We start from the raw sequence: 72,089 nt of genomic DNA, 5'->3' as shown, positions 1-72,089 counted from the left end.
GCATCTCTTTAGTCCTTTTAGGCTAGAATACTCCTTAGTCCTTTCTTGACTTTTATGATCTTGACAATTTTGAAATCATGGTTAATTTATTTTGTAGAAATGTCCCTCAATTTTGGTTTGTCTGATTTTTCCTGATGACTAGATTCAGGTTATGTATCTCGGCAGGAATATTACAGATATCAGGCTGTGTTCTTCTCCATGCATGCTATTAGGTAGCACGTGGTATCCATTTGCCCCATTACTAAAAATATTCACTTGATCATTTGATTATAGTGGTTCACTATGAAATTAATGTTTTCCCCTTTAAAATTAGTAAGTAGTTTGTGGGGAGCTTTTGAATCTATGCAAATATCCCATTCCTTATCAATTTAACCTTCAATTTATTTGTTTTCATCTGTATAGGCTCATTCTTATTTTTACAGTGTGTTAAAATCTTTTATTGTCACATTTTTTTTGCAGTTTAAAAAATCTGGTAAAATACATAATATAAAATTTAACTAACTGTACAATTCAGTAGAGATTAACTATATTCACATTGTTGTATAAAAGATCTCTAGAATTTTTTTCCTTTTTTTTTTTAAAGTAGGCTCCAATGCCCAATGTGGGGCTTGAACTTACAACCCTGGGTCGCATGCTCTACCAACTGAGCCAGCCAGGCGCCCTTCTAGAATTTTTCCATGTTGCAAAACTACACAACTGAAACTCTATACCCACTGAAAAACGACTCTTCATTTCTCTCTTCCAAGACCCTGGCAACCACCATTCTACTTTGTTTCCACAATTTCAACTGGAAATTTGGAATCACGATTGTGATTGGGGATTACTCTAGATATCTCAAGTAAGTGGAATCATACAGTATATGTCCTTTGGTGACTGGCTTATTTCACTCAGTATAATGTCCTCATATGTTGTAGCATATAACAGGATTTCCTTCTTTTTAAGATCTGAATAATAGTCCATTGTGTATCTATACCACACTTTATTCATCTGTTGATGGACATTTGGGCTGTTTCCACCTCTTGGATATTGTGAATACAGCTGCAATAAACGTGGGTGTACAAATATTTCTTCAAAATCCTTCTCTCAATTTTTTGGATATATACCCAGAAGTGGGATTGCCAGATCATATGGTATTTCTATCTTCAGGTTTTTGAGGAACTTCCATGCTGATTTCCATAGTGGCCATACCATTTTACATTCCCACCAGCAGTGTACAAGGGTTCCTATTTCTCTACATCTTCACCAACACTTGTATTTTGTATTTTTTGATACTGGTCATCCTAACATGTATGAGGTGATATTCTATTATTACTTTGATTTGCATTTCTCTAATGACTGGTGATGTTGATCATCTTTTCATATGCCTGTTGTCCACTTGTATATCTTCTTTGGAGAAATGCCTATTCAGATCCTTTGCACATTCTTTTTTTTTATTTTAATTTTTTGGAATGTTTATTTATTTTTGAGAGAGACAGAGTGTGAGTGCGGGGAGAAGCAGAGAGAGAGGAAGACATAGAATCTGAAGCAGCCTCCAGGCTCCAAGCTGTCAGCACAGAGCCTGATGTGGGGCTTGAACACACAAACCGTGAGATCATGACCTGAGCTTGGACGATTAACCGACTGAGCCACCCAGGCAACCCTTTTGCACATTCTTTATTAGGGTTAATTGATTTTTTGTTCTTGTTAGGATTATTTGTTCTGGATATTAACCCTTTATCAGATATATGATTTACAGTTGCCTCCCATTCTATAGGTTGCCTTTTTACTATATTGTTTTCTTTAACGTGCAGAAATTTTTAGGTTCAATGTGATCCCATTAATCTATTTTTGCTTTTGTTGCCATATCCAAGAAATCATTGCCAAATCCAATGCTATCAATTTTTTCTCCTACGTTTTCATCTAGGAATTTTATGGTTTTAGGTATTACATTTAGGTCTTTAATCCATTTTGAGCTAAATTTTGTTATTTGGTGTAAGATAAGAGTCCAACTTGATTCTCTTGCAGGTGGATATCTAGTTTTCCCAACACCATTTGTTGAAGGGATTGTCCTTTCCCTATTGTGGTCCAGGCACCATTGTCAAAAATCATTTGACCATATATGCGAGGATTTACTTCTGATCTCTCCATTCTGTTTCATTGGTCAATTTGCCTGTACTATCACTTTTTTTAATTGCCTAAACTGTCCCCAATTTGGCCAGGGGAGCACCCATTCTAGATGGCTTCTGAGTCATGTTGGTATGTCTCCATTTTTTGAGAGCTTCCTTGCTTTATGGCACAAGACATTCTGTTATTATTCACTTTGCCTGTTGCAGACTCAAAATCAGCCATTTCTCTAAGAAGCCCTAATTCCTTTAGTGGATATGGCATTTAGAAGTCAAGATCTAAATACTAGATATCTTCATTGATATTATATATACATAAAACTCCAATAAAAAACTCCTCAGGATTCATTCCATATTTCATCCTTTCTATACTTTTAACTTTCTTCTCAGACAGTGGAAAACCTATTTTCTATCTTCCTTTTTCCTGTTTAGTCAGTTCCCTCATATGTAACCCACCTCCCTTCTCCATTGCAACCCTGTTAGACACACAGATCTCTCCTCTCCCTGCTTGAGTTCTGCCACTCCATGCCAGGCCACATTCCTGCATGGATACCCTCCTCACACCTGCTCAACCTCTGACTCCCCATGTTGGGTTACTCCCATACTCAGATGCCCCCCAACCCTGGAGGCTGTGGCAACCCACAACAGGCATTCTTCAAAGACCTCACTCAGGATCTGACTCCCCATGCCAAGGTACAGCCCATCATGAACCTTTTCCTCATTTACTTTGGGGTGTAATGCTCTAAAAGGCTATTCCTTCATGTGGATACTTTGGCCTCTATTCTCCCTAACCCACCCCCCTGCACCACACACACACCCCACCCAGGCTATTCCGTCCATACTGACACCCTGCTAACTCCATTTGGGCTCCAATAGCCTCATCACCCTGCCTGGCTCTGCACCACACACTGGGCCAGCTACCTGCACAGACTCCCTCTTCATCCTGCTCAGGTGAGGCCAGGTCACCCTTTTCTATTCTCTGGAAGGTTTTATGTAACTGGTGTTATTTCTTCCTTAAATGTTTGAAAGAATTTGGCCGGTGGCTTCTTTGTGGGAATTATGGAATTCGATTTCTTTCATAGACAAAAAGGTATACCCACTTTTCTTCTCATGTCAGTTTTGGTAAGTTGTTTTTTGCCCTGTGGAACCTCTATCAATTTCTCCTTTTTCATTCCTGATGTTGGTTATTTTTACCTTGTCTTTCTCAATCTGTATCAATCTCATTAGGGGCTTAGCTTTTAAATTATGTTTTGGAAGTACCAACTGTTGACTATGTTGATTCTCTGCATAGTATTTTACTAATTTCTGCATTTATCTCTGTAATTGTCTTCCTTCTATTTTTTTAAAATTTCCTGTTGTTTTGGTATATCATCAAGGTAGCTCAGATTAGGGGATAGCAAACTTCTGTAAATACTTTTGGTAAATACTTCAGGCTTTGTGAGCCATAGAGTATGTTGCCACTATGCTGTTAGAGTACCAAAGCAGCCACGAACATGCCTATATGAATGAGTGTAGGTCTGTTACAATAAACCTGTATTTATAAAAACAGGCAGGGGGCAGGATTTGACCTATGTCGCTGACCCCTTGCTTAGATCATTTGATCTCTTATAGGCCTGTTTCCATTACCTGTCATTTCTGTAAACATTTGTCTGTATCTTGTCTTCTAGTAGGTAAATCACATTATTTTTGACTGAGTGCCAGAACTGCACCTGAAGAACTGTAGATAGTTTGAAACTCTGGACGATGTTCATCTTCCTCCAGATAACTACTCTTGCTTCTACCAGGCAGGTAGACTATCACTTGCAGTACCTTTAATTCAAACAGGGATTGAGAAAATTTGAAGCTGGATGAGCCCTTTGGGGTCCCAAGTGAAAACCTGATGTGTATACTTTTTCTTTGCAGCCCTCAACTCTAGTTTGTGTCTCCTTAGCCCTGTGCATCTGTTAAAAATTGTGTTTAGCATCCAGACCTCTTGGCCTCTACTTTCAGAATTGAAATTTTAGAATACTTTTCAGAATGTCAAATGCCAGATTCGTATTTCCTTTTCTAGATTTTAACCCTGCAATTCTTCATGCATGCTTGCTTTTGATGCTTTCAAACAGATACACAATTTCTCCAGCTGTTCCAGTTGTTTTCAGTGAGAAAGTTAGGCCTCGGCCATTTATTCTGCCATTGCTGGAAACAGGACTCTCTTTGTACTAACCCAGTACACGGTGTGCCTTTTCAAAGCACCGATTTGAGTGTCCAGTTCAGAAAATTATGTTCATTTTTTAGAACTTCCATTATGAATGCTAGGCTTTTTTTTTTTTTGCCTGCCTTTCTAATTCTGCAATTTAAAAATTCTTTTTTGAAAGCAATAGTTCTTAAACCTTAAAAAAAACCCACTTATTGTGCTCTTCACTTTTATTTTCATTTCATTTTCATATGGTGCTTTTTCTCTTCTTTCCTCAGTCTGTCATTTCACATTTCATCCTCTTCTGCTATGTGGCCACTTATATTTTTTATCTTGACACTTTCTTCTACCATAGCAGTAACTGCTTCACTGTAGCTTTTAGTCCATGGCAAATGTTTGACAGGTTGATTCCTTTCATTTGCAGGGTATGGGGCAGGAATATAAACAGGAGCCCCAAACCGTATGTCTAAATTTAAAAGTTATTAGGTTAAACATTAAAACTGTTAAATATACTCAACTCTTCTATTTGACAAATACACCTTCAAAACATCAAAGAAAGATGTGTAAAGCTATGGTTTTAATATGAACTGAAATTCAGTAAACATCAGATAAGTAAATGTAATTATTACTGTACATGTCTAGGTGTTCTCTTGAGGGACCAGGAATTCTTGCATACAGCATAAAATAAGCACATATTTCATAAGTTCTATCACTTATCCCATGAATTTTATTTTTTGCCTTTATTTCAGCACAATCCTTAATAATGTTATGCTATTTTCACATAGTTTGTGTTCCATCGACAGTAATGATCTACAAGATCACAAATTTGAACATAACCTTATTCAAAGTGTATCAAATTTGTACACACGTGTGTACACTTTGGTCATAAAGAGAAGAAAATCAATGCTTGGCACTTAGGGGGAAACAATGCTTTGTCATGGGGGAATCTTTTGCATTTGTGCGAAGGGGGAACTTGACAAGTTAAGTCTTTTCTGTGTCCCCATACTTCTGACACTCCCTGCTCTATGAAGCAATGTCAGTAGCAGCACGATCCACAACCTACACGGTATTTGGGCACACTTGTCTTTTGAAGATACTAGGCAGAGGATTTGGGAAAGCATTTCCCTAGGCCCTTAATGGGTTTATTCACAAGAACAGAAGTTTACAGTTACTAAGTGCACTGTGTTGGCACTGAGCATCAGATTCAAAGTGACAGCGCTGCCTATGTGTTCTTTAAGAAATCTGTGTGCTAATGATACGTGAGTTCCTCTAAAGTGCGGGATCCACAGCAGAGGCTCCTTTTGTCTAAGGGTGGTACTGGAATTTGGTTATAACTTTCATCTTCTCTACAAAATTTTTTTCTGGTTACTTTTTTTGTCTGATGCCAAGTTTTACCCTTCTCCTTGCATTTTTTTCTTTAGTATCTTTGTATCAGTGGAATGCCAAATACTTCACACCGTATATCCTTGCTAGTAGCTCTTTTTTTTTTTTCAACGTTTATTTATTTTTGGGACAGAGAGAGACAGAGCATGAACGGGGGAGGGGCAGAGAGAGAGGGAGACACAGAATCAGAAACAGGCTCCAGGCTCTGAGCCATCAGCACAGAGCCCGACGCGGGGCTCGAACTCCCGGACCGCGAGATCGTGACCTGGCTGAAGTCGGACGCTTCACCGACTGCGCCACCCAGGCGCCCCTAAAGGCAGTGTTTTTAACACATAGAAAGATTTTTTTTTTTAATGTTTATTTTTTTTTTCAACGTTTATTTATTTTTGGGACAGAGAGAGACAGAGCATGAACGGGGGAGGGGCAGAGAGAGAGGGAGACACAGAATCAGAAACAGGCTCCAGGCTCTGAGCCATCAGCCCAGAGCCTGACGCGGGGCTCGAACTCACGGACCGCGAGATCGTGACCTGGCTGAAGTCGGACGCTTAACCGACTGCGCCACCCAGGCGCCCCAACTAGTAGCTCTTTTAAAAACTTTCTATCCCTCCTCCCCCACGACTCCAATAGTCTTGTCTGTTCACACTTGTTTTCAATACCACTTACATATTTTGTCATTTATGGATTTTGATCTATAATCCAGTTTTACAGGTCAAATTTTGTGCCCTCCCCCCCTCCCCCCAAAAAACCAGGTATGTTGAAGTCCTAACTCCTAGTAACTCAGAATGTGACCTTGGAAATAGGGTCACTGCAGATGTAATTGGTTAAGACTGAGTCGAACTGGAGTAAGGTGGGCCCCTAATCCAACATGACCGGTGTCCTCATAAACAGACAATTGTGAAAAGTCGGAGACACACAGAAGAATGCACGTTGTAATGAAGACAGAGATTGGAGCTATGCAACTGCAAGTCAAGGAGTGCTGAAGTCTGCCAGCAAACTGCCAGAAGCTAGGAAAAGGACCGCCCCACCGCTTTCAGAGGGAGCATGGCCCTACTTACGCCTCGATTCTGAACTTCTAGGCTCCAGAACTGTGAGTCAATAAATTTGTTGTATTGCAGGTACCTTGTTACAGCAGCGTTAGGAAAATAACATGCAGGGTGCCCTCCTGCCCACTTGTTGCTCTGGTTGGTGTCTAGCAGGTGGAGGGAACTTTGAATCTAAGCTGTCATGAAGTTCACTGCCTACCATCCTCCACATTTACAAAAAGATTCTGTCACTAGAAATGCCTACATGATTACCCCAAAAGGAATGGGCCCTATTCCATATGCTAACCTATAAAGGATCCTGAATAATTATATATAAAGGGTATTTTCCTACGTGGAGGCAAATGAACTTCTCCATGGTATAAGTATGACTGCAATATATAAGACTTTTGACTTACCGCAAGCTAAGTGCTTGCACTGTTAGGAACAAAGGTTCTCTATAAGTAGATACACAATAAGTTCTGGTAAAAGTCATTATGTCCTCGAAGTCCCATATGAGACACAGGCTATGTGAGAGAAATGGGAAGCTCCATTGCTAGAACTGCGGAGGCCTCGGTGAGGTCACTACTCCAGACCTTTAGATACTCCTGCTACTCCCTAACCATCAGTAGCTCACTGGAAAATAGCTATTTTGCAAAACTGTGTACTTCGTGGGGGCTTCCAACTTTATATAAGGCAACAAGTGCAGAGGGCTTGGACACTCTGAATAAATCATCATGACCCCTGGTTTGTGCAACAGTCCAAACATCTACTGATTAATACAAACATCCCCTCTCAACTACTCTCCCATTTATTTGCTCTTCATTGTATTCTTTTAACGACTATTGCCTCTCTCCCCTCCCATTCCCTTCCAAATTCACTCCAATCATTTTTATGCTCACCACCCCACTAAATCATACTATTCAAAGTCACCAATGAGTTTCAGACTGTCAAATCAAATGGTCAACTCAGTCTTCATCTTGCTGAACCCCTCAGTAGCATGTGACACACTTCATGCCTCTTTTATGAAATGTAGCCTGAGACATCTTCCTATTTGTCCCTTCCTTCCTCTGTGCCTTCCTTCACCCTTCCCTTCCCTTCCCTCCCCTTCCCTTTCGCTCCCCTTCCCACCCTTCCTTTTTTTGGCTCTCTCACCTCACAGGCTATCCCCTCTTAGTATTCCATGTTGCATCATCCCATTTTCTCTATTTCTAGCCATAGAAGCACCCTATAGTTCAGTCTGCTCACCTTTTCTCTTCAGCCATCATCAACCTCTTGGTGATCTCACCTGGCCCCACTGCTTTAAATACCATTTAGACACTGAAATCTCTCACAATTGTATCTCTGGCCCTAACATTGTCCCTGAATGCCAGATAAGTATATCCAAATGACTACTTGATGTCTCCACTTAGAGACAAACTCTAAGTTTCCTCAAACTCTACCTCTCGATTCCTGTTCCCCCACCCCCTAGTCTTCTTCATCTCAGTAGAAGACAACTGTGTATCTTGTTTGTTTCTTAGGTCAAAAACTTTAGAGATCTCTGGATTTTTTTTCTCTCACATTCACTTCTTGTCCATCAACAAATGAAATTGGCTCTACCTTAAAAATATACTCAAGATCTACTGCTTCTCCACTGCTATTACCTCAGTCTAAATCACTATAATTTCTCACCTACACTAATGCAAAATTATTCCAATCGGTCAGCCTGCTTCCACAGTTGCTCCCAACGGCCTATTCTTCAGACAGCAACCAGTGATAAAATGTAAGATTATGTTGTTCTTTTGCTCATACTCTTCCACGTTTCCTGTCACACCATGAGTAAAAACTAAAATTTTTATCATTCCCTATAAAGCCCTACACAAGTCCCCAAATACCTTCCTAAATCTATTTCCTACCATTCTCTTCTTTTCTCATTTTACCAGCCTTTGCTTCCTCAGTTACCCTTCAGGGCCTGTGCACTTATTATTTCCTCTGCTACAATGGTCTTCTCCTTGATACCTTCTACCTGACTGACTTCCTATCTTCAGATCTCTCTCCAAACTGCACTTTGCAAGGGGCTTCCCTGATGAACCCCCTACAAAAATTCACTTTGTTTCACTTAATAATGCTAACACCAACTTATCTTTCCTCAACAAAAATGAACTCCAAGAGTGATGTTGTCTGTTAGTTACATTCAGTGCTGCATTTCTAGCACCTACATGGGTGCTATGGGTGTTCTATGAACAAATGAATCCTACCTAGAGATGCTAACCATAAAATGTGCTGATTCAGACACCATATTTGACCTCACATTAATCCTCATTCTAAGACTTCCTGAGTACTGAAGCACAGCCTCTTCTGGAGCTAACCTTGAAAAGTACACATATAAAAACACCTGAAAAGTGAAATTCCTGAGCTGTATCTTCTTCAACCAAGGTATCTCCACCATAATCAACAAGAACTCAAGAATAGTAGATTGGGAGCCCTCCAAATTGATGAAAATATCCCATTGCTTCATGGAAAAATTAACTGCTCATCTCTTCACTAGTTTTGAGATGAAGGTTTTTGTTTTGTTTTGTTTTGTTTTAGTCTGGCTCTAAATGGTGCCTGGCATCTAGTCGGCAACTCGGTAATTCCTGTTAAGAATGAATGGACGGAACCCATTGGTAATTAAGGCCTTTCAAGTATTGCAAGACACTATTCACTACCATCCAATACTAGTTTTCCTAACCCAGCCTGGCCTGCCACCTAATGGTAGTTGCTTCTAACACTGTGCTAGGTAGGGCCCATTCTGTCCCATGAAGACTCTCGTTCTGAGACTTCCATCTTAGCCAATTTTTTTTTTAGGAAGCAGACTCCAAATAATGTCAACATTCCAAGATTTGGGAGATGTTAGCACAAATAGCTATTTTTCAAAACAGTACTTGGAAAACTGGAGGCAGAGCAGAAATGGATTGGCACAGGCAGAGAATTGTCCAAGTTGGGCTGAGATACAGGCTCACCAGAGTGGCTCTAGAAAGCATAAAATTCTAAACATTCTGCTCAGTGAGGGAAGGATGGCTGTTGAGACTACATCTAAGTACATTTATTTATCATTGCATCACATCCAAGACAATACATGCACTTTTGTGTAGCCTCATGTGCAGTTCAAAATGTTTACCTTGTTACTGACCATCATTGGTAACTGTACTTCTCCCAACACCCACTCCAGTACCCTGGACACTGGTGACCAAGCATTTGGCTTCCTTTACCCAGTAGTATGTGAAGTACCATGTGAATTTTAAGGTTGTTTCAAGGGAAAGTGGTGTCATGGACTCACTTCTGATAATATAAACCTTAGGCTCTCCTTTGATGTTATCTGAAATTTTTAAATAGAACATATCAAAGCAACCATTCTGATGAACAAATATGACACCTTAGGAGCCCCTTGAAATATCTCCCTTGATTGTATTCCTCTAGCTCCCTGCCCCCAGAACTATCATGCTGAATATTGGTAATGATTTCCTTGTATTACTTTTCTGTTGTTTCCTTAATATAGGAATCCCTAATACACTCACTCACTCACTCACTCACAATTTTGCCTGTCTGGGAACTTTATATAAATGGAAGAACACTGTGTGGATTCTTCTGTGACTTGCTTCTTCCAGTAAACATAATTTTAAAATTCACTTAATGTCGCTTCATGCACCTAGATTTCTTGTATTTTTAGGCCAGGGCATTTCATTGTACAAATGTCCTATTTGTGTATTCAGTGGACATCTGAGCTGTTCCGAGGTTTTTTTGCTATTAAAAATGTTGCAAAAAACATTCTTGTAAATGCCTCCTAGTGCAAAGATACAAGTTTCCCTGGGGTATATATGCACATTTACTTTACAAAGTAATGTTAAACTGGTTTCCAAAGTGGTCATACCAATTTGCACCCCTTCCAGCAGTTATTTTTTATTGCTTCATATCCTAGCCAATACTTAGAACCAATTAAATATTTTTTGTCAATTTTGTATATATGAAATGGGACCTATAGGGGCACCTGAGTGGCTCAGTCAGTTAAGTGTCTGACTTTGGCTCAGGTCATGATCTCGTGGTTTGTGGGTTCGAGCCTGATATCGGGCTCTGTGCTGACAGCTCAGAGCCTGGATCCTGCTTCAGATTCTGTCTCCTTCTCTCTCTCTGTCCCTCCCCAGCTCTGTCCCTTCTCAAAAATAAATAAATGTTAAAAAAAAATTTTTTTTGCAATGACACCTATGATCTTAATATGCATTTTTTAGATTACTAATCAAGTTAGTATATCATTTCATATACTTATGGGACATTCTGTGAAATGTCAGTTCATGTCTGTTGCCCATTTTCCTGTTGGGTTTCTGTCATTCTTATAGATCTGGTATTTTATATCCTTAAAATATGGGGGGGGGGAGCACCTGGGTGGCTCAGTTGGTTAAATGTCCAACTCTTGGTTTTGGCTCAGGTTCTCATGATTCATGGGTTCAAGCCCCACGTTGGGCTCTATGCGGACAGAGTGGAGCCTCCTTGAGATTCTCTCTCTCCCCCTCTTATGGTCTATCTCAAAAATAAATAAATTAAAACACTTTTTTTTAATGTTTATTTTTCAGAGAGACAGAGGGTGAGTTGGGTAGGGGCAGAGAGAGGGAGGGAGACACAGAATCTGAAGCAAGCTCCAGGTCCCGAGCTATCAGCAGAGAGTCTGATGTGGGGCTCGAACTCACAAACCATGAGATCATGACCTGAGCCCAAGTTAACCAAGTTAATACTTAACCAACTGAGCCATGCACACGCCTTTTTTTTTCTAATTGTTTTTAATGGTATTTATTTTATATTCTTGATAGTTCCTTTTCCAGACTGGAGCTTCTCTTTGCACTATCTTTGTGGTATCTTCTAACAAGATGTACTTCACGTATTCACCTTCATCAATCTTTCCCCTTTGATTTATACTTTGCCCTAAGAAATTCTTCTCTAATTCAAGGTCGTGAAATTATTTCCTACAGTTTCTTATATTTTCCTACATTTTCTAGCCTTGCCTCTCCCATTCAGTCCACATTTAATCCACTTAGAACTCACATTTATGTACAGCACTAGGTAAAAATCTAGTTTTTCTCAGTATAGTCCATAGTAATTTCCATTCTAAAAATCCAGTTTATATATTTGTGGTTTTGGTCTCTCTATACTGTTCAATAGTTTATGTATTCCTGCTCTAAGACTTACTACACTGCACTATCTTACAATTTTTGACTGACAGGGCATCTTCACCTGTCTCATTCTCGTTTATCATTTGCCTTTAACTTCCACATAAAGTCTAGAAACAGACTGTCAAGTTCAATTACAAAAAGAAATCTCTTGGAATTTTAATTGAATTTGCATTAATGCTAGATCAGTTTGGAGGAACTGTTCTATTTATAATACTTTTTGTTCATGAACATGGTATATCCATTAAGTTGGAGCTATAGTAATGTTTTCCAATAATGGTTTAAAACTTTCTCCAAAGAGGACTTGCACATCTTTTATTAAATTTAATACTAGCTACTTTATATCTAATTTCTATATTGATTTTGTGTTCACAGAGCTTGCTAATCTATTAATTCTAATAATTTATCATTGGTGTTTCATTAGTCTATAATTCTTCATTAGTCTATATTATCTCCTATCATCTGTAAACAATGGCCACTAGGAAGACCCACTATCACATTCTCTAGAGTGGCTCTTCTGATTCCATAGTAAAGTGGATTACTTTACTTTGCTGCTACTGGATCTTTCTAAATTTGTTTCCCTGTGAAATGAAGTACTCCAATAAGATTGTTTTGACACCTAAATGAAATAACACATGGGAAAGTGGCTAGCATATATTAGTTTCATCAACTCTTTTCTTCCAGACAGCCCATTGCTTTCTTTCTTTGTATGCTCAAGGTATTTTGCACACTGCAATAATTTTGAGTATTCATTGAGTAGAAATTATTCTATTTCCTGGCTCCCAAAAACAGAAGAATGGGCCCATTCCTGAATCCCATACTTGGTACAGAGTTGGCATTCAAATGCTAAAAAAGATAGGCTTTCACGTAGGGTTAAAAACAAAATACAGTATTAACTAAATAAAATTAAGCCCACTCTTATACCTACCATGAGAATTCTATTCAGAATAACATTAGGATACTATACACTTCTTCAAAGAAATGTTAAATATATTCTCTAATTAATGGTCTATGTATAGAATTACAAAATTTGTTAAGTACAAAATACCTTCCCTTCAAATGACATAGTGTGCATTGGGCAAATTCATATTTTCAGTATTGGGTACCTGGGTGGCTTAGCTGGTTAAGCGTCTGACTTTGATCAGGTCATAATCTCACAGTTTGTGAGTTCGAGACCCACATCAGGCTCTCTGTCAGCACAGAGCCCACTTCAAAGCCTGTCTCCCTCTCCCTGTCTCTCAAAAATAAATCAAAAGTTTTTTCAGTCTAAAAAGGCAAGTAAAAAAGGTTTCAGTTGATTCCATAGGAAAAATAAGAGTATTATTTTTATGACTTCATTTTGGTTTGATTGTACTTCTGTGACTTAACAGGAATATTGGATCAGAAAAGAATCGTTTAGCTCTCTTTTGGATATTGGAACTTGGCTTGGATCTCTCAGTTCTGTGTTTGCCCTTTATTGTTGTATTTGGGTATGAATGCATACAAATGAACTCAAGTATAAAATGGAATTACTGAATCATGACTTATTCTTTCCTTATATAAAGCTATCACTAGATGGCAGCACACTAACCTTTTAAAATGTTTTTAAGTTTAAAACTTAAACATTTAAAGTCACTGTAAAAATCACAAAACACTTAAAAATAAAACACCAGTTTTCACTTCCAAAATGGGTATATATTTTCAAAGCAACCATTATTGAAAAGTATGTGGAGAAATATGATTTTTCATATACAGCTGGAGTGAAGGTGATCAGAGGGCAACCTCATGTGTCAAAAAACCTCAAATGTTCATATTCACTGAATCAAGAATTCTAATAAACGACTTTCTGGAAAACAGAGATATACACTTAGATTTACTGAGGAGAGTCACTGCCATATCCTTCATACTAGTAAAGAATCAAGTGAAATAACCTGAATATCCAACCACAAGAACCGATTAAAACCATAAGTTGAAATATCAGGCAGCCAGGCATTAAAAGTTTAAAAACCCAATTTATTGATCAGTACTGTGCATAAGTCACTTAGGCATCTTGTCCAAATGCAGATTCTGATTCCCTAAGTCTGGGGTGGGGCGCGATTCAGATTTGGAACAAGTTCCCTATTCAGGTGATGCTGACATCGGTAGTCTGTAGATTACACTTTTAGACCAATTAATAAGAAAATGTTGATACTGTGAAAACACTCAAGTGACCCCATATAACCCACCTATACATTGTCTCTATAAAAGACTTATTCACAGAACACAGATGTCCAAAACCAACTACTTTTTAACTTTATTTTTTTAGTAATCTCTATACCCAATGTGGGGCTCAAACTCATGACTCCGAGATGAAGAGTAACACGTTCTTCTGACTGAGCCAGTCAGGCACTGGAGAATTTCTGCTCTTACTAATTATATGTTTACTATGAATCAGTTGTGTTCGCTTTTAGACTATGTCAATAATACTTTTTCCTGTGACTTCATGACCTTGTAATATATAAACCAATGAAATGTTGAGTGCAAATAGAATTGGTTCAATGAAAACTAAGTTTAAAATTTGGTAAGACTCAATAAAGATGAGTCACTTTAAAAACTGCAGTTGACAAAGACGCACCACTTCATACCCAGTAAGATGGCTATTATCAGAAAAACAAAAAATAACTGTTGGCCAGGATGTGGAGAAACTGAAATTCTCATGTATTGATGGTAGGACTATAAATGGTGCAGCTAGTGTGGAAGTTTTGGGGTTCAGATTCTTGTACACCAATATTCACAGCAGCATTATCCATCGTAGCCAAAAGGTGGAAAAACCCAACGTCCATCGACAGATGAATGAATGAATAAAATGTGGCATATACATACAATGGATCATTCAGCCATAGAAAGTGATGAAATTCTGATACATGCAATACAACATGGATAAAATTTGAAAACATTAAGTGAAATACGCCCGTCACACAGGACCACATAGTGTATGACTCCACTTATGTGAGGAACCTAAAATAGGCAAATTCATAGACAGAAAATATAGTAGAGGTTGTCAGGGGCTGGAATGAAGCAGGAACGAGGAGTTATCGTGTAATGGGTACACTGTTTGCTTGGGATGATGGAACAGTTCTGGGAATGGATAGTGGTGAAGCTACACTTAGTGAGTGTACTTACTATCACTGAAATGTACACTTCGAAAATGGCTAAAATGAGATTTTAAAAACTGTTCTACAATTTGAAAGATGCTGCTGAATCAGCTCTTACAACTAGTATTACAGGTTTCCCCGCTAACCAAAAATAGAGGTAAGATGGCATAAAGTGAAGGAATTACCTTTAATTTATATGGGAAACTTTTTGAGCATTCCCAGGCCCAAAAGATAACCTCAGGCTTAGGTCACGTTTTGCTAGAGGATGTACAAAATAAATCAAGATGAAACACAGATGCTCACAGTTCAAAGCATTGGCAGTTCGCTGTGGAGCGTAGTTCCCCGGGAAGGAGCTTCGCAGTACCACTCAGCAGCTCAGGGTGCATGCAGCCTCTTTAATGGCTTGTAAAACAAATGCTCAACACTATTTTCACCTTTTGCCTTTTTTCACCAAAGCAAAAATCTTCAGATTTCCTTAGGTTAGCAAAAACAGGCACTAATGTAGGTCTTTCACAACAGTGAAGCAGCATAAATGCAAACTTTTGCAAACTGGGGGATACCTATTTAGGCTTTGGCTAACAAGGTAATGTGGTAGACCTACACTTGAGACATTTAATTCATTCAAACATTTATTGAACATCTATGTGCCACACACTGATCTAAGAACTTGGAACTAAAGTGAGGATTTCTGCTTTCGTGGGCTTCTATATTCTAATGAACAAACATACCATGTATTGTGTTAGGGAACATATGTTAATAAATGCTTGGGAAAATAAAGCAGAGTAAAAGAGTTATCGTTTCTGTTCTTTAATAGAAAGGTGAAAATAAACCTCATTAAGATGACACTGTTTTGCAGATATCCAAAGCATTCCAGGCAGGGGAAATGGCCCCTGAAAAAAGGCTGAGAGGCAGAAGCATGTCTGGCCTATCTGAAAAAAATGAGGCCAAAGTGGCTGGGATGCAATGAGCAGGGAGTACAGAGTAGTATTGGGAGATCTGGTCAGAGAGGTAACAGGGGTCAAATCGTGGAGAAACTTTATATAGACTGGAGCTTTCCTGATAAAAACGGAGACACTGTAGATTTTGAAGAGACATGATAAAAAATCGACATTTGTGCTGAGAAAAGATTGTACGGAAGCAAGAACAGAAAGCGGGAGACCTCTTGGAATTACTAAAGTAATACAGGCAAATGACGAAAGCAGTGGAAGTGGTAGTGGTCAGATTCTTGGTATCTTCTGACTATAGACAAAAGATCTCCTGATATACTGGATGTGTATATCCAGAAGACTGATTTCAAAGTTTGCACCTATGCAATGAAAATGATGGTATTGGGTGTTAACTGTTGAGAAAGACTGAGGGCTTAGCAGATGGTGGGGGAGTGGTGAAGAGTTCAGTTTTGGCATGTTGCTGGACATGCCTATTAGATATTGAAGGTGTCTAGTAGACAGTTTGGGGAAAAGGTCTGAAGTTTGAATTGGAAATCTAAATTTAGAAATTGACAGCATACTAATACCCAAAGCCAGGAGACATCAGGGAGGCTAAACATCCTCGGAGTACCCCCAATTAAACGTCTAGGGAAGAAAAACAGCAAGAGACCAGGAAGGATGTAGGGAGTAATAAAATTTAAATAAAGTCTCCATTTATGACTCCCAGCTTTATCTGCTTATTTATGCTAACAGATCAACTTCTGATAAAAGGGCATGTTCTCAGTATTTGTGTAAGCAGGGGTAACAACTGGTAGAAGGTAACTCTAGGTAGGATCACTACCAGGTATCCTCAACGGAGATGAGAAGTTGCTCCTTCCATCTCCATCCTCCCTTTAGTGTCCATTCACATACTCAGATCATTTAGAAAGCCCAGGACAGCATATAACAGACTGCTATGGAAGCTTATAGGTAGGCAGTCTCCCAGTGGGCACAGATACACATAGCATTTTCACAAGTAATGTGAAATATGAAAGAGCTTAAAGTTTACAAATCCTGGAATAATTTGAGTTGCATAAAAATAACTGCAACAGACAAGTGTTTACAATGGATATACTATTAACTGAAAACCAGCCATCACTAAATTCAGTAACAATTAGCTCTAGCCTTCACATTCTGCAAATCACCTTCTAGAAAATTGAGCACATTCTTAGATTAGATGAGTAGGAAAATTCTTTAGTTTGTATTTTCATTTAAGGTGATTCCCCACCCAACCCATCCCCTACCTGTGGAAATCCAACGAGGCAATAATGTAAAATGACTTAGTCAGTGTGGGGGATAAAAAAAACTAAAGTGATACACAATGGTACCAAAGTTTCTATACTGCACTGGGGTGTTCAGCCCAATTTCTTAGTCGATGCCCAAATTATACACATAACATAAATATTTAACATATATAAATATATATTTAAAGTAGGCTCCATGCTCTATGCCCAGTGTGGAGCCCAACACAGGGCTTAAACTCACAACCCTGAGATTAAGACCTGAGCTGAGATCAAGAAAGTCAGACACTTAACTGACTGAGCCACCCAGGAGCCCCTAAAGAAGTATGTTCCTAAATGTTTACAGTTCAGTTATCAATAAAGCTTTTTAAATTAGCACTAATGGCAGAACGGGGGCATAGTTTGATAGCATTCAGCAAATAACTGAAAAGTCATAAACACATCCTAACTTCGACTCACCATTCTGCTAGCAGTCAGGTAACTCTTCAGAGCCTACTGGCTCACTTGAAAAAGAATACTATCTATCTTTTACAGTGATTTAATAAACTAAGAGAATAGGTACTAGAGCCATTTCTAAAAATGCTGATGGCACCTTTCCCCCTATCAAACCAACCAACCAACTAACCATCAAGAGGGTAACTCTATTCTGCAGGTGGGTTGACAACCATTAAACAGAAAAGTGATAAAAACTATTATTAATGCCTTTCCCATCCCAGAGCTTGACCCAACTACCTACCTTATGGGTGACTGAATGTGTTATTAAGTGGACTGCCACCACAAAAATGGAGGCTGCTCTCAGCTAGACTAAGTCCCAACAAACCTATCAACATCAGTTTATTCTCCCAAACTTAAACCACAAACCCTTGCATAATGTCCTCAACTGTTTTGAAGTCACTAGACAGGTCTTAAAATCTATACCACCTACTTACACGGCCCCCAAACTTCTGTGTGTGTGTTTTAATGTTTATTTTTGAGAGAGACAGAGCACAAGCATGGGAAGGGCAGAGAGAGAGACCAGAATCCCAAGCACATAGCCTGACATGAGGCCCAAACCCACAAACCGTGAGATCATGACCTGAGCCAAAGTAGGACACTTAACCGACTGAGCCATCCAGGTGCCCCTATTTTTATCTGTTATATCCCCTCCTGAGGAAGGAATGTTTCTCTTCTAATCCAAAGCTACTTCCTCTGGGCGCCTGGTGGGCCTCGTTGATACAGCACAGGACTCTTGATCACAGGGTCATGACTGCAGCCCCGTGCTGGGTATAGAGCTTAAATTTAACAACAACAAAAATTAGCTACTTCCTCTCCTACTGCTGATCTCAATGAGCATCATTTCCTAAACCAGAAACCTGAAGTTGTATCAGACTCATCCCATCTCGATGGTTTCTTCTCTATTTAACTTACTACAAAGTTATGGCTTTAACCCATGTCTTCAAAACTCCAGAACCATGTAACAAATTACTCTTGCTATTTCTTGGATCTCAAAAGGCACTAAATTCATACTATCTCCACATCTTTTTCCAAAACTTCCTGACTTGGGCAATGACATAGCATTACATAAGCTGTCAAAGTCATTTTTCTCACCTCCTATCTAAACATCCACTAAGTATATCAATTCAGTTTCCTAAGTCTTTCACTAAATCAACTTTTCTCTATTTCTATTATCCTATCTCCCTGTAGTTGAAGATTGCTGTAATGGCTTCACTGGTTTACCTGATCTATTCTTTTACTGATTTAATTTTATAGCCAAAAAGTTTTGAAATGCTAGTGACGGGACACTTCAAACTTCAACGATTCCACGTCATTGGGGGGGGGGGCAATCTTTTCTTTTTTTAAATTTTTTAATGTTTATTTTTGAGAGAGAGACTGAGTGTGAGTGGGGGAGGGGCAGAGAGAGGGAGAGACACAGAACATGAAGCAGGCTCCAGGCTCCTAGCTGTCAGCACAGAGCCTGATGCAGGGCTCAAACCCACAAACAGCGAGATCATGACCTGAACCAATGTTGGATGCTCAACCGACCGGGGGGGGGGGGGGGGGGGGGGGGGGGGAAGAGGGCAATCTTTACTGTGATTTACAAGCCCCATCGTCTTGGCTCTTGCCTTTTTCCTGAAACCTATACACAAGCTAATGATTCTCACTTCCCACTTGCGCCAATCTGCCATTCTTCCAATTCCTACTAATCTGCTCCCTCCTGCCAAAAGCCCTTTTGTGCAAACCTCTTGGACCAGAAGGGATCTCCTTTCCCCCTTCACCAAGTCTTATTCGTTCTTCAGGTCTCGGTGTTAACATTAAGGAAGTAAACCCTACTTTCTAAAGTTTTCGTATAAAGCTAAATATAGATTTTTGAAAGGTAAGCTATATAATGTATATATCCCTTATCTGGCACTGACAACAGCAGTTGATGGGAACTGATATAAAAATCCAACCGCTCTGTTAGTGAAATATAAAAGGGAGACAAGAGGGAAACAAGAAGCACTGGAAACCATTTCTAACAATTTGTTTCATGGTAATGGTTAGGTAATAAAACTAGATTGGGAAAATTCTGTCTACAAATCCTTTAAAAGAAAAGGTCCATCTGGGGAGCCTGGGTGGGTCAATCGGTTGAATGTCTGACTCTTAGTTTTGGTTCAGGTCATGATCTCACAGTCGTGGTTGATCAAACCCCATGTCAGGTTCCACCCTTAGTGTGGAGCCCACTTAAATACTCTCCCCTACCCTCCCCTGCTCGTTCTTTAAAAAAAAAAAAAAAAAAAAAAAAAAAAAAAAAAAAAAGGCCACAAGTCCACCTTTCACTAAATGAAGGCTTGACTGACTGCTATGGAGTCTTATGTGGCACTGGGTTAAAAAATGTTCCTAACAATCTTTCTTTCAGTCAAATACTCTCTGCAAGAGTCCCAACTGAATGAAAGGATGATCAATGCATGCAATCTTCTTCAAAATGTAAACATGTAACAGAGTAATAGGGAAACTAACAAAATCCGAAACACAGTTTTAATGGGGGCATGGAAATGGATCCTGGTAATGGTAACTTATTTTCTCATATGGCTAGGACTGTATAGACTTACTACCTTCAACATACTTTGACGCATGCAGGTTTTCTAACCTGGGGCCTAATACCTGGCATACAAATCCTTACTGAAATCACAATTTGTTACTGTTTAAAAGTACTCTATATTGTCTCCAAGCTAGCTGGTAAAATATTTTTGCTGTGATCTAGAAACATTTTTACTTGACTTGAGTCTAGGAAGGTCAATAATCCCCTAAAACTAGACAAACGTTATCTGAATCTTAGGTTTGAGAATAAAACAGCCTAGAACTGTTTTAGGTTTCTAAATCCTAATTTTAGGTTCCTAATCCTAATCATCTGCTTTAGAGACCATCAAAATGCCAATACAGAAGAAAATAACCAACTAGGAGGCTGGCTTAAAGACAAAATACAGATGAGAGTCCAACTTCTGTCATACTGTGTATTGCCAAAAAATATGAATTATTCAAACCAGACACAATGGTTAAATTATGAATCAAACAAAAGGACAAACTGTAAAGTATTATCAAAACCGTGTTTTATTTTTAATACAAGATAAATACCATGCTTGTTACTAGTGCAGTTTAAGGCCAACAATGGCCATATAGCAAACTGCTGAACAGTCGCCTAAATGCTAAAGAAAGAAAAGACAGAAAATAAACATTAAACACAAAATTGCAATTACAAACATTTTAATAAAATGGAATGAGCTTTTTAATAGAAGCTAATATGGAAGTCTAGTTCTCATGGACACCAAAAAGATGTCTATTTGATCAAATATCACCTTACCTTTTGCACAGAAATCTTATTGTGAAGTCACCAGAGTCAATAGCTAAAATTTTAAGACTTTCTTTGGCCTTCTGGTATTAGACAAATTATTTACAAACCGTGATTTCAGTTAATTCATGGATACTGGGAATATGATACAATTTTTTTGTTAAGGGCTTTCCATTAAAAATTGTAAAACAACTATATAAGGCTGTACAAGGCTGTAAACTACTTTGCTAATATACCATGGGATGAAGAGGAAGAAGAGTAAGAATAGACCTTTTTTTAAGGCTAAAGTCATCAATGTTATAGATGCATTCCTTAGAATACATTATGATTTACCCCAAGGATCCTTTCCCATTAAATACCACCTGAGTACTACAATTTTCAAAGTAAAAAAATAAACATGAATTCACCATTGTATTTTAAAATAATATAACTTACAGAATGCTGAGAAGTGTTATGCAGTAACAGTGTGACAAAGAAAAAAAAAAAAAACCACATCTTCAAAACGAAATGTTTTTACTAAATGCAGGGTCTGTCCAATTATGAAATTAATGCAAACATTTACACCCATGGCAGAGTTTTAGGATGCTCCCACATGAAAAACTTTCTGTAGTATTTACTATCTGCTAATACCATTTCAAGATTTGTGTGACTTCAGTTAAATTCTATCTAATATTTTAAAAGACTCCTATGTTAATATAGCAAGAAGTCTTTAAAACATTAAAATCTGTCTATACCTAACCAAGTGTTTGTATGTCCCATACAAAAACCACAATAGCTGCATACTCAGAGTGAATGCCAACAACCTGAAATTTTAAAGAACATCGGTTAAGACAAACCTAAATCAATCGAAACTGGATACAATTGCCTGAATATTCATAAAAATCCATATTGCTTCTTTCTAATGCCAAGAAAGAAGAGTAAAAGAACTTCCTCCCAGAAGCCTAGACATTTTAACACATTTTCTATTTCAACTTACAATGAAACTCTAATCCAGAATCTTTTGATTTCTCTAATCAAAAATCTCACATTACAAACACAAGGAATGCTATATGTAAGGCCACATCTTAAATTTATAATTTTTGGTTGAATATTTATTAAAAATTAGTCTAAGGCTTCTAAGAGTCAAGTTGCTAAAAAATGAAATAAATACTCCAGTGTTTAAACTGAAGGTTAATGTAAAAAAAACAACACACACACAGAGTAAGAACAGAAAAATAGAATGCTTTGCTACAAAAATCCCACTTAATATACTTTAGCACAAAAAATGTCTAATATGTACAATGGATAAGCGTGCATTTGAGTACATACAACTGCAGGAAACATTTACAGACAGCTATGGGATGCAAATGAACTTAATGAATAAAATTTAAAAGGCAGTTATCTGTAAAACAGTAAGACTCTCAATACTGTATTCTCAGTAAAGAATCAAAACATAAACTTCCTCTTAAAATAACAGGCTGAAGCTTAAAACACAAAATTGGAGTCACCTTATAAAATACAGAAAAATGCAATGACCATTCAGGTATGAAAACCAAAATGTTGAGAGCACTCCAACAGAAAGTTTCGTAGTAAGTAGCATTTCATTGTATAAAACAGTATGTATTTAGGTTATTGGCACATTTAAATACATGAGGGAAAGAGACGTCTTTACCCTTCCAACAATTTCCCCCTTCCACTATAAAATGTTATACAACATTCATTAAAATCCTGTGTTTGTTTTAAGAACTGACAAACTAGTAAAAAACAAAGCAATATTCTCCACAGGAGAATTAAATGAAAATAATACCTTAAGCTACAATCCATAAGTTATCTGTGAACTTCAAATTGTAGTTAACTGCTTAAGAATATTCTACGGAAAGGGGCCATTAAATGGGCTAAACTATGATCAACAGCCACTGCAACTTACTCCAAATCTTGGTTATGAAAACTGACAAAATAAACACTTCCAAATTTACAATGGAATATCCTTTCCAAAATGTATGTCCTTTAACTAAAAGCAGCACATTCGATTGAGTGTTGCTTCAGAAGCAATACCACGGAGGTGCTGCATCAGTCATTCGTAACTTTACTGGCTGAAAGGAATGTCACTGCATAGCACTAATAAATGCCTATGGTTCAAAGTTAAACTCAAGTTTGTTTTCATGTTCACTACAATTATTATTAAGAAATGAAAAGGTCTCTGAAACTCTCTTTCTCTCTGTCTTTTTTTTTGGTGATGTATGTAATGATTTATCTCTTTGGATTGTTTTTACATGTTAAAAAAAAAAAAAAGAAAGAAAGAGTTTTTGAATAACATTAGCCCAGACAACAGAAGGGATATGAAGAATAAAACAAGGCTTGCAATTTTCACCTTTACTGCTATACATTCATGTGTTACCAGGTAGAAAAACACTAAAAATTAATGGGCCAAACCAAAGTTGTTTCCTTCTGACATCATTTAAAAACAATGGGACTAGCAGCAAACAATTCTAGTACACTCACATTGTCTGCAACAAAAGTCACGTAATGAGATCAGCCACGTAGGGAGAAGAGTGAAACAGAATGAGCAATTAAAGGGTTCCACTGATAAAAAATGAAAAGGTAAATGAAGGATTTAATTAGTACAAAATTTCCAGTTTCATCTCAAGTTCAAGCGGTTAGATTTTTATAATTCCATTTAAAAACTCAGAGAATATCTTATTCTCATGGACATTTACTTACCTTTTAAGCTTACTATTAACTAATTTCCCTTGTAATATACTTATGTCCACACTTCTTCACATTAGGGCATTGTAATTAAAATATAATAAAGCTAAGGAATGACAAAACAACACCTATGCACAAAACAAGAAAACTGATTTTGATACAACTCTCAAATAATGTTAAAAAGGCAACTGCATTTTCAACAAGATAGAACACTTGAAGAATCTGAGAGCAAACAGTTCTGATGAATGCCAGTGATCTCATGCACAAATACTCCAATCACAAAATGTTTTAAAATAAAACTAGCAATAATACGGGGAATTTTGTGAGAACTAGTGTGATAGCGGACAAAATGAACGTGAAGAACTGCAGTGCAGATCTCTGGAGGGCTTCTACAAGTTGCACATGACATCATATCTAGGGTACCTAAATACTTTAAGCACTGTCCTGAAATTTGGCTATCTTTTTAAATACCCAATGTGTATTACCAGATCTCTCAGATAATCAGATCTTAAAAACATTAAAAACAAATTAACTTGCTTAGGAATCCAACTCAAATTTCTAAAGTAATGATTCGGAATGACCTTCCTATACAAGTGTCTCATCAAGTTGACACTCTGCCTATGCTAATTTTGCAATTAAGAACACATGCTAGCCAAGTGCTTTTAATGTGGGCCTATATGCAAGGCAGATTTGAAAAAAATCTTTGATTAAGTAACTCTAGCATGAATCAAAAGGCTGCATGAACACACACAAGACTCCTTAAACTGTGGTGACAGGGTACACCTATAATCACCCATTACACATACAGGAGAATACAACTCGAGATCAGTAAGCATCACGTCCTTCCAAAATCTATAGTAACCAGAAAATAAAACTAAATGCTCTCCTTACTCACATTTGTCTGCTGCACGGCTGTATTTACATTGCTCATGGCTTCAAAAATAAACCATAAGCACTATTAATATAAAACAGCAAATAACTGCCGCATCAAATCAGAATTGTCAAAATATTTCTCCAATGCTAGCAGTTTACAATTAAGCGTTTCAGTACATCTGTGTCGTAATTAAGCTGCATTACTGTAGCAAATCATGTATGGGTTTTTACTAAAATGTTAAAACCACAAAAATTTTTTTGACCCCTAACACATCGACTGGATTGCTATGTCTGTGAAACTTTACAAGTTTACATACCATTCAGCAAAATCACAAGCTAACTAGGTAAAAACAGCTAGAAAAGCAGAATATAGAAATATTAAATATCCATGTAATTCACCTATTCTAATATCAAAATCAAGGGCAAGAGACACTTAATTAGTATGTTTAATTCACTGAACGCAAGATTAGATTGGTGCATATCCAAAACCGCTATTGCAATGCTTTTTTAAAGGACAGTATAAATGTCATAGTAACATTATCTTTAGATATTGCTGAACACAAGACTTTCCCTGAGGTGTAAACATCAAATAACTTGAACAGCTTTACACATCAGCCCCATTGAACAGTTTATTACAACACTACATCTATTGTAATCAAAGTGGTGCTGTTTACAGACATTATCATATGAACATTTTTAACAAGAACAAACTACTATAAAAACAAGCATTTACTTGACGTTTTTTCCAATTGCTTGCACATTAGAATGGCCAAATGTATATAACCAGTAATAAAGTTGCAAAAGCTATAACTTTTTTTTAAATCACACAGGTTTCCTTCAAATAAAACAGTTAAGCAACATAAAAAATAAAAGTAGAGCTACTGGTTACCATTTATGCAGATTTGCTTTATTCAGATCTATTCCTGTTCATTTTATCCATGAATCCTTACAGGTTCAGTTCAATCACAAGAAGCAAACTGCTGGACAAGCGTCATTTTTCCCCCATGAAGACTGTTTTGTCTTGGAAGGTGTTCCTCTTCCTTCAGCTGTAATGTGTCAAAATTTGTGATGTAGATTTTGCTATTCCCCATAATACACAGAAAAACGCTGGCTTAACTATACATACACAAGTCGTGCATCTACTTCACTGTTACGTATTCTAACACAATAAAAGTTAACTGAAACAGTAGCTGCCTTCATGGTGGAGAAATGCTCCCAATTTATGTGATGATTAAAACGGACACATTCTCATTTCATTCTTCTTAGTTATTACTGCCTTATTAATTTAATGACTGAAACAGAAAGGAAAATATAGCAGCTGCTGTTTCTGTGATGATGGAAACATTTATAAGTCATTTTCTAAAGTATGCATACTACAAAAATAAATGGAAATGCTCGAATGATTTTAATGTAAATATTTTTCATTCACCCACATATCAATTCTATATAACTCATTAACAATTAAATGTGAACTGAATATAAAATGCAATAAATTATTTTACAAATTAGTTGTATTTATTTGACAGCATACAGGAACTTCTGCAAATTATAAATCAAACTGTTCCATGTTACAAAATTTATAGATAAAATTTATAAATATATAGCTCAATATGCACATTTAAATAAATATGACATCCACGTACAAATCTTCAGACGTGATACAAATTTAAAACATTAACTTTACTTTCACTCTAAAGTTACCTAACGTATTTAGATAAGCTAACCCAAAACACACTAAATAAGAATCTACAATGATAAATTTCATTGAAAACTCACATAAAGAAAAAAAACAATAAATTTGATAAACTGAAATTTCAAGAATACATAAATAGCAAACTTCAGGTAGAGGTTCACAAAAGCAGCATTCAATTAACTTGCATGTAAGTGATCACTGAAACACGAGGTATTTAAAATATAAATTCCAAGAGAGCATTTCAGCAAGATGATGTAGTAAAAGGTAAAAGGGCACAATATTTAGTGATATTCTTGCCATAAAAGTAATTGGAAAATACTTTCTGCTCTATAATTAAGAGTAATTAATACTGTCACAACTATAAATGTTTTATTTTATGTCCTTTCCTCCCCAACTAGGCTGTAACCATCTTAAGAGCATCAATATACATATGCATTCACATTGCCTAGGAGTGAAAACCTAAATTTTACAACTGCAAAAGAAAAAAACAACCACTAGATGTTATAATTCTGGACTTTTTCTTTTAAATAATTTCTATTTGCCCATATTTTTCAACGAGATACTTAAACCATTGCTAATGTTACCTTTTATTATACCTTTATGTTGATGAAACTTTAGGTAGAATTATTTCATGAAAAAAAAAATCTAGAAAGGCAGCTTTTATAGGTTTTATTTTTATTCCTTGCAATGCATAAAAAAAACCCTGGTATTAAAGCATTAAAGAAAAGATAAGAAATATGTTCTAACCTGAAAAGATGCACTACTCTGAAATTCATAAATCTTACTACCAAAGTATGTTATCTCCCTAACCTTTTTGTTGTGATATGAGAGATATAGGAGAGAGATCTGGTCATTAAGAGGGGAAAATTATTTAAAGTCACAGTGAGCAAAACAAAAATACCCAATCCTTCCAAAAAACATATGGCATACACTGCAACTTTATCTTATTAATCACTCCAAAGGAGAATTTTACTACATTTTATGTAGAGAACCCTGTTCGTGAAATCGTAACACACATCTTTATGCAGGACAAATGCACTCATCTTTTGCTTGATTATACTTCATAGGTAGACCTTTACTATTAATAAGTCTCTCATTTTCACCATACAGACATAAAATCTGGGGGATAGTCTGACAGTTTTTATTTCTATTTCTAAACACTTTACATTTATCCATTTGGAAATACAAATTTTACAAACTCAAACGGAAGCAAATTTGAAGGCAATACAACCCATTTCCAATAATCCAATCCCATATTATACTCTCAAATTTCTAGGACATCTACATGAACAAAGATATCAAAAAAGAGTGACAAATACATTCAATGCTCATGTTTTCAGAATACCATTTAGTCAGATATGTTAATATCAAAGCCACACAATTACTAGTTTTAGCTATCAGTTATAAAAGGAAGATCTATGTAAACAGTTGATAAGAAATTAAGAAGACAAATGGAATCTACAGCTCTTTAATGAAGTATATAAAGTTAAGCGCTAAGTAAAATCTCAATTCAGAGAAGCACCTGTATAACGAGATAATGTAAGATAAAGCCAATACTAACAACTCAAATTATGAGCATTTCTGTTAGAAACTTATCTAAGAAAATTTGTTAGCATCAATATTCCTAAACTTGTGGCAAATTCACCTTTCTAGTAAGATTAAAATACATACTTGACACAGATCTTTCATAGATTTTCACATTAATATTGAATTAAAAGAATTAACTGAATAGAATTCTACTACAATTTTAGAGATGTGATTCTATTAACTCAGTGAAATAAAATTCACTTTTCTCTTCTGAAAACTTCTCCTTAATGCGAGGAATAGGGAAGGAGTGGGCAAAAGAAATATGAAGTATCTGAATATAAAATTCTTCTTGTGCTGACTAAAACATATTATATAAAATTCTGCTTATTGGAGATATTTACAAAAACTCCCTTACTACCACAACATTTGGTATTTCCTTCTTTCTACCTGTGGACATAGTACTTACCTCATTTTAACTAAAGTCTTTCATTACACTATATATAAAACATACAGGATTGTTGCTCTAGCCAGTTCACTATGGAAATAAACTTCGCCACAAAGAAAACTCATCTTTGCCCCCCAAATCTCACAAACAAATTTTTTCAAATTAAGCTGTTTATGTGATTTAGAATTTCCTCTGAGGATTAAAACAAGCTACCACAGAAGGCAAATTAGTAAATTTAGATACCATATATGGCACACGTCCCCCTTTTTGGTTATTAGGTTTTCTTTAAACAATGCTAACTAAATAGTCATTCAAAACATTACTTATTCAAAATGATCTGGTTTACAAACTACAACAATGGTAGTATATTTCACATTGAGATGAAGGTGAGAGCAAGGTGACTCACATTGGCATTGAATTTTCTTTTAACAGGGAACATTAATCATTTGTAAACAAAACCTATTCTTAAACCACAATGAGCAAAAACCACACTACACATCCATTCAAGGGATTACTTCCTACCCTCTGTCACTTCAATTAAGATAGCCATGTAGTAAGATACTGCAAATACTAAAAGCAAGGAAACTCAGAGCAAAAGAAGAGAGAACTAGCATATCCAGATGAAGCAGAGCAGTTAGGATATATGGGAAAACACAAACACAAGGCTGGACAATATGAGGCAGATCTCAGATGACTTAAGAGTTGCAGAAATAATTTTTAAATATCATTTCCACCAGTATCATTCATTAGATAATTAAAGATAACTTAATTTTCACATTAGCCTCTAAGTAACACTACATCTTAAAGACATGAAACATCTTAGCATGTAAGAAAAAACTTTTTATCTTTTGGCTCCCCCCCCCCCCAATTAATGAGACACTATCAATTAAAGACTGCGAAGCACCCTAAATCTTGTGCAATAACAACACAAACTTAAAACATAATATATATGGGAAAAAAAGCAATCTTACCAAAAATGTGGTTATTTAATTCATATCTCATACAAGATGCTTAAAATTTTTATCAAAGAAATGGATATTGATTTGAAAATATGTAAAACCTCATGGGAGGAAATGCATGAATAAAGAGTATTTTAAAAAATAATCTGGATTCATCACTCTTTGTACACAAAGAAAAACTGAATCAACAGAAATTTGCTGTGTGGCATTTTTCCAAACAAGTAATAAGAGGAATGCAGTCTAAAAGAAAATAACTCAACCATGAAAGTAAAATTATTTCTATAAGAAGTGTACAATCTTAAAACACTGAACTACTTGTGTTTTGCTCAGAGTGGTCTGAGAATAGAGGCAGCAATTACAGAATATGAAATACAGTGTATTTACATACTGAAAATTTACAATACTGATATTCCCATTAAAATATCACCTACTTGAACTTAGATACTGAATGCTTTCAGAAAAATTAATACATATTTTAAATGAGAGAATGCAATTAACATTACCAACAATTCAAACACAAAAAAAAATTAAGATGGGACAGACAATAACAGCTTACCAACATCATTAAGTTTCCAGTTAAATTAAGAACTTGCCCTTTTATAGCCATTCATCAATTTAATAATAAATTACATTACTGTTTTATTTATATACACGCTTGCTTACTGACATTCACGTTAGCTTCCAAGTTACTTGTATTCCATTTAGTCCGTTTAAGATTTACATGAAAGCTCAAAAGGACTCATATTTTAAAACTTCTAAAAAGGTCAACAGACCCTATTATGGTAATAATTAAATGTGCAGGTTTGTTTGTTTAAAAGTTTTTCACTTGAATATATTTAATCCTAGACCCCACCCCTCTGATTCACAACTATATCCGCAATAAATACTGTTTGGTATTGCAAAGGTACAGTAATCCAGGATAACAGAATTTTTTGCTCTAGAAATGCTTATGTAAATTTTTGCTTGGATGAAGGCACATAACAATATTACAACTCAATTCTGATTAATGTACAAACAAAACATGGGAATTCTGGTATGGTACACATCAGTGATTAAGAAAAATGTCAACAATAGTTTGCAAGTTAGGAATTCATAGTTAATGTCTGAATGTAATGAAACTCAAGCCATGGTATAGTTAGGTGTGCCCATTACTGGAATGTAATGTTAGTTAATTCAAAGTATTTAAAATTAACAATGGACTTTTCAAGGAGTTTACTTGGCTGACTATGCTAGTTTAACTAAAACCAGGAAGAAACTAATTAACTTTGAGTCTAATCCGGTTCAGAAGTCCTTGATGGGCACATCCAATCTTGGAGAAGACTAAAGATGTATGCAGGCTTTGCTTATCATGCCTTCAGGAATTAGAAGCTTGTTGAGAACTAACAAAGTCTAAGTAAAAGCGTAACTTCTTTGTAGAAACTGTATCTTACTATAAGTGAAATGGTTGATACAATTAAGCATTTCAAGTAATAAATTGGCTATAATTCACCTTAAGCAACAGATGGACTGAGAATTTTTTCATAATATGGTATTAAGATCTATTCCGGCCAAGGGGGAAAAAAACCTACATTTTTAAAATTTAGTGTTTAGATTTACATGACACAACACTTAATCCTTACATCCAAAAGCAGTATTAATTTCAATAAGCCCAGTTTTAAAAGTGAAAGATGCTTTGGCTATTAAAGAAATGTTTCGAGATTTTATTAAGTTCTATAATACCATACATGGAAAACTATTTTAAAATTAATGTTTTGATAAATATTCAAGATGCATACTCAAAATGCTAGAAAAGTATTTAAACTGGTCTTTTCACTTCAAAAAGCCCTTAATCTGTAAATAATGTAATAGCTTACATACCATAAAGACTTACATGCTTATTTTATAAATTGTATTATTTAAAAAGGATCTCATTTGCTAAAATATATCTATTAAAGAAAATGCTATTGTCACAGAATTACATACACTTTTAGTCTTTGATTCTGCCCATAACAATGTAAATACTAACAACTGCATGAGTAAATTTTCAGTGTTTCCCATGACTATGGAAAATAATTGTGTAAAGTGCAGTTACCTATAAGGGGTTTGTTTTCACCTAATTTAATTTGGATATGCCACCAACACATAAAGAAAAAGTTTTTGTTTACAGAATAAACTGTGTCACATGCACAAACCTTATAGTGCCTTGCCCCTACTTTTCACATGAATAAATGCTGTTCACAAATATAAAAATAAAATTACACGTGAAAATGAAGTATAAACAGACAACTTCCCACTTTATGAAAAATGTACACAAGAAATAGTTTTAAAATACAGAAAAAAAGACACAATGATTATGATTTATGAATGAAACATCAAAGAAAATTATTTCAAGGTTATTCTAACCTGGGATGCATGATTTGATACAATTTAAAATTCTTAGATATGGAGTACCCTGAACCCGTTTTAATTAAGTTTCGTATCTTCTTTGCAAATTAAAGGATATGGTTTTTTTTATTTTAAAACAAAAACTATATGCCAGGAAAAATGTCTTTTCTAAGGAATACTTTTTTAAGTACAAAAGCGCTTTCAATGCTAAGAAATCATCCTTCTGTATTATAAACTATTATAGTGTTAGGTTTTCTTCAAAAGTTTTAGGGATAGAGTTAGTTCAAGAAGAGAAACTTTCAATTTAAAAGCCCAAGCACATTTTGTGTGTGTGTGTGTGTGTGTGTGTGTGTGTGTGTGTGTGTGTGTGTGTGGATTAACTCCTTGTATTTTATATTTCAAATTACATGCAAACTATGTAATTATGACAATTCCCATTTTTAGATTTTAGAAGTAGACATGAGTCCTCTTGATTATTTTCTTGCTAAAGCAAGGCCATTTAACAATCTAAAAGTTTGAATTCAGCAATATTCAAGGGTAAAAGGTCAAATTTTTTTTTTTTACCTGTCATTACTTACCTGTCATTTCTCTGAGAGGTTTCCAGAAGATTAAATTCAGAACAAGTAGTTGGACCATTTAAAATGTAGGTATATACTGTATAAACAATAGCCTTGGAGTTATAATTACTGTTAACAACACATATGCTACATATAACAGGAACAAGAAATACCCACCTTCTAACGATGACGATACTCGCGTTCTCGGTCACGTTCTCGGTCCCGGTCTCGGTCCCGGTCCCGGTGTCTCTCTCGTTCTCTGCTTCTCTCTCTATAATAATCATCATGACGATCTCTACTACGGGATTTATGACGCCGACTCTTTTCTCGTGATCTACTATGGTCCCTCTCTCTTGATCGTTCACGTCTTCTAAAAGAAATTACTGGATTAATGCTCTCTGTAAGTGGATAGCAGTATTTACTACCTAAAGCAAAATATTCCTTGTAAATCTAGTTTAGACTTAGGATATCCTGAACTTCCAATAATGACTTACCGACTCACCTGTAAGCATGAATGAGAAATCCCATTTTTGGAGCGCCTGGGTGGGTCAGTTGGTTAAGCAACAGACTCTTGATTTTGGCTTAGGTCATGATCTCACAATAGTGGGATCAAGCCCCATGTCAGCCTCCGTGCTGAGCATGGAGCCTGCTTAAGATTCTCTCTCCCTCTCCCAAAAACAAACCAACAACCCCCCCCCCCACCACCACACAAACAGAAATTTCAATTTTAAAAATATTCACCCCCAAGTTGGGATCCAGACACACCAGGGCAATACATCTTATCATCTATTACATCTAATAGCCTGCATCAGACATGTAGTGTTTACTGAAGGAACACAGAAAGGTAAAGGGAGAAAACAACTTCAAAGGACAACTTGTTTCAAACTAAAGACTGCATAGAAGATAGTTTTTTTAGGCATAAAATTCATGAAACTATTCAATACACAATGAGATAAGTATATAAAATTACCACCCATTAACAGGTTACCTAAACCTATATGTAGTATCAATTTTAGACTTATAACTAACCCAAATATGATTTACCATGAGTGCTACTCCACTAAGAATTTTTTTTAATATTTTAAGTTTTTATTTATTTATTTTGAGAGAGAAAGAAAGTGCAAGTGAGGAGGGGCAGAGAGAGGGAGAGAGAATTCCAAGCAGGCTCCGCACTGTCAGCACAGAGCCTGATGTGGGGCTTGAACTCAAACTGTGCGATCATGACCTGTGCCGAAATCAAGAGTCAAACACTTAACTGACTGAGCCACCAAGGTGCCCCAGAAACTTTCTAATAATATATATGTTTGCTTCAGGGGTGGAGGCGGCTGGAAGGCATGGTGGGAAACAGAATTCAAAACTTAGTACTTATGACCACTAGAAAAGACTGGGAAATAATTCACATTGTTATTAAAAAGAAACGTTTTATGAGCTACCTTCGAAAAAAACCAAACAGAATAAAAATGAGGTAATTTAATCAAAGTATGTTTCCTAAAATACTTTTAGAAATTCTGCTAAGTTCTGAAATTCACAATAAGGAAATCCAACTGCCTGTAAGTTGAACCATCTATTTTGTATTTTTGTAACAGACAGCTAGACTTAGCAAACATTATTAGATGCTAAGCTCCTTGATCAAGAAAGCAATTCTTACTTAGGACTTAAAAAATTAAAAAGAAGACTAGGTAAGATATGGACTTTAGCTATGACACATTTGTTCAGATACAAAGATCCTTACTTACACTGGGTCATGAAGGTAGTAATTAAGAAGTTGGGTATCATGACAAAGACAAGCTCCCTTCCTTTATCTTTTTTTTTTTCCCCCTTCCCTTATCTTAATGAAGACTCTAACACTGGAGTACACTAAAGACAGACCTATGAATATTACATAACGATTAAAGATCTACCTTTCAAATATATGCAAAATTTCAAGGTTAGCTGCACTGCTAAAAAAAGGAATTACCTAATTAGAAAATACGAACAGATCATTCATTAACTTCCTTGTTCAAGAAATATTTATTTAGCACCCATCTTGTACGAAACACTGTTTAGTCATTAGAAATACTGTAGTGAACAGGACAGGTAAGGCCCTTCCCTTTTCCAACATGTGTTCTAGAGAAGAAAAATGTGCAATAAAAAATAGACTACCGTAAGTACTATAAAAGAAATAAAAAGAACAACATGACAGAGTAACCTGGAGAAGATCTCTCCTGGAAGTTAGACTGAGTTGAGGCATGAAGGATAAGAAGTCAGCTTTGTGAAGAGTGAGGAAAAAGGGCTCCCAGCAGAAGGAATATCAAGTATAGAAAGCGTGGGGTGCCTGAGTGGCTCAGTGGGTTAAGTGTCTAACTCTTGATTTTTGGCTCAAGTCATGATCTCACAGTTCGTGGGTTTGAACCCTGAGCCTGGCTCAACACTGGTAGTGCAGGGCCTGCTTGGGATTCTCTCTCCCCCTCGCTGCCCCTCCCCCACTCATGCATGCTCTCTCTCTCTCTCTCTCTCTAAATAAACTTGAAAAAAAACGGTATAGAACAGTGACGTGGTAAAGAGCTACTGTATCAAGGAAAAGAGAAGGGAGACCATTGTGACTACAGAATAGTGAGGAAGGAGTAAAGTACACAATGAGGCTTCGAAGACAGGCAGGAATCACACAGTGCCTGAATGTTTACAGTCTTATTCTAAGAGTAACCAAAACTTCTTGAAGGGTTTTATTTTTTTTAATGTTTATTTATTTTTGAGAGAGAAACAAAACACAAGCTGGGGAAGGGGAGAGAGAAAAGGGAGACAGAATCCAAAGCAGGTTCCAGGCTCCGAGCTGTCAGCAGATAGCCCGAACTGGGGCTCAAACCCATGAACCATGAGATCATGATCTGAGCTAAAGTTGGACACATGACCAACTGAGCCACCCCAACGCCCCTTTTGAAGGGTTTTAAAAGCAAACACCTGACATTTGATTCAATATTCAAAACAAAAGAAAACAATCTAACTCTAGCTGCTATACGAACAGTAATAAGTAAAATCAAAGTCCTATTTTAAAGTTTCAAACACGGTATTTTTTCTATTTGTAACATAATAGTTTTAAATAGACATGACACAGGAAAGTTTTACCTTGATCCAGAACCATAAGACTTGGATTCAATTCCATGAAGGCAATCTTGCAAAGAGCTAATAAGAACTTTGCAGCGATCATCAGCAGATACTTTGGATTGTTTAATTAAAGAAATTGCAGTTACCAATGTCTCAATAGCACTCCCATAATCACCTATGAGGCAAAGGAGAGGGGTTGAAATGAAATAAATTTTGTTTCCAAAATACCCCCAAATCATTTGGGATAAAAGTGATAAAGCATTTTATAAAAGAAGAACACTAAAGTAACTACAGAAGACATCTTCATTTCTTTTTTAAGGGCTTCACCATTTGTAAAAAGCTTTTATGTGAGTAAAATTAGCACAGTTTGTTTATTATTACAGACATGTGAAGCACAGGTTATTAATTTGTAAATATGAGAATCAGTTGCCTTAAGGTCCCCAACACATTACATGTCAGGACTAAAATTTAAATCCATATATAAGAATTTAAAATTATGGGTCTATTCACTGCACTGTGACTTATCACTTCCCTCAATTTCTTTTAAATAAATACAGGTAATGATTTGGAAATACGAACATAAATACTAAATATAAATTACCAGTCTTCAAGATTGCACATAGTTTTAGGTCGTTCCTAGTAACATAAATAAGAAATATTAATATAGGAAGAAATATACAAACCAGCACTGGCATCAGACACAGCTCTTGAAATAGCACTGCTTGAGATTGCCCTATTTCTATTCATGATTTCTTCAAACTCAGCTTCACTCAATGGCGTTCTTGCAGTATCCATTTCCCTTTAAAATAAAAATGAACCTTAAGTTGCACTCAACACATTTTTCAGTTAGTTGTAACAGTATAAAACAATTCATACTAGTTGCTTGGGACAAGTGTCTTAGAGCTAGTAGTTACTTTTCCAGACTGAAGCATGCTATTTACCTTACAAAGAGAGCAAGTCTAAGCAAAATTCTACAACACTACCTTTCAGCTGAAATAAAGTAGCAGCTTGGAAACCTTGTCTTTCTGGAGATCAGGGATAATGTATTTACAGATCTATAATATTTTTCAGTCATACAAAAACATACATAATAAACGGTCTTGAATGTTATAACATAAGGTAGTTACACATTATTAGCTCTTTTATTTATATATACATACATTTAAATGTTGACAGCAAAAACTACAGCCCTACACAATCAAGGAATTTGGTTACATTTCTGTTTGGATCCTCTAGGCACAGGGCCCAACTCACAATAGAAGGATAACAAATGTCTGATTAATTAAAAGAACTTCAGGCGGGGACAAGATCTTAGATCATCTTGTTTGCCACTGAATCCCCAGAAGAGTATCTGGCAAATAAAAGATAGTAAGTGTAAACATTTGTTGGAAAAAAGTGAATTAAATGCCAAAACTTTCTAAAGCTGCTGGACAACTATGAAAACTGTACATGTACATTACATGTCGACTATACTTCAAAAAAAAAAAAAAACAACTGTACGTGTACAGTACAGGAAAAGGTAAGCGTTCTTCCATCTTAGTTACTAGTTACAAGGTAGGACACTGAGTTGAGGGAAGCAGCAGCAGTTCATTCCAATGCAATGAGGAAACAGCTAATCTAACTTTTTACATGCTTTTAAGGTATTATTCTCATTCCCAAAACTTTATAGACATCCTGACCAAATTATAAGTTCAAAATCCATGTATAATTTCAACTAAATGCTGTGACTTGTGCCCATTCTATCCCTCTTAAAAAAAGAAATCTCATGTAAGAGGAGTTTTCTCCAATTTTCAATAAAAAATTAGTCATAAATAACCATCACCCTCCAATTCTTGAAAACCTAGTACTATCAAAATTCTATTATGTTAGGAAAAAGATACGAAACTCAAATTTTATAACCAAACCAAGTCACCTAACCCACACCTGTCCTCTAAAGGTGAACACTTAATATGAAGTCACTAACTGGAATTAAAGTGAACAGAAGAAGTTATACTAGCCCAGTAGTTATTTTCTAAAGAAAACAGAGCCATTTTTGGCAGTCATAAAGATGCAACCTCTATGAACAGATAATGGTTAATGTGCTTTGTTTACAACATCAAATTTATTGCCATGTGCCTGTGCAACTGCATGGAATTAGGCAGATTCTCAAATCCATTCCTTCAGGACATTTTCAGACAAAATAAAGTACAAAGTAGTTTAACAGTGATAGTTTAAAAACATAAAATCAAATGACAAACTCAAAAGTAATTAAAGTGGACAAATTCAAATGGCTCTTAGAGATTATAAATATAGCTCTCTAAATTATGTTTTGAGTATGGATAGTTTTTAAATTACTTTGGAAGGGGGCTAAGAGATCATTTACTTCAATAATGGTTTCAAAAAAAAAAAAAAGAAATAATGGTTTTCACCTAGCTCTTCTCCAAGGATCACCATTAATTACTTTAATTTCCACAACTGTGTTTTACAAGTGTTTGTCTACCCAAATATACTTGTGTATCATTTAATGTTTCCATTTCAATTAAAAGTTAGTAATTTGATAGTCGGGACTCCTGATCAGCAACGAGATAATCAATAGTACCTATCCAACAAATTGATCGAATTCCTAAAACGAAGAAGGAAACTTTAGTGCTCTGAGTAGTATCATCAAAGGTAAATGAGATTCACATTAAAATCTTAAAAGTAGCTTGAGGATCCCATTTGCTCACTTAAATTATCTTTATTATTATCTTTATTAACCTCTTTTAACTTAAATAATGGAAAGGAATCTCCATGAATTAGTGACTTGCTCTAAATCACACATCTATGTAAGTGGTGGAAGGGGATTATTCCCAACGCTGTTTAGTATGTTTTCATCAGATGATACTGCCCCTTCTAAGAAGAACAAACAATATAGAAAATTAAATATCTGGGGAAAAGCCCATAATTAAAAAACAAAAACAAAAACAAACCTCGGCAATGAAACGTAGAGTATTTTTTACCGATCAAATAACACACCAAGTCTACTGTCATAGATACATACTGACTTACCTGCCAGGAGGCCCATAGTCACCCCTATCATATGGTGGAGGTCGGCCATATGGATCTGTTGGTGGTGGACCCCGGCTATCTGATGTAGGCATGCCGCTGTTAGTCGGTGGAGGAAAGAAAGCCGGGTTCACATGTGGAGCTGGTGGTGGGGCACCTGGAGGTGGTCCAGGAAGATGCGGAGGAGGAGCAAGTGTAAGGGGTGGCCCAAGAGGGCCAGGTGGGCGAGGTGGAAAGGGGCCTGGAGGTGGAGGTGGTCCCTGTTGTGGAGGTGGTGGACCAGGTGGGGGGCCGTAGCCCGGAACTGGAGGTGGAGGGCCAGGAGGAAGCGGACCCAATGGAGGCTGCCCAAAAGGTTGTCCAGGAAAAAGAACTGGTGGTGGTGGGCGATCTCCTCGATTAGGAGGCCCAGCTAGAGGAGGAGGCAGAACCTGACCAGGAGGTGGAGGACCTGGTGGACCAGGTGGGCCTGGAGGACCTAAGGGTGGACGTGGTGGAGTCTGTCCAGCTATAGAATAGAGGAGAGAGAAGGAGAGAGAAAAAAACCACTTCAATAAGGTATTTTAACCTTAATGCCAAGATTATACTTTTAAAACACAACTCATAGACCAAGATTCTTTCTCTTTAAATGAAACCCATATGGTAAATGCTACACTAACAACTATGAAAGTGAAGTACATCTTTACAATTTTAGCCAGCTCAATTTATGCTTAAGAAAAATTATTGAAACAAAAAACGTTAATAAACATTACAATGCTTAGAGATAGTTTCCATCTTTCAGTGTACACACACTTTTTACAGTGAAATCACCCACCTTATATTCTACTCTGATGCCAAGCTAGAAAGTGAAACAAGGAAAAATGGTCTTGAAAGGATTTTTTAAGAGGTAAGAAAATAAGACGGATGTAAATATTCTATATATAAGTCAAGCAAGTTTGGAGAAAAATAAAGACCTTTTAGGCCAAAAATGGGTATTTCCTCTATGCTGTGCCCCATATGCCATGGAATCCTAGTTTCCAGGAACAAAGGCCGAGTTCCTTTAACAAGATGCTTGATCAAATTTCCTGGATTCCAAAAATAGCATAACAAGGAGAGTAAGTCACATTAATAATGCATTACTTGAAAAAGAGAGAAAAGGAAAAGAGGTATTAAGGTAGACACATTTTATCCATGGTAATTTAAGAAAAATTTTACCTGGAAAAGGTGGGGGTGGCCCTCCTGGTCCTGTTGGTCCAGGAAATCTGTCCCCACCGGGAACAGCCCCTGGAAAACGGCCCCGTCCTCTACCACCTTGTGGAAATGCTGCACGTGAACTGCCTCCTGGAGGACCAGCTTTACCTTCCCCAGACATTTGTCCTGATTGTGTAGCTGTAAATATCCAAATACTCATAAATAGCATTTATTAAAATAGTCCTCTGAAATGTAACCACTGTTATTTAGAAATAACTCTACTTCAAAGTTCACATATGCTATATACTAACTTGCAGATGTCTTGGGCCTGTCCAAACTACATGAGAAGTACTGGATGGAAACATTCACATCTATTTAAGTTCTTTTGAAGTCTCAAAATATCCAGAGTTAAATGTATTTCCAGTGGGTAAATATGAGTTACTTTCAAAATACCAATACTCAGCAGCAGCCAAGACTAAAATTCTCCAACAGAAATCTTAATTTCAGTAAGCACAGATTATTTAAATTTTGTATCATATTCTTCAGTTAAGTCTTAACTGCTAAAACATTAAAAGAAAAACAGCCACTTGAATTTGTTAATTACACGATTATCCACCTTATCTCTTTAAGTGAGAGCATTTCTAAGTGTTGTTAATGGCCAATCTTTTCTATATTCACTTTACCAAGTGGTGAAAGATCTTGGTGCCAAGCAGAAAATCAATGAATATTTTCTGGTTATCAGTGGTTTCTCCCCCACCATAACACACATCCACATAACTTCCCTTCAATCTAAAGATTAGAATGTAGTTTCTTCCTTTCTCTAGGATGGGAATGACAGGACAAGACTGGCAGAGCTATAGAACGTGCACACTGTTGTATAATATTGGGTCTGTGACATCTAGAGAAAAATGGGAGTAAGTTTCCAGTATATAGGACCATAGCCATAAACCAGTAATCAAATCAAATTTAAGGGATAAACTTTCTAAAATGGATTCTCCAATGAACTAAACATTAAAATGACTTCTCTAGTGTAACATCTAACAAATGCTAGCAACATTGGCTAAAAATGCACATCTTTTAATAAAGGCCTCTGAGGGATTGCTTACTTTTCCTGGACTGCATTTCAAATTGACTCAGGAACTGTTTATTGCATGGAGTTACAACAGGATTCTGACCATGAAGTTCTCTTTTAGGCAACAGATCCATTAACTTTTTTGAGGATGCTTCAGATCCAACACCAACAAGGGCAAACCTAAAAGATGTTTAAAGGGGCAAAGACAGAAAGTGAGGAGGGATTAACAAAGCTACTGTTATTAAAAAGGAAATGGTATGAATTTACCTTTAAGAAAAATGAAAATATTTTTTTAAGGTAAAACTATACAAGTTCACACTTTCATCCTTAGCTTTTTCAAAATAACAACCTACCATACAATTCACTCAATTAAAGTGTACAATAAGTGTATATTCAGAGTTTTAGAACGATCACCACAATTTTAGAGCGTTTTCATCATCTCAAAATGAAAGCCCATACTCATTAGCTGTGACTCCATTTCCTCCCAACTCCCAACTTCAGGAAAGCACTAATTCACTTTCTATCTCTATGAATTTATCGATTTTGAACATTTCATATACATGAAATTATACAATATGTGGTCCTTTATGAATAGCTTTTTTCACTTAACATAATGGCTTTAAAATTTATGCATGTTGTAGTATGTATCATTACTCAATGTCTTTTCACGGCTGAATAATATTTCACGATATGGATACAACACATTTAAAAAATCCATTCATTAGTTGATGGACATTTGGGTTGTTTCCATTTCTTGGTTATTATGAATAATGCCACTGTGCAAACAGGCTCAACATCACTGACCATAAGGGTAATGTCAATCAAAAACCACAATGAGATGCCATTTCATACCCACTAGGATGGCTATAATCAATAAGATAAACAGTGCTTTTGAAGATGTAGAGAAACTGAAAATTTCATACACTACTGACGGGAATGTAAAATGGTACGGTCACTTTGACAAATAATCTGACAATTCCTTCAAAGGCTAAATATAGACTTAACATAGGGGTGCCTGGGTGGCTTAGTCGGTTAAGCGTCGACTTTGGCTCAGGTCACAATCTCACAGTTCGTGAGTTCGAGCCCCGTGTCTGGCTCTGTGCTGACAGCTTGGAGCCTGCTTCAGATTCTGTGTCTCCCTCTCTCTCTCTGCCCCTCCCCTGCTCATGTTCTGTCTCTCTCAAAAATAAAATAAACATTAAAAAAATTAAATATATATATATATATGTATTTATGTGTATTTATACATATACTTACATACATACTTATATAATACGTATATACGTATATATAATATATATATACAGTTAACATATGATCCAATAATTCCACTACTGGTATATATATACACCTACCAGAATTGGAATACATATGTTCATATAAAACTGGTACAAGAATATTCACAGGGGCATTATTCACAAAAGCAAACGTGGAAACAACCTCAATGCCCATCAGATGATGGATGGAATAAAAATGTGATATAACCATATAATGGAATAGTATTTAGCCATAAAAAGAATTAAGTACTGATACATGCTGAGACATGGCTGAATCTTGAAAACATTATGCTAAGTGAAAGAAGTCACAAAGGACCACGTGTTATATTATTCTATTTATAGAAAATATTCGGAATAAGCAAACTCATAGAGACAAATTGTTAATGGGTATGGGATTTCTTCTGAGGGTCATGAAATGTTCTGGAATTAGTGATAACTGTAAATATACTAAAAATCATAAGATTGAATATTTTTACAATTTAATGAATTTATTAATTTAACAAATATGTATTGAGCACCAACTCCTACATGCCAGGCACAATCCAGGGCTAGGGATACAAGAGTGAACAAAACAAAATCCTTCCTCTTGTGGAGCTTACAATCTAATTGAAGACAAGACAAATAAGTAAAATACACTATAATAAAGAAAAATAAAGAAAGGAAATAAACTGGGGATAAAATTTCAATTTTATCTGCTCCTACCCTATAGTGATATGAGCAGAAGCTAATATTTTGCATAGGGTGATGAGGGAAGGGAATTCTTTCAGGAGAGTCCTTAATGAAGTGAAAGAGGGGTGCCTGGGTGGCTCAGTTGGTTAAGCATCTGACCCTTGATTTCAGTTCAGGTCATGATCTCATGGTCTTGAGACTGAGTCCTGCGTCAGGCTCTGCACTGAGTGTGGAGCCTGCTTTGGATTCTTTCTCAAAATAAGTAAACAAACATATTAAAAAAAAAAAAAAGAAAGAAAGAGATCCATGTGGATATTTGGGGGATATAACAAACCAAAAATAAGAAACAACTGGTGTAAAACTCCTAAGCAGGAGTGTTTTTGAGGAACAGCATAGACAAACATTGCTGAAACAGCATAAGGAAGGTGAACAGTGGTAGGAATAAGGTCAGGCAGGTGGTGGGGAAACAGATCATATAGTGCCTTATAGGGCCACAGTTAAGATTCTGGCTTTTACTCTTAGTGATAGGGAGCCATTAGAAGATCTGAAAAGGCAAATATTGATGGCACTTTTTTCCAATATTTACATTTTGTAATAGCATAAGCCATAGGGGATTTGGGTGAAAGCAAGAACACAGGTAGGAGGCTATTACAAAAGTTCGAGTAAGAGATAATAATGGCTTGGGCCAGGTAAAATAATTACTGTAACACACAAGGTATGATGGAAAGAATTAAGACATAAGAGAGGATGTGCATTTATGGATAAGTACGTTTAACTCATTTTACCAAACGTGTTCTAAAACCTGTGAATTGTAATCCTGTTCCTTCTTTTCCCACTAAAAATATAAGCACAAGGAAAAAAACCTGCAAGTATATTCACTAAAATGTTAAGAGTGATTATCTATGGATGGTGAGCTTGTAGCTTTTTATTTTCCTACTTCTGGGTATCTGTTTTTTATAATATTCCTATAATGATCCTATCTCATTCATATAATTTAATAAGTTTAAAAAACTGAGCAAAACATTTACGTTACATTATTTTCCAGTTGCCCATCTTCCTCCATCCCTTAATCACAGGATAATAATGCTTCTTCAAACTGTCATTTCAAAAGTCATTTCAACCACAGAGAAAACTCAGGAAAATTAAATAGACCTAATCTGTCCACACTTCCAGTTTTTTACTAGTTTTAGTGAGCTAGATCACAAGGTAAGTAAAATAAGTACATATCTCTGCCCAAGAACCCTCTGCCAATGTGGATAATAAAGCGTGTGAATGGTTAACATTAAGAATAGCTACTACCAAAATTACAATCTCTAGTTACTAACGTATTAGGAAAAAAAATGAAAACAAGATTCTTACCCTTTTGACTGGCCATTTGCCCGATTTTCAAAAAATTTTATCTCCAAAATATCATTTACTCCCAAAGAATGAACTGCTTCAGTTAAGTCTTCATCTGTTGTCCACTGCAAGATATTTCCCCCTCATTAACCATCAAAATATAACCAAGATATTTATTGTTTCAATTTAGTTTTTAAGGGTAAACTCAGAACAAACAAAAGACCATTAACAGTGCAAATCTAAGTACAATTTTGCCAGTTGGTCTCCAATTTTTAAATGACACAAAAGTACCTGAGGACATTAACTTCATCCTTTGATAAGTTTCAGAAATTAGAAGGTATATATCCTTAGAGATAAAAGACTTTTTTTACTTTTAAAGAATTTCTGGTCTCTCCCAACTTCAAACTGCAATGACGTTACATTTTTAATAAAACCAATCTCACTTATCACTTCTCTCCCTAAAGGAAAATTACTTTGGGAAACAAAGTCCACCTTATGTTTGAGTATAAGATTTAAAAAAAAAAAAAAGGCACATGTATTGAGTACCTATCATGTACTTTATACCAGATATTTAACTCTTAAAACAACCCTATATTAAGTCCTGTTAGTATTCCCATTTCACACATGGTACAAAAGTTAAAAGGCTTGTCTAAGATCACAAAAGTAATAAATGGAGGAGCTAAGATTCAGTTTTATTTAGCAATCACACTCCTCACAACTACACTGCTACAGTCTCCAATATTATAAAACTGCTCAGACTGAATGATTATGGAGATGGGTTCGTTTTTTAAAAATGTGAACATTTAAAAATAAAATGCTACGCGGGGCGCCTGGGTGGCGCAGTCGGTTAAGCGTCCGACTTCAGCCAGGTCACGATCTCGCGGTCCGGGAGTTCGAGCCCCGCGTCAGGCTCTGGGCTGATGGCTCAGAGCCTGGAGCCTGTTTCCGATTCTGTGTCTCCCTCTCTCTCTGCCCCTCCCCCGTTCATGCTCTGTCTCTCTCTGTCCCAAAAATAAATAAAAAACGTTGAAAAAAAAAAAAAAATAAAAAAATAAAATGCTACTTAAGAAGGGTGACAAATGTTAATTTACAGACGATTTTTGAACTTTCAAATTATGCAGTAAATGTTTCTAAGAGAGATGAGGGGAGCCTGGCTGGTTCAGGTCATGATCTCGCCATTCCCAAGTTCGAGTCCCATGTTGGGCTCTGTGCTGACAGCTCAGAGGCTGGAGCCTGTTTTCAGATTCTCTGTCTCCCTCTTTCTCTGCCCCTCCCCTGCTCACGCACACACGCGCACTCTCTCTCAAAAATAAATAAACATTAAAAGCAGGAAAGAAACTCAACAAGCCTGAAATATAAATTAGATGCTGAAAACTTTTTTTTTTTTTTTAAGTAATCTCTCCACTCAACATGGGGCTCAAACTCACAACCCCAAAATCAAGAGTCGCACGCTCTTCCATCTGAGCCAACCAGGACACCCTAATAATGAAAGCTTTTAAAAACCAGGGTCGTACTGTGCTTTTCCCTACAGTTCTGAATCCGGGTTTCAGACCTTATGTGAGTATTCTTCTTTCTAAAACTAGGATACTGTAAGTATAGTAGTAATAGGTTAAAAAGAATATTACATTTAAACTCAAGATAACTGAACTATATCTAACTGGAATCTCTACCAAAACAAGTTGAATGACCACAAAATTCAAAACTAGATCTAAAATTTATGTTCTAGGGGCACCTGGGTGGCTCAGTCAGTTGAGCATCACTTCCGCTCAGGTCACGATCTCATGGTTTGTGAGTTTGAGCCCCACATCAGGCTCACTGTTGTCAGATTGTAAGTGCAGAGCCCACTTCAGATCCTCTGTCCCTCTCTCTGTGCCCCACCCCAGTCTGCATTCTCCTAAAAATAAATAAATATTAAAAAAAAAAAAAAATAGGGACCCCTGGGTGGCTCAGTCAGATAAGAGTCTGCCTTTGGCCCAGGTCATGATCTCACAGTTTATAAGTTTGAGCCCTGCATCAGGTTCTCTGCTGTCAGCACAGAGCCTGCTTCAGATCCTCTGTCCCCTTCTCTCCCTCTACCCTGCTCCTGCTCTCTCCCTCAAAAAATAAATATTAAAAAAAATTTTTAATAAAAAAAACAAACACCAAAAAAACCCACAAAATTTATGATGTTCTAAACATATTTGTATTTCCCTCCTCACTGCATAAACAAGTATATAGAGCAACAAATCAACAATTTATTTTATTTATTTATTAGTATTTTTTTAAAATACTATGAAATTTATTGCCAAATTGGTTTCCATACAACACCCAGTGCTCATCCCAACAGGTGCCCTCCTCAATGCCATCACCCACCGTCCCCTACAAATTTTTATTTTATAAAAATGGAACAGATTAACTACGTGAACAATTCAAAACCAAATACCAATAAATTTAATTCATACATTAAGTTTACTTACCCATGTCAGATTTCCGATATACAATGCAATTCTCTTTCCAGTATACGTATAGACAACATTTGGTGCTGCTCCTTTACCCACATCATCACCAACAGTTGGTGGGAGAGTATCCATGTAATCACGGTCTTCTGGGGCATCTCCATTATTTGCAGATGGAGAGATGACATCATCATACAAATCTATCTGATCATGCCCACCATATTCAGCTTCCTGAGACACAGAAATAATGCCCTAGATTATACAACAGTCAGACTACCACTAAATAATAAGAATACAAATTCATTCAACTATTTGTTTTAAAAATCCAGTAGAAAATAAAGCCCCAAAGATCTCTGTACAAATCTTTAGGCCATAGATGTAATCTTGAATGGTGCCTCTAAAGTGAATTTTTACACAATAAACGCTATTTTCCCACTGATATATGTTATAATACAAGAAATAACGTTCCTCAGGGAAAAGAATACGTAGACAAAATACAGTAACAATATAAAACTTTTCTTGGAAGTACAATATTCTGAAAGTAGAAATAACAATACATAAATGCAAATAGATGGACTTTAAAAAACAATACAAAAATATCACAAACAAAACTTAAATCCATTATAAATCTTTAACTGCAGAAAAATACAACTATTATTTTCTATGATACTCAGAATCTTGTTTTTCAACTCTGTGAAAGATGTTAGTTTTAGAAAAAAGCACACTGAGCTAAGCCAACAGGAAGGGATGAAGAAATGTGGGTACCCAAATTATTCCAAAATCATAACAAATCAACAAGAAAAGAGAAACTATAAATAAAATGAGTAAGACTATTCAAATTAGTATCTAGTGATAGTTCCATTATTCTCAGTCAATAAAGAGTTAATGCTTACTAGACTTCTTAGATCTGCAGTCAATTTAGCAAAAGATATCTAGTCAATTAGCAAGAGAAAAGTGATATGAACAAGGATCTAGTAAAGCTCTGCCATTGAGTGTCACCAACAGAATGCCCCTTACAAGCCTAAATGGTAAGAAAAACAAGAAACAAAAAAGAAACATATGTAAATAGCAGAAAAAGGAAAAAGGCAGGTTCTACCCTAAGTACAAGAAAAATGAAATGCAGACATTGGCAGAACACTCAACCCCACTTAAATTGCCTTTAGTAAAGGCCACAGGCTTGACTAGCCAGAATCTGAAGAAAAACTATTATCTTCCTTCCTTTCCATCGCTAAGTATCTAAATCAATGTGAACTATTTTATCTTTCTTATGAGGTAGAATATTTGAGATAATAAAAAGAGAAGCAATTACAATTATAAAACAACAAACTTGAGTTCAGATATAAGCTACATAAGCTATATGCTCTCATTAATATAACTTATTAAGGATGAAATGTTATATAAATGGCACATAATGAGAAGCTAATAGTTCTAATAGTTTTAAGGACTATTACAAGAATAGAGAATGACCCACAGACAGGATTTGTAATATGACTGTAAATAGATCAACAAAATATTTTATCATAGGCCCCATGGGAACAGAGCTCAATAGCTGTTTTGTTATTCAGAAGGGCATCAGAATTAAGATTTTTTTTTTAAAGAAAAAAGAAAAAGAAAAAAAACCTAAAAGGGGAAATACCAATTATATGCAGAGTCAAAGGGATCTGAAATTTACAAAGTCATCTTCAGATAACCTTCTGCATAACCGAGTTAACCAATTTACTAATTATATAACAGCATCTTTACATAACATTTTGTTATGAGGCCCAATGTCTCTAAGACTTATTTAATAAGGAATCCAAGATCTCAAGGTAAGTTAAACAACAAAGCCATCTTTAGCAATGGGCAGAAACTAAGACCACAAGTCACTAAATTATGCCATAATTTTGTTTGTACAGCAATATCAAAATAATCTTTCTTAACTGAGTTTTTCTTAAAGTAACATGTTCCAATTGCAGTGACAGTGAAAATTAGAAAAAAAGAGGATGAATTTTTGTTATCAAGTTTCAGTGTAGCTGAAGCTTCAGGCAGCTTGGTGGCAGCAGTGGTTCCATACACTTAAGATACTAAAAAGATTCCCACAAGGGGTAGTGGGCATTTTAACTCCTGCAATCCGGTTCTGTACTTTATCAAATGGAATTATTATTATTACTATTATTATTCAAAGGGAGCTGTGTTTCCATCCTCCTTAGCAGAAACTATAGTCACAATATATGGTCTGAGGGAGAGTCAAAAAGAATGCAAGGATTATTTAAAGGGTTATGAAATAGGTTAACACATTATTTGATTTTTCATTAGTTGCAAATCTTGGAAAATGTACACACACTTAAGTAGACAATAATTTATAAGCATAATCGCAGCTACACTGACCTGGTGAATCACAATCACTTACTATTTTTGTCCATCCACAAATTGCTATGTTGACACCAACCAATTTTCCATATTGATATGATTCTATCAATATTTAGGATCAGCCATTTTGTCTGGTAGTTGGACTGCTTCCAATTGGTTGAAGTATGATGCTAATTGAGATCAGGGTCCTGGGGTTTGATATCCACGTGGAATAGTTAACTTCACTTTGTTTCAAGGCCACAGCCTGTACTTCTAGCCCCAACAGTATGCATTTGAATGCGGTGAAAAAATATTAATGAATCTAAATACATTTGCTACCATTACTAAAAATGCAACTCAGCATATACTCTTTTAATGTCAGTAATCTTCCTTCAGCTTCAGCATATCACATCTATCCTCATTATAAAAAAAAGATAACACCACATCTACTTTCTGTTCCCACTTTAAAAAGGGGGGGGCATGCATATTCTGTAACTATGCAACATAATATCACAGGTCATATAAAAAAAGGTGAGCTCTGAATGTCTACTGAACAAAAAAATAGCTTTTACTTCTTTGTCATAGAGAAATGGTCAACAGTGTCAAGTTCCACTATGGAAAGAATCTTTTCAAATTATTACCTTTAGGAAGTTTTAATGGCATTCAAAAACCAACCAACCAACCAACCAACCCAAATCAACACAACCCCTCGAAATATTTCAGATGCCAAACAATGCCCAGTCTTTATCTATTTTTCATTGAACTAATTAATCTACTAACAGAGCTGCACATTATATATAACTTCCAGTAAAATAAAAGTTCTTCGGATTTGTTAAAAAATCCAAGTGATTTTTTTCCATTTCCTACATTCTAAATTACTACAAGCATTATAAAGGCAAGGCATCCTTTCAAGATTTTATACTTCAAGATTATAGTCTACGTGATATACAAGTAGCTGTTGCCACATCAGTGAAAACATTAAAATAACATGGATAGTAAAATAACGAAAATTCTATTAGGTCCTTTTTAAAGGCAATGTTTCTTAACTTTTTCATTACCACCATCTTCTTCCTTCCAAAGACTTATCTTTAGACATACTTTCCTTATCATCTCCCATAAAATTTTAATTTTATGTATATACTGTATATACTATTACTGGGATGACCATGGAATAACAGTATTACACTCTTCATTCTCCCTAATAAGCCCAACGTGGCCTTTGGTGATCTGAAATTGTAATAATACCTTTCCTGCATTATATAAATACCAGTCATGGTACAGGAAGAGCCACTTATTTCAAAGCCCCTCTATTAAAACAAAAACAAAAAAGGAAGGAATTTAATAGTCATTTCCATTTGGAGAAATATAAAGGAGGGAGAGGTTTACAGTTCGTATTTACAAAATGTATCCCATACCACGGAAGAAAAATACTAGCATGCAAAATCCAACAGCAGATAATCTAATACATATTTATCTTTATAAAAAATACATCATCTTCTGATTTTTATCTACTTACGGTATGAGGAGATCTGAAAATTTGTCTGTAATCCCTGTAAAAAGCTCAACTAACAGTAAGGAAGCCAACTTGGTACTAAAAATATGCCACATAATGGGGCGCCTGGGTGGCGCAGTCGGTTAAGCGTCCGACTTCAGCCAGGTCACGATCTCGCGGTCCGTGAGTTCGAGCCCCGCGTCAGGCTCTGGGCTGATGGCTCAGAGCCTGGAGCCTGTTTCCGATTCTGTGTCTCCCTCTCTCTCTGCCCCTCCCCCGTTCATGCTCTGTCTCTCTCTGTCCCAAAAATAAATAAACGTTGAAAAAAAAAAATTAAAAAAAAAATATGCCACATAAACCACAAAGTGGACAGTTCACAGGCAGCTGATAAAGCTACACTGATAAAATGGGGCGCCTGGGTGGCTCTGTTGGTTGGGTGGCCAACTTCAGCTCAGGTCATGATCTCACAGCTCAAAGGCTCATGGGTTCGAGCCCCGGGTCGGGGCTCTGTGCTGACAGCTCAGAGCCTGGAGCCTGCTTCAGATTCTGTGTCCCCACACCCCCCCCCACCCCTCCCCTGCACATCCTCTGTCCCGTTCTCTCAAAAATAAACATTAAAAATTTTTTTTTAAAAAAACTACACTGGGGCGCCTGGGTGGTGCAGTCGGTTAAGCGTCCGACTTCAGCCAGGTCACGATCTCGCGGTCTGGGAGTTCGAGCCCCGCGTCGGGCTCTGGGCTGATGGCTCAGAGACTGGAGCCTGTTTCCGATTCTGTGTCTCCCTCTCTCTCTGCCCCTCCCCCGTTCATGCTCTGTCTCTCTCTGTCCCAAAAATAAAAATAAACGTTGAAAAAAAAAAAAAAAAAAAAAAAAAAAAACTACACTGATAAATAATAAAACTAAGAGTTCTAGTTCCCCTAATATTTCTCCCATGGTTTCTCAATCTCTACCTACCTCATTCTCAACCACAGTTTTATCTCAGAGGATATTCTATTAAACATAAATTTATCAGAGACAAGATTTCACTGACATTTGTCCAATAAACTCATTTTTCAAAATGGGCTTACCAACTGGCTAAAGCAGATACACAATGATTAAATATAAAGTATAATGACTCATGAATGAAGGCAAGTTGACTTATGAGGATGTCTAGGTCCTTAACTTCTACATGAATTTTCCCTAGCCACAACCTGTATACATTTTCATTTTAAAGCTGGGTGGTCAGATTACTAAATAAGCACTGCTATCAGTGATCTACCAGCAGACAGATCAGTAACTAAATTCTATACTGAGGTTTTGATCTCCAAACAAGCAAAACACACACTTCAATGTATACAGTGTAAACTTTCCTGAGGTTCCTAGAATTTTTTTACCCGCCCCCCCCCACCAACAAACAAGCTACAGATAAAGACACACATAAAGGAGTGGGTTTTACAATACATGACCTGCCAGAGTGTTATAATTATGTAGAGTCCCTCACCCCCACTACAGAGCATTCTAAGGGTAGAGATTACTGAACTTTGTAACCCTCCTTGTTGGCATATAACAAATAATCAAGAAATGTATTTTGAACAACCGAGTTTAAAAATTTATTTAGTCTTGGTCAAAATAAAAAAGTCTATAATTATATTAAATAGTAGGCTAGTAACTACATTAGAACACAAATCCCAGTTCAAACTGGACTGACATATACTATAGAGACTGAAACAGAACTGCTTTCTTCTCAACTCCAGATCAAGTAATGTAGAGGTTTGGAAGTAGTTCAAATTCTCTTTCCACTGGAGCAACTGTTCTCAATTTGGTTACCTCCAAAGACCTTCAATTTAAGAACTAAAGAGCACCCATAAAATAGCAAAGTCCCTTGTGCCTTCTCCCTTTCTCCAACTTTATTCTCCATTCTTAAATTCATCTGGTGAAGAAAGGAACTCGATAGTCTCACTAAACTTATTCTCAACCCCATCCCCAAATTGAAGTTTCTTCTAAGACACTTGGATGTCTCCACTTTTTGAAATATGAAAGAAAGCAAGCTTCATAAAATACACCTGAAAAAGGATTCATAAGTATCACTTCAAACAGAAGAAAATGGAAAATAGACTACAGAGAATTTTAAAGTATACAAATGCAATTAAAACTGCACCTCACATGAAGAATAAAGTTTTTTTGAAAGTTTACAGCAGTTTAGAAGCCAAAATAAGATTGATTATACTTAGTAAAACACTTTACTCAGCTATAGGAAGTCATAATTTACTTTAGCAACCAGTAGAAAGAAGGTTGCCAGCTCACAATAAAGTGAAAAATCAATCAGGAATAATTCTGTATTACATCTAATTCTGATCAAATTTCAGAAAAATATTTCAACGACAGTAACATTTTAAAAAAGAGGATTAACCTTGAAAACGACCAACCATCTTTTTTGTGCAAGAATTAGCACAGCAAGCAATAGATAACAAAGGCCAACGCTATGCAAAATAATAACAAAAACAAAGCCTCTATTTAATCCCATTCATGTATTCAAAAGTACTGTATAAAAATTTACTGGTAAAATTATACAACTATGTGTGAAATAAAATGCTACAAGTTCAAATCAACAAAAAGCTACATTTTTAAGAGAACCCTACAAATAGTTCCTCATCAGGGCCACAAAATTTTAATCTCTTCTTACCTCCTGCTCAGTCAGCACTAGTTACTGCACAGGGATAAACAAGTATCTATCACTCCTTCCAGCTATATATATGTATTAGAGAAATGCCCATCCCAAATTAAGTATGTGAAAGCCTAAAAAAAAAAAAAATCTCTGATGGAGAGGTCCTGAAGAAAGTTCAGTTTCTAAAATTGTACCCAAATTCTTTTTTTATCATAAGGAAAAAGGCAAAGCAAATGTATTTTCTTGTAGGAAAAGCTAATGAAGAAATCTTGAACATTTAATTGTTCCTTTACTTGTGGGTATGGCCTTCTTTCAGATGGTATGTTATGCCCGTTTGATAAATAAAAAGAAACTTCCTAGAGATCTTGTGTCTACTGACCTTAAAAGCATTAGAATCTGACTGTAGCACTCAAGATAATTTTCTAATTTGTCACTGACACAACTCAGGCATCACATGTCCAAAATATAAACACAATAAAAGGCACGAAGAATTTAAAACGTAACGTTTGATTACACTAACCAGTTTTTAAGGGAGTAGCACACATTTAAAGCTAGTTGAAAAAAAAAATTTCTTTTCTAATACTTAAACCTGGGGCACAAAGTCATTAGTGAAAACAAGAACAGTAAGGATTTCTAGCTTTCCCTATCTTTTAAATACTCTTCAGCCCCTAGTCACAAACAATGTAGGGGCTTTTGTGTGACTCAGTCCTTAAGCCTCCGATTTAGGCTCAGGTCATGATCTCAGGTTCCTGAGTTCCAGCCCCGCATCTGGCTCTGTGCTGACAGCAGGAAGCCTGCATGGGATATTCTCTCATTCTCTCTCTCTCTCTCTCTCTCTCTCTCTCTCATTCAAAGATAAATAAGCATTAAAAAAAAAATAAGTCTCTAATGTAGGAGGAAAAAAAAAACAAAAAAGAAAAACACATTAACCAGTAGCACTGTATTAAGCTTCTCTTACAGACCTGGAAAGCATAAAAAAACAAGCTTTTAGGTGCACTACAGTTAGGCACAATTTAATTTTTTAAAATGTGTTACTACATAAAGGCAGCAAAGATGTGAACAGCAGGTTTAGAGCTTACACGTCACTACTCTAGTAACAAACGAGATCTTTTGCAAAGATGCCCAACATCAGACATCACAGCTCCGCGGCTAGTTCTTCTAGTCAACTGTGGCTTGTGAGATACCGGAAAAACCTTGCATTCTCACTTTCTCCTACCTTTCAAAACGTAAAGCAAATCCCTGGGAAGACATCTAACATTTTGCTTTTTGAAAATCGGGTCTTATGTACAACCCTTTATTTTTACACCGTACTAAAGAATTTCGGCTGAACGTTCTTCATTTTAGCAACTCCTCTTATCTCTTGGTGAGCAACCATCTTATTTTTCCATCCAACCACTACGCTTCCAAGTCTTCCTTTTGGTTCAGGCCACCTATCTTCACACGTATTTTCATCACAAAAGCCAAGAACAACTGGGCCTCAACGGCACTGCAAGACCTGAACCACCGAAGCACGGCCCACGCACCGATTTTTAAACACGCTCGATGGTCCAAAAGTCAAACGACGACTTGTTGCAAACGTGCCCACACCTAAGCCGCCTTCAGAAAGTGTGAAGGGAGGAGGAGGCAGGCGAAACCTGTCGCAAACTCGAGCAGGAGCCCAGGAAACTGGGCGCGCGGGATACAAAGGGCCATGAATGCGGCCTTCCATGAGGCGACCGTGCGCGGCCGGGGAGACAAAATGGAGCGACGAGAGGAATCGGAGCCCGAGCTGCAGGGCCGGGGAAGAGGCGGCGGCCGGCGCGCGCCCCGCCGGGCTTCTTCCTCGACCCCGCGGCGGGGGAGGGGGCGCGGCGGCGGCCCGTTCTCCCCGCCGCGCACACGCGGCCCCGCCGCCCGGGCCTAGCGCGGCGGGAAGCGCCCGCCGGCCGCCGCCAACAATGGAGCTGGTGGCGGCGGCGAGGGAGGGGCCGGCGGCGGCTGCACGGCGGCCCGCGTCCGCGCTCCGGGCCCCGCGGCGGGCCGCAGCGCCCGCGGCCCGCGAAACGATGCGGTAGAACGAGGGGCGAGGGGGGCGCAGAGCCGCGATCGGACGGCGCGGCCCACAAGAGGCAAGGGCTCACGGTCTGCAGCCGCGCCGGCTCACAGCCCACGGCGAGCCCAGGGTCAGCGTCCGGACCGCAGCGCCGCCCGCTTCGGCGGCGTGGGCCCGGGCCCTCACGTACCTGGTTGAACTCTTCGCCTACATCCGCGTAAATGTCTATGTGGTCCACACCGTCCGCCATCTTCCCTCGGCCGAGGCCGCCGCCGCCTCCTGCAGGTCTGCCCGCCGCGGCAGCAGCAGCGGATCTAGCGGCGGGGGCGGGGCGCGCTGCGTCACTTCCGAGGCCTGAGGGACGAGGCGGGGGCGACCGGGGGCGGTCGGGGGCGGCGGTCGCCTCTGCAGCCCGCCCGCTCGGCAGCGCGGAGTAAAAGCCTGCGTCCCTGCGGGCAGACGCGGCTTCTTTTGTGTGTTAGGCCTGGGGTTTGGGGGCACGTCCCAGCTGTTTCCAGAGACTGTGTTTTCACGTTGCCTCTAGCACACTCCACCGTTTTGTAATATTTTCATGTCTCAGTTTTTCTTACAATTCTCACGGCCAAGGCTTCTAGAGAGGTGGAAGTTTTATGTCCACGATTAAATACGAAGTGTAACCCAGCATTCTGTGAGCGCCTTGAGAGTGAAAACAGCGTTCTTAACCCTGCATCCTCAGAGACCCGCAGTTTTATTTGCCTAGTAAACGTTGGATTCCCGCGGATTGTTATCTTGAGTAATTTGCAAGCCACTTAGGTTTTTTTGCACGCTGTTTATGTTTGCATCTCTATCTCCTGTCACCGGCTCCTTTCATCTCCTCGTTCCCCGCTCTTAGCCCGCCGTTTTTTCCTCCTTAGATCGCAGTTGGTTTTCTAACTTGAATGCGGTCATCCTAGAGACCCCCCCCCCCCAAACGTGGAGGCATCTTGAGGAAAGTGGCTTCTGTCTTAGAACCATAGAATGTCTGAGCGAGAAGGGAACTGGAAAAGGTGTCATTAGGTCCAAACATCTCATCTTACAAATGTGGGAACTGAGGCCAAATACAAGGTAAGTGATTTAAACGTAATCACGTGGTCAATACCCAAAGAGCTTTTGTCATAAATACTTTAGTCGAAGATGTCTCTCCAGTTTGAAACCTTACTCCATTCTTTATTTCTTTTTCACCCAGTTCGCAGCCCACCAAATTAGAGTGTGCTTGCTAAGATACAGAAACCTTTCACGCAATGGTAAGCCAAACAATATACATTCCACCTCTACTTGGTATGGTGGGAAAAGCTTAGATGGAGTCTGATAGACCAAGCTGGTGCTGTGGACACAATTACTAGTAAGACAGTTTTACCAGCTAGATGACCTCAGTCAAGTTACCTAATCTCTTTCATGGTCAATCGCAGAATCTGTAAGCTCCAGGTAATAATATTTATCTCACCAAGGTTGAAAGTTGATGGTGTTTTAAATGAGGTAATATGCAAAATGCCCTATCCTCTTCTTGACAATACTGATTTTCTTTTTTCCATGGGGCTTTATAGAAGGAAAGAGCTACTCGTGATAAAGGGTGAGACCTTTTTTTAGATTAGTAATAGGGTAAGGATAATAATGGCCCATCATAGATGTCCACATCCCAATGCCTGGAACCTGTGAATATATTACTTTACGTTGGAAAAGGAATTTCACAGGTACGATTATATTAAGGATCTGGGATTATCCTTGATTTCCTGATAGGTCCAAAGTAACCACAAGGGTCCTTATAAGTGAAAGAGGGAGGTGGGTAGGGGAGATGTGATGAGAGAAGCGGTTTAGGTTCTTTCAATACACTTAAAAATTATTCCAGGGCCTGACTTCTGCTGTTGCCTACAAAAAGTCAACTGTCAGTGAGACTGTTTCTTTGAAGGGCATTGGTTTCTGCCCCCTCTCCCGCCCCCACCCCCGGCGGCTGCTTTTAAGATTTTTTATATTAGACTTTGGAACCTTATGGGGACGGATATAGTTTGGTCCTCCTTTACCTCCCAGGGTGCTGTCCTTCTGAAGACCACCTCAAAATATGGTGTACCAGAGTCACTAACAGTTCCTAAGTTCCATATTGTGTTTCCGTGCATGGCAAGAGTGCAGCTCAACCTTGCAGCCATCTCTTTTGGAATCTGAAGTGCATAAGCTCTCTGAATGTGTAGGCCTTATCCTCTTCTACTTCTTGACCAGCTAATTCCTCACTCACTCCCTGGGTAGCCTTTTTGATGATTTTAGCAGGTTGTTACAGGGTACCTGCTTACTTAGCAATGTTCAAGAAATGAAATATTATTGTAGATTACAAAAGAAAATGCATAATAATAATGAAAACAATAAGCAAAAACTCTACCACTTATTGAGTACTTTTATATACCAACCTCTTTGTTAGACATTTTATAGTCATCATTGTACATAGATGAAAGATTGGAGACTTGGGTTCTCATCCCGACATTACTGACCAGCCAGGTAACTTTAGGCAAGTTCTTTACCTCAAGTCCCCCAATGAAGGTCCCTCTCAGTTTTGAAATGCTATTATTCAAATTTATACAGAATTCAAAGTCCAGAGTGCCTTGAGAGGAATTTGATAATGGTATTACCAGAAATGTAGTAGCTTGAAACTATAAAAATTCCTTATCTTATAGTTCTCGAGATCGGAAGTCCAAAATGGATCTCACTGGGCCAAAATCAAGGTGTTGGCAGGTCTGCGTTCCTTCTGGGAGCTCTGGAGGCAAATACATTTTTTTGCCTTTTCCATCTTCTAGAGGCTGTCCATGTTCTTTGTCTGTTACCCTCCCTTCCCACAATCATATCACTCCAACAATATAAACAATATAAAATCAAAATATTTTCAAAGAGTAAGAAAGAGGTTGGAAAGGAGGTAACTAATGTTCTAAGGTTTTCTGTACATCTGTTTCTTCTCTATACAGAACTTTCCATCCTTTTCCATACACACGTCTATGCAGCAATGGCAACCTCAGTTCCAGCGTTCAAATAAGCACCATTCAAGAAAATGGCTATCTGTCTTAGTTTCAATTACAAAATCTAAAGAGAAAGCAACTGATTAGCTCAGGTTTTATAGGAGTCTACTTTTAGTCCAGTCAAGTTTGTCTAAGTGGGTGGAGTCACAGAGTAAGACATAGCTTACAAAATCTACTCTGTGAATTAGGAAAAGGTGGAGAATTATCAATGAAAGATGATTGCTTTGAACTAATGTGATACCCCAAAGGTGGTCTAACACATTCCACCTGTTGGATGACAACACATAGACAAAGACCTTATGGTTGGAGAAGGCAAATCCAAATCCATAAATACTAACACATATTGTCATTTTGATTACTTCATTCAAGTCAGTCAATGCCGTAATCTCTGTAGGAACGTGAGTTTGATTCTAACATACTGCAGGTCATAGTTTAGCCCTATGCTCCCCAAACTTTTAAAAAATATCCCTGGCATTTTATTTTATTATTTTTTTTTAACAAATCCTTTTTTTTTTTTTTTTTTAGTTTATTTATTTTGAGAGAGAAAGAGAGAGAGCATGACCTGGGAGGGGCAGAGAGAGAGAGTGAGAATACTGAACAGGCTCCTCAGCATCAGCAAAGAGCCCTATGTAGGGCTCAGTCCCACAACCTGTGAGATCAAGATCTGAGCCAAAATCAAGAGTCGGATGCTCACCTGATTGAGCCACTTAGGTGCCCCTATACCCCTAACACTTAAAAAATGCAGCCATAGTATACATAAATGCAAATATTATTTCATGTTAACATTTTAATACCATGAACACACATAAAATATATCATTTTGAAGGATGAAATAAAGATTTTTTAAATGTCTGGCTATGATATCATTATAATGATATCATAAAATGCCTCATTTTATCATTAGTGGATATAAATCCATATTTCAAATAGTCTTGAAATTTTTGGTCCTGCTCTTGTCAAATCTGATTACATCATCCTTATTTTCATCCCTTATGGGACTGACAAGAATTTATACTAGAAATACATAGGTGTTGGCTCAGACACTTTCTTGTCTATCACTTTCATTATTAGTATTAACTATGAGCCATAGTTTCTTAGAATCTCCTTTTTAAGACTCAGGCACTTTGGGTGCCTGGGTGGCTCAGTTGTTAAACATCTGGCTTCTGCTCAGGTCATGATCTCATGGTTTGTGAGTTCGAGTCCCACATTGAGTGAGCATGAGTCCTGCTTCTCCCTCCCCCTCTCTTTCTTTCTCTCTTTCTCCCTCTGCTCCTCCTGGGATTCTTTTTCTCTGCCCCTTGCTCACTTGCACTAAATCAATCAATCAATCAATCAATCAATCTGACATACTTCTAAAAAAAAAAGACTCTTGGGCATTTTGTGATGGTTAATTTAAAGTGAGAAAGTGTAATCTGTAAGTCGATATAACTGGGCTCTCATAAACAGTATCGTAATACACTACACATGAAGTGTAGTAAGTGCCTGTGTGAAGGAATCCCTTTAGAATCCTCTGTATCAGGGGCGCCTGGGTGACTCAGTTGGTTAAGCATCTAACTTCAGCTCAGGTCATGATCTCACAGTTCATGGGTTCGCGCCCTGCGTCAGGCTCTGTGCTGACAGCTCAGAGCCTGGAGCCTGCTTCAAATTCTTTGTCTCCCTCTCTCTCTCTGCCCCTCCCCCGCTTGTGCTCAGTCTCTCTCTTTATCTCTCTCAAAAATGAATAAACATTAAAAATAATAATAATAAAAAGAATCCTCTGCATTGTCCCCCTCTTTCCTCAGGACTGCCCCCAATAGGGGCAATTATGTGAGAAGCAAAAAAAGTTAATGGTTCAAAGTCCCTCTCATTCATGGGCTCTTTCCATAACTTGTTTAAGGCCATCATTCCTTTCCACTCCTCTCTCCTCTCTGTCATACATCCCCCACTTTGTGTTGGATAGGTGTGTGTGGTGTGGCAGCAGCCATCTTTTTGGATCTAACGAGAAGCTGAATGAGGGGGATTACATTGAATTTGGATTTAATGGAAAATATTTATGTATAAGTTATTGGTAACTATCCTGACATAGGAATGCTTTCCAGAAACATTTTTACTGCCACTATGCCAACTCATCCAGCTTCTGTGACGTGAAAATGCAAAGCCAGAGGTCATATTGTGATCTGAGTGTGTCCAGTTGTGCTAGGCACTAGAAGTATGTGGGTTGGAAGAGAAACAAAGTTTGAAATGTATGAAGTCAGGTATTATTCTTTAGAAAATTAGTCTAAAGAGACATGCAAAATTACATGTGAAAGATTTGGTTCTCATTAATGCCTAGCCAAAATGGAAGTCTCTCCTGACAGGAATACACTAAATAATGAGGCATTTAGAATTATCAACTCACCATGTATTCTCTTAATGAGAAAATCACATGAAATTGAAATCCCTGTGTCTTTTGTCCTCGATAACAATTTGCTTTCATACCTTATTTTGTATTCATAATTTCTTTTTATTTTTCTTTAAGAAAGCTTTCAAAATATGGGTATATCAATCCCTGGAAAGCCTAGATTTATGCCTGCCACATACCTTAGTAACTTGAAATCATTTGACATATGAATTGAGTGAGGACACTAGGGTCAATTCATGTAATAAGTATTAACCTTAATTTTTCAACTTTTTAAACAAAAAAATAGAATAATACTATGCTCTATCATCTTTTCATATGCCTATATATATATATTTGCACACTCCAGAAACAGTTGGTTAAACCAATTGCGATAATGAATAAGAAAGACTTATTTCAACCCCAGAGAAGTGAGGCATCACACTGTCTGCTTGTCCCTCCTTGAATCAGGTAGTTCCACATTTTTTTGTTTATTAAGAAGGCTCCATGCTTGACGTGAGGCTTGCTCTCATAACCCTGAGATCAAGAGTCGTGTGCTCTATGACTGAGCCAGCCAAGCGCCCCCAGTTCCACACTTCAAGCACTGCATTTCCTATTACCAAATTTTGTTAGACTGAACCATATCAAGGTGTAGGTTTTATAGTTCATAAATGGTCTAACATTGGCAAATTCATAGAGTCACCCTAATATATCATTTAGAACGCATTTGGCTTCAAGTAAGAGAAACAAAACTCAAATTGACCTAAACAATAAGGAAATGTATTCTGAGGATATCCGTGAACTCATACAATTGACTGAAGGCCTGAGAACCACGTTTGGAAAACAGGCAGAAACCAAAGATGGCAAAATCGAGTCAGGATCACGCTACAGAGATCAACTGCCTCGGAAGCTACTGCTGGCATTGTTGCCACTAGACAGTTGCTGTCACTCTGCTGAACTCCACCATTAATGGTTGCTTAGCTCATTGCTAGACTGCCACACCTTTGGATCACCTTCAGTCGCCTCATAACCAAATCTAAGTGTTCTCTTGTGCATTCCCTCAAGGTTCAAAGTCCAGAGCTGCAAAATAAAACTTACAGCACATGGTCAGGTGCACCCTGCCAGGGTGATCAGCTACTGACCTAAAAAAAGTTCACCTCAGCTACATATAGACTTTTGTCTCTATTCTATTGCGTAGAAACATGTTCTAATGTTAATATTTTGGGGCAGTGGGATTATATTTTTAGTTTCTAATTCATACATTTTTTGTGTGTTTTTTAATATTGCTCCCACCTGTATTTATTCACCTTATAATCAAGAAAAAATTTCAACTTCATTTTTAAATAGAAAAGCATAGGGGCACCTGGCTGGCTCAGTTGGTAGAGAATGGGACTCTTGATCTTAGGGTCATGAGTTCAAACCCCACGTTGGGCATAGCGCTTACTTAAAAAAAATAAAAATAAAATGTTAAAAAATAGAAAAGCATAGAATTAAGATTTTTTTATGCAGTATAGCCATACCTTGCACTCAGGAAGGAGCATGACATTTTTTAAAAATTTTATTAAATGTTTATTTCTTTTGAGACAAAGAGAGCACACACATGAGAGCAAGGGAGAGGCAGAGGGAGAGAGAGCGAGAGAGAGCGAGACAGAGAGAAAGAGAGAGAGAGAGAGAGGGAGAGAGAGAATCCCAAGCAGGTTCTGCTCTGTCAGTGCAGCCTGACACAGGACTCAATCTCATGAACTGTGTGATCATGACCTGAGCTGAACCAAGAATCAGACATTTAACCGACTAAGCCACACAGGTGCCCCAACATTTAGAAACATGTAATAATAACGAATCACATACCTGATTGGAAAATAGAAATACATTGGGGCACCTGGGTGGCTCAATTGGTTAAGCATCTGACTCTTGGTTTCAGCTCAGGTCATGAGCTCACAGTTCATGAGTTCGAGCCCCGGATCAGGCTCTGCACTGACAGAGAGGAACCTGCTTGGAATTCTCTCTGTCCTTCTCTCTCTTCCCCTCCCCTTCTGGTGCATTCTCTCTCTCTCTCTCTCTCTCTCTCTCTCTGTCTTTTTCTCTCCTCTCTCTCTGTTTCTCAAAAATAAATAAACTTAAAAAAATAAAAACATATGAAGGCTACGTTGTAGTTTGCCATGAACTACTTTTTTCAGCACTTGTGTGAAAATGTGTTTTAAAAACAGACATTTCTCACCATGGTTTTAAAGTGTATTGTTTGATACAAGTGGTCTTCTTTTGTGCTTTGTAAAATGCATTAGTCTTTGTGTTTTGAATGATTTATTTCTGGAAATTACTGAAAGTGAAACGAATGTAAAATCCATATTAAGAGCTGGACTTGAGCAAAATACAATAACATTAATATGAGTGAAAGTATTTTTCAACATCAAAAACCACTTTTTATGGAGCTAATGGGACTCAAAATTAGTAATCATACAGGTTTTTTTCCTACAACTTCTACAATAGCTAAATAAATGTATAAGTGATGACAAAATTTATTCATTCTACTATCCAACAAGTATTTTTAATGCAACTGCTGAAGGCAGCCACTGTAATAAGTAGGAATGAATGATACAAATGTAAATAAGATTTCACTACCGTGAAAAGTGAGAAGTGAGAAGTGAGTAGTGAGAAGTGGCATGGTAAGGTGTAATGTGACAGATCTTGGTTTGAGACCCACTTCTTTCGGTTGAGACTCAATTGTGTCATTTTGGGCAAGAGTTATTGAACTTCAATGGGACCTGTTGCAAAAAATAGAGATAATAATATCCACCTAAAATAGAAGAATGGAAAGAATCCAACAATTACTGTGCATATAGTATTATGTGCCAGTCCCTGAGATATATACTTTATATACATCAACTCAAATTAGAAAGTATAGGTACAGTGTGAGAGATGGGTGAGCTGATAATCCTTAGACGTACAGATATCACGTTGGAGTCTCTGGGAATATGTGTCAGTCACAACCTGGCAGGAAAGAGATGGCACACACAACGGGGAAATGGAGTAGGATGTGATGGAATAACCATTTATGACAGTTTGGACAAGGTTGAGAGAAACTAATGGAAGATGATGAAGCACTGTAGGGCAAGCCCGAAGGGATAAAGGGAACAATCAGTTACTCAAACTCAGAGAGAGAGATCTGTAGCTGTTGGTGAAGGCTGCCTGAATCAGCTGTAGCCTTCAGGCATACAGGGGAGAGTCTGGAAAATAAGTCCTGACATTACATCTCCCTTGACCTTAGATTTGGTAGGGCCTCCCACTGGTTGAACCCAACTGGAAGTCAGAGAGTAAGAGGTACCGTTGGTATGGTCAAAAAAGGTCACCCACTGGAGCAGACAGCAGGGTAGAAAGGGTGGAAAGTAGATCTGGAGAAGCAAAGGAGGGTATCTAGCACAGAAAGTATAGAAATGAGGGGCGGCTGGGTGGCTCAGTCAGTTAAGTGTTGAACTTCTGCTCAGGTCATGATCTCGTGGTTCGTGGGTTCGAGCCCCATATTGGGCTTGCTGCTATCAGTGCAGAGCCTGCTTCGGATCCTCTGTCTCCCTCTCTCTCTGCCCCTATCCCACTTGCACACTCTCTCAAAAATAAAACATTAAAAAAGAAAGTATAGAAATAAGCAAATGTTGCTTCCCACGTATGTTCACTTATGGTATCAGAAAGCTGTATTCCACCTTATTGAAGAGCAGGAACTTCAGAGAAGGCATCTTGCCAGGCCAGTCTTACTTCAGAGCCAGCCTTGTTGTAAATTCTGGGTCAAAAGTGATGAGATTTAAGTGTATTAGTCAACTCTGGGTAAGCTTTCCACATGGCCAATTCAGTGATTAAATTGTTCAGTGGTGAGCATAACCAGTTTCTTAAAATGCCTCTTCTTCACTCAGAGTCAAGAAGAAATGTTTCATCTCGTTTACCCCTAATAACTAGGTAAGCTATTATGGAGCATGGGTTCTGACTATCAAGCTATTGTATCCCCAACTCCATCTCATTTTCCTAGACCCTCCCAAAATGAAGTTAATTCTGCCACTCACTCCTTTTTCTGTAGGCTGTCTTCCTTCAGCAAGAAACAAACCCAACTGCTCAGGTCATGATCTCACAGTTCATGAATTTGAGCCCTGCATTGGGCTCTCTGCTGTCAGCACAGAGCCCTCTTGGGGATCTTCTGTTTCCTCCCTCCCCTGCTTGAATGCACGCATGCACACTCTCTCGAAAATAAATAAACATTAAAAAAAAATCCACAACAACCCCAATTACATGCATCCAAGAACAGAAATACCTATGGTAGAGTTACAAACTGTCTCTGCTCTAGGCTCCAACAGTGTTAAGATTGACCTTGGAAGAAGCAGGCCTGAAGAAAGAGAACATAGGTGGTTATGACGGTAATAGTGATGATAATGATGATAAATCCTTATATCACACTTTTACTGTGAATTCCTTGAGGTCAGGGGATACATTTTTCTCATCTTTATTTTCCCATGGCATTTGGAAGAATGCCTTAGTTGAATAAAGTATTTAATAAATGCTGACTGAATTGAATTGTTAAAAAGAATCAACAAATTTCAGAGCTAACAAAGATGTATGAATCCAAGCCCTCTCCCCCCCACCTTTTTTTTTTTTTTTACAAAAGAGGAAACCTAATCCTAAACAGGTTGGTGGTAAAACAGTGCCACCACACAAATCTTTGAATAAACAAGTAAAAGCAGTTGGAACTGAGATATAGGGGTTTACTAGATGGTGTCGACAGAAAATGAAACAGTGCGAATTGTTGAAAAGCCTAGGTTCAGTCAATCTCAGACTTGTTGAATTTTCCTTTAAATATTTCTTAAATACTTCTTATGCTGCTATTATTATCCTGATCCAGACCGTCACCCCTACAAATAATCAACAGAGATAATCTAATCCAATGTGCTAATTTTATAGTGTAGGAAAGTGACTTGCTCTAGACCATGGTGTAAGGGATGCATCTCCTTCCCTCTTTAAGAGCCATTTTCAAGTTTTGCCTAAAGTAAGAATAGAATCCTGATCTATGGGCAAACACTTTGTTGCCCTAGTTTTCCCAGCTTCCTTTGCAGCTAAGATAGCATCATGGGTTGGATAGCAATACAACTTAGTTGAAATTTAGCTGGTAGAATATGGGAAAATTTTTGCTCTCTTAACATACAGGATAGATAAGACCGTTCTCTTCCTCTCCTTTTTTTCTGCCTTGAATGTAAACTTGATACCTAATGGAGTTATGGCAATCATATTGCAACCATGAGGAAATAACCATGTGGGGAAAAGCCTGCATGATAAAGATGCAAAAATAGAAATAGCCCATGCTAAGGTTCTGTTCTGGAGTATGATAGAACTATTGAATAACTTCAGACTCTGTCAGAGAAAAAAATTAAATTGTTATATATGTTAAATATGTTATTAAAAAAAATTAAAGGTAGCCTCCCAAATCAGAAAAACAATGTATAGCCTTCACACCAGGGAGAAGAAGGTAGTGGAAATGGAGGAAAGGAAGTGGAGATGGAAAGCTTTTGCTAATCTAACAGGAGCCAGGAAAGGAGGAAAGAAAGAAAAACAGAAGTATAAAAAGAAAACACAAATTAAGATAGTAGTTTATATCGGGACGGTTTACATCAGGACACAACCATTGTATATCAAACTACACTCATCAGTTAAAAGATCTAGATTATGAGTCAATATGATTTTGAGAATGCATAGGAGATACACCTAAACAAAGACTCACAGAGAGATTCAAAATAAAGGGATACCAAAAAGTGTGACAGGCACATAGCAGAAAAAAGTTGGCATAGTTATATTAATATCAGATCAAAGAATTTAAGAGAATTTAGCCATTAATAAAAATAATGGTAGCAATGTCTTTTTTTTTACCAGTTTTATTGAGATACAATTGACATGCAGCATTGTATAAGTTTAAGGTGGACAGCATAATACCTTGACTTCTATATATCGTGAAAGAATTACCACAATAAATTTAGTTAACATTCATCATCTCATATAGATACTAATAAAAGAGAAGAAGTATTTGTTTCTTGTGACAAGAACTCTTAGGATCTACTCTCTTAACAACTTGCAAATATACCATACGGCAGTGTTAAGTATAGTCATCATGTTGTACATTACATCTTCAGTACTTACTTATAACCGGAAGTTTGTACCTAACAATGAATCTTCTTTAAAGTAATGTTGAAATGAGGAAAAAAGTAAAGGGTAAAAATAATAATAATAATAATAATAATAATAATAATAATAACAGGTAAAAGAAAAAATAACTGTGTAGAGGCAACTGCTATTTGCATATTGAGTATTTTCTTTGAATATTTTCCTTTGCTTCTTTCCCTGACTGGAAGTGACTGTGTATTTTTTTATATGCCATAGGAAATTGATATATGATAATTATAGAAAAATTTAGACAATGCTTAAAAGTAAAAAGGGGAAAATAAAAATTAGCATTATAACTAGAGATAATCCTATTACCATTTCATGTGTATCTTTCCAGAGGTTTTGATGCACATGTAGAAATACACATTTTTGTTTTAAAGAATGGTGTCATGATGGGGTTCCTGGGAGGCTCAGTCGGTTAAGCACCTGACTCTCGATTTCAGGTCAGGTCACAATCTCATGGTTCAGGGGTTTGAGCCTCACATTGGGCTCTGTGCAGACAGTGCAAAGCCTTCTTGGGATTCTCTCTTTTCCTCTCTCTCTCTGCCCCTCCCCCATTGGTGTGTGCGTGCGCTCTCTCTCTCTCTCTCTCTGTCTCTTAAAAATAAATAAACATAGGGGCACTTGGGTGGTGTAGTCCGTTAAGCATCTGACTCTTGGTCTTGGCTCAGGTCATGATCTTACCGTTCATGAGTTTGAGCCCCACATCGGGCTCTGCATTGATGGCGTGGAGCCTGCCTGGGATTCTGTCTCTCCTTCTCTCTGCCTCTCACCCCCCTTGTGCTCTCTCTCTCTCTCTCTCTCTCTCTCTCCAAATAAATAAATAAATAAATAAATAAATAAATAAGTTTTTTAATAAAATAAAAGTAATAAATACATTTAAAAAATGGTGTCATGATGTGTGCCCCCTTTTTTTGCCCAATGATATTATGTAAATGTCTTTTTATATCAAATATTCTTGTGTATCACTTTCATGCATATATATTATCCTTGTGTGACTTCACCCTATTTCTCAATGCATATTTTCATAAAGTTGAAGCAATACTATGTATCATTTTCCATCTTGCTTTTCTCACTTCTATAAATTAAGCAACTTTGCATGTTACTAAGATTTCTTTCTAAAGATAAATTTGAATGATCAAATGATATTTTATAGCTGTGGGTAACTAAATTAGCTATTGCTCTCTTGTTGAATATATAAGTTGCTCACAACACTATAAGTTTCACTTACAGATATTGCAACAGTACTTATTTTTCAGAATAATTTTTTTTAATTTGTAGCTTTGAGGCATTGTATTATAAAAAGCTGGCACTCATATATGTAAACTAACAAAGTTTATCGCACAAGTACTTCATTTCTTAGCATGACCTAGTAAATCTTTAGCTTCATTGATTTTGGCTGCCATATAAGGAGACCCTCCCTTGCCTGGGTGATTTAAAAGCTTCATTCATTGATAAGCATCTCTTATTTTCCCTTTATTGGCAGTAGGGTTTACACCTAGCATTAATGCTGCTTCTCATTTTATCATTTTGGGTTCAAACCCACCTCTGTGAGAGCCATCCCTGAAGACAGATTTTGGTAGACTTTGAAAAACTTTTTTTTTTTGTTTTTTTGAGGCTCCATTTGGAGTTTCACGGCTTGTAAGAGAAAACGGCTTGCAGCTCCTGCAGCAGCAGTGGTCAGTCCAACTGCTACCATCATACTGGCCATGGCTCTGGCTCAGCTCCCTGGTCTCCACCGAGAGTGCAGTGCATCCCAACCCAAAGGTGGCAGCCACCAACTCCACACCTCTCCAGAAGAATTTTTAATGACACTTGGATCCCCTAGATTTTCCCTCAAAGTTATTATAAATACAAGGAAGGCACCAGCAAGGCATTAATTGAATGTCTAATTAACTACTAATATGTATATAATTAGCATATTTGCCCTGGGTAAGTCAAATACATGAATTAATAATGAATAATGAATTTAATGCGCTGATTATATTCTCCATAGTGTCAGTCTTCTTAAGAACTCTATGCAGATAGGACATTTATTTCTCTTTTATAAGACCTGAGCAGCTTATTACAAGGTGCCACAGACTTTTCCAGTGTCTTATGTGTCTTTTTGGTATTTGATGGGTCAAATTTGTGATTTGACGCGAAGTCTTTCGTAACATGATTGTCCCATTACAACATTGTTTCTCCCTGAATCCCTGCCTCCCCAAGTCACAAGGACCAGCTGGGCTGGTGGGGAGATCTGTGGCCTGAAACTGTAAATGTTACTGGCATTGAGGGAGCAGGCTAAGCACACAGCTGAGCTGAGAGAGCTGCAGAAGAGCATTCTGGATCTTTGGACTGAGGGTGAGGGGCAGAGACAGGTATTAGAAGTCAGAATTGTGCCAGGAATTGAAAAGCCAGAGATAGAAGAATGGAGAAAAAACGTCTGGTGAAGAGTGTGCGGTCTGGGCCTGTCCACGAACCTGGTTGGAGGCAGTTCCCGCTAGTTTTATTGCATTTAACCTCCCTATGGCACAAGAGGGTGCGTTCCCAGGGTCAGGAGAGGTGTCACCAACATGCCCGGCCCTGCCTCTTGAGCTTCTAGTCTTCTTTAGGTTAAGTAGTGTCCCAGCTTCATGAAGGTGCACGTAGTAGTTCCTGTGGCTGCTGTAACAAATTACTACAAACCCAGTGGCTTAAAACAACACGAATTTGTTATCTTAGCATTCTGGAGATCAGAAGTCTGAAATGGGTCTCACTAGCCTAAAATCAGGGTGTTGGCAGAACAAGGGATTCTTCTGAGGCTTTAGGGAAGAGTCTATTTCCATGCCTTGTCCATAAAAGATCAGTCTTCAGACTTAAACACATGTCTACAGGAAACCTTTGTTCGATTACTGCACAAAGGCCCCCAAGCCTGTACACAGAAGTTCCTTTTGAAAACTAAGCAGCCCTATGTAGGGCACATTCTGCAAAGTCGAGTTCAGATGTGGCTATGGAGACAAATGGACGAGAAGAACCACCCCACCCCGCATAGGACAAAATCTGGGATCACGGAGAGGAAGGGACAAGGGTTCAGGAGAGAGGTCTCCACTGCCCCCACCCCCCGACCCCCAGACATCAAGAATACCAACTGCCAGATGGGAAAACCTAGGCACTTATTTCTCTACCAGGTCAGGGAGTCTTTGCAATTACCCCTCTGCAGGGTCTGATGATTGCTGTGAACGAGAGGCTGCTGTTTTCTTCCCATTTTCCCTTTTTTCAAATAGATTGTGGAAGTTTGTGTGTATATTGGTTACCCCCTTCCTGCTCTGCAATTTATAACAGGAAGGTTGGAGGACAGATTTGTCTTTTTAGTTTATAGGCTATCAGACCATGAGAAATTATATGTGGATGTTACCAATAGGACTGAGAATTAGCCAGAGATTGTGAACTTTGAGCTGGAAGCAGAAACTGAATGGAACTTTGGTGGTTTCTCTCCCCAGAGAGGAAAAAAAAATGTGTGGGAATAAGGGTGTACATGGATATTTGGATGACTCGGGGGAAAATGGGCCAGAGACTGCTAGTTGCTTCCCAATATGTCTTCTCTTCCTTCTTCATATTAGAAGTCTTTAGTTTGGCACATGGCCACCCAGAAAGACAATATATTTCCCAGCTTTGCTTGCAGCGCAATTATTCATATGATTAAGTCCTGGGCAATAGGATCTGAGGGGGAGTGACGTTTGTGACTTCTGGGTTGCACTATTTTTTTTAAGTTTATTTATTTTATTTTGAGAGAGAGAGAGAAAGTGGGAGGAGGGGCAGAGAGAGGGAGAAAGAGAATCCTAAGTAGGCTCCATGCTGTCAGCACAGAGCCCAACTCGGGGTTCAATCTCAGAAACTGTGAGATCATGACCTGAGCCAAAATCAAGAGTGGGCTGCTTAACCAACTGAGCCACCCAGGCACCCCCTGGGTCTCACTCTTAAAGGGAGTGGCATACTCCCTTCCTCTTTTCCTTCTTGCTGCTCAAAAGGTGATGATATTGAGCCACCTGAGATCATGGAGAGCAAAAGAACACCATACAGATAATAGAGCAACGAAGTAGAAGGAACTTGGGTCCCTGACACTATGGAGTGATATACCAGGCTTTTACATGAAAGAGAAAAATCCTTTCTCCTGTAGGCCAGTATTATTTTCAGTCTCTATTTGTGTGGCTGAAACTATATCTTAACTTTCACAAGCATGTTGAGTTTGAGGTACCACTGGGAAGGTTCTTATAAAAAGTATCAAACATACTTGAAAGTAGAAAGAATAGTATAATAATTTCACGCATGCTCACCTTTAGCTTCAACAACTACCATTTCATCTATCTTGTTTCAGCCCAACCCACATTTCCTCCTCTCTCCACTGGAGGACGTTGACACAAATCCCAAATGTCATATCACTTCTTCCGTAACTATTTTAGCATGGATCTCTAAAAGATAAGGATTCTTTTTTTTTTTTTTTAAAGAGTTTCAAGTGTTTTTGAGTAAAAACATATTGAACGTACCTCTTTAACATTCAGGAGATAGCTCCTGGCCTGAAGGTACTGCTCTGAGAGGCATCTCTCACGTGGAAGATATTTAAGGCCTTGGCAGCGGCTGAGATAACCCAGGGAGAGTGGTCACCTGAGCTGAAAACAGAAAAATTACATCAGTTCAGATGAGCAAAGGTTTCTTTCACTGGTGTCTTGTAGTATAGGGAGTTATGGAAGACGGAGTAAATGCTCATGTACAGGAAACTTTTATGGACACTGTTTCCATTACCCCCAGATCCATTCCTCATCTTGATTTCTTTCATCAGCTCTAATCTCATTTCCTAGATGTTATTTGTGCAGGGTTGGTCATTATTTTAGTCACAGCTGAGGAGACCCAAGGAATGTTTATAGGTTACGGATTGTTGCAATTTCTAGGAAAGCCTCTCAGTTTTTCAGGAACAACTGGCATCTGCCTGGACGGTGTAGTGTGATGGAATGTGCTGGAACTGCTGCAGTCATTTTGTTATCATGAGAGGATTCTAGAATTACTGTAGAGACTCGGTGTAGAGACAGAGAAAGAAGGCAACACTGAGTGAAGACATGGAGAGAAACCTAGTCCTTAGTGACAAGGTTTGGACTGCAGGGCCAACCCTCTTTTAAAGCCATCACTCTGGACCTCTGAGTTACGTGAGTTAGGAGCTTAACAATTTGCCCACGTTGCTTAAATCATTTAAATCATTTTAAATGTTTCAGTCATCTTAAATCATTTCAATCATTTTCCATTACTTGCAATACAAAGCATTCTTACTGATAAGAGCAGGCCAGGAGGTCAATGTTTCTCAAGACCTGGAGGAACCCTGATGCTGGTCATCTCAGTTTTAGCTGAGTGGGTGATATATTTGCATAAGAAAACGAACTAGATGCTGTCCTCCCCTGAACACATTTCTTTGGTGTTCATTAGCAGTAAACAAATATTGCTTTTTGGCAGATAGGTAAATTTCCTTCAAGCTTCTCTTAATGGCTTCTACAGGTACCCACCAGTTGGCTGGGGGTGGGCAGGGGACAGTGGTAATGGTCGTGCTTAAAGGTAGGAGTTAATAGCAGATGTGGAACCAGCTTCTGTGAAGGAATGTGTTCTGGGTAGATAAATGCAGTGAGTTGTATATAAAATGTGCCTTGGGGGGCGCCTGGGTGGCTCAGTCGGCTGAGTGTCCGACTTCAGCTCAGGTCATGATCTCGTGGTTTGTGGGTTCGAGCCCCACGTCAGGCTCTGTGCTGGCAGCTCAGAGCCTGGAGCCTGCTTCGGATACTGTGTCTCCTTCCCTCTCTGCCTCTCCCCCACTTGTGCTGTGTCTCCCTCTGTCTCTCAAAAAAAAAATAAATAAATAAATAAATGTAAAAAAAAAATGTGCCTT

The 72,089-nt window shown here is 37.6% G+C and overlaps 1 protein-coding gene and 1 pseudogene across 4 annotated transcripts; both read right to left on the bottom strand.

The window, feature by feature from the left end:
* Positions 1 to 20,722: 20,722 nt before the first annotated feature.
* Positions 20,723 to 54,955, bottom strand: CPSF6 (cleavage and polyadenylation specific factor 6). 4 transcript variants are annotated; one of them, XM_047865767.1, is made up of 11 exons: positions 54,834 to 54,955; positions 46,169 to 46,378; positions 43,734 to 43,837; positions 40,463 to 40,608; positions 39,381 to 39,554; positions 39,140 to 39,250; positions 38,190 to 38,694; positions 35,846 to 35,961; positions 35,184 to 35,337; positions 32,259 to 32,451; positions 20,723 to 25,582 (listed from the first exon to the last, which is right to left on the bottom strand). In XM_047865767.1, the coding sequence occupies exons 1-10, from the start codon at positions 54,891 to 54,893 to the stop codon at positions 32,262 to 32,264; spliced, it is 1,770 nt and encodes a 589-aa protein (XP_047721723.1). In that variant the 5' UTR covers positions 54,894 to 54,955; the 3' UTR covers positions 20,723 to 25,582; positions 32,259 to 32,261. The 4 variants fall into 4 exon arrangements, with proteins under 4 accessions (XP_047721723.1, XP_047721724.1, XP_047721725.1 ...); XM_047865768.1 differs by having other exon boundaries at positions 32,259 to 32,448; XM_047865769.1 differs by lacking the exon at positions 39,140 to 39,250.
* Positions 54,956 to 67,554: 12,599 nt separating this feature from the next.
* LOC125171334 (mitochondrial import inner membrane translocase subunit TIM14-like) lies at positions 67,555 to 67,913 on the bottom strand (annotated as a pseudogene).
* Between the last annotated feature and the right edge of the window lie 4,176 nt (positions 67,914 to 72,089).

This window comes from Prionailurus viverrinus, chromosome B4 (assembly GCF_022837055.1).
Source record: "Prionailurus viverrinus isolate Anna chromosome B4, UM_Priviv_1.0, whole genome shotgun sequence".
NCBI classification, from domain to species: domain Eukaryota; kingdom Metazoa; phylum Chordata; class Mammalia; order Carnivora; family Felidae; genus Prionailurus; species Prionailurus viverrinus.
The sequence above is the reverse complement of the archived record's forward strand: the minus strand, read 5'-3'. Positions and strand labels throughout refer to the sequence as shown.

Bases quoted from the DNA above. Each gene is read 5' to 3' on its own strand.
- CPSF6 (XM_047865767.1), bottom strand. From the start codon at position 54,893: ATGGCGGACGGTGTGGACCACATAGACATTTACGCGGATGTAGGCGAA. The intron at 40,609-43,733 runs GTAAGAATCTTG...AACATCTTTTAG, and splicing joins GCAAATGGCCAGTCAAAAGG to GTTTGCCCTTGTTGGTGTTG. The intron at 39,251-39,380 runs GTAAAATTTTTC...TTTGGAATCCAG, and splicing joins GCCACCCCCACCTTTTCCAG to GAAATTTGATCAAGCATCTT.